Source organism: Miniopterus schreibersii (genome assembly GCF_964146895.1).
Source record: "Miniopterus schreibersii genome assembly, chromosome: 8".
NCBI lineage: Eukaryota > Metazoa > Chordata > Mammalia > Chiroptera > Miniopteridae > Miniopterus > Miniopterus schreibersii.
Genome location: NC_138109.1, coordinates 16,999,365 through 17,067,570, shown reverse-complemented (window position 1 = coordinate 17,067,570; position 68,206 = coordinate 16,999,365). Strand labels below are relative to the sequence as shown.

Here is a 68,206-nt window from a genome sequence, read left to right as displayed (position 1 = left end):
TCGTCTCACTCATGCCCCCGTGCATCAGCCCCAGGGAACTGTCCTCTCCTTTCGGAGCGGGTTTCAGGAGATGTGTGAGCCACAGAGCGGAGCATTTAGGGGACGAAACCTGTGACTTCGCGTCGTTACCAGCGGTGGCCACAGGAGGGTGCTGCTGCCTATAGAAAGCTTTATGCACAGAGGCCTAAGGACTCCGGCGCCGGGTCAGGGGGGATGGCTTCCCCAGAGACCAGAGGTCTGGCATCTGCCCTAAGACTAAGCTTCCCCCCGCCCTCCCCAGCTGCCCCTGGGCACGGGGCGAGGCCCTCACGCTGGCTTGGGATTGGCAGGGTCTGGTCACCGACCTGGCTCATAGGCCCTAGCTTTGCCTTTGACTTTGTCACCTCCGGCAAATCACTGACTTCTCAGTTTCCTCAACTGTCACCTGGTGTGAGGTCAGATGGTTGGGGCGAGGACAGTCCCACGCCTCTGTTAATGTGACCTGAGTCCTAGGTGCCTCTTTCTGGGGCCACGTCGCTAGTCTGGTGCTACATTCCTAGTTTATGCACCAAGCTTTCAAAGAACTAAACCCCCCCAATCTTTTTATGACTGATAGCTGCCTAGCTTCAAATCCCAGCCCCATCGGCCCTATGCGACCTTTGCAGGTCATTTGCCCTCTTACTGCTCCCTTTCCTCATCTGGAAAATGGGGACAATAATCGTTCTGTTTCACAGGGTACATTGGAAGCACTTGGCACAAGGCTGGGCACATAGTAAGCCCAAAATAGGAGTTGTTATTAATTATTATTACCTCACATTTTCCCCTGCTAAGTTGGGGCCCTTAGAATTTTTACTAGTGTGACTATTTATCCTGCCAACTGGGATACTTTTAAGCACGAAAGCGGATGCGCTAAATCATTACCACATGTGGAGCGCGCCCTCCAAGGGCCGGCCTCCTGGTGTTCTCACCCTCGCGTATGTGGAGAGGGGCCGCCTGGAAACAATCGGATCTTGCGAGAAGGGTTGAGCGTGACATCTGAGACCAGGCCACACAAGACACTGTCGCTCCAGCTTGCTCTCTCTAGGATCACTTGGTCACTCCAGGACGCATGGCGAGGCCCACGTGGGGAGGAACCGAGGCCTCCTGCCTTAGCCAGTATGAACTGGCCAGTCACGCTTTCGCTCTTGGAAGCAGCTCGGCCCACTCCCAGCCTTCGGTGGCCGCCAGCCTGGCTGACATCCTGACTCCAGCCTCATGAGACCCCCCCCTCCGGCCCAACCAGAGCCCCCAGCTCAGCTGCTCCCCGACTCCTGACCCGCAGCAGCCGGGGGAAGCACTCAGTGTTCACTGTGGTTTTAAGCTGCTGTGTTTGGGGTCACCTGTTACCCAATAATAGATAACAAATACCCCGCACAGAACCTCGGGCAGCCCGGGCCAGTTCCGGGGAAATCGGAAGGCCCGTTTCCCATTTCTTCTTTGAGGCACATGCTGCCCTACTCTGTGCTGACCTGGGAGAGCCTGTTTCTGCCCGTGCCCACCCTGCTCCCACCAGCTGCCCCTTGCCAGGATTCTGGGAAATTCTGGGTGTTCCTCAGAGCCCAGGGTGGAGGCAGGCCTTTGGGTGGGGCTGCACCAGGGCCTCCCAGGAGGCCGTAGCCACCCTCAGTCTCCTGTTGCCTTGACCCACCCCTCAGGCCTGGAGCGCCCCGAGCAGGGAATGATTGGCAAATGGTGCCAGTTGGATTGTGACTGGGTCTTGCCCTGAGCTGGGTGCTGCCCTGTGTCACCTTGTTCACCTCCCTGAAACCCTGGAATGGGGGACCAGTCTCTCACTCTAACTTCAGTGGGAGAAACGGGCCCCAGGTCACTGGCCAAGAAGTGGCAGGCACAGGCTGTGACCCCAGAGTCCCCAGGCCTGTCCTCAGAGCCGTGCTAGCAGAGTCCCTCCTGGAAGCTGTCCTCGGCCAGGCCCTGTCCCAGGGCCACCTGCGTGGTGCTGGGAATTACATTTGGCCTCCCAGGTCTGATTCATTTACAGAGGAGGAGACTGAGGCCCAGGGTGAGGGCAGTGACCTGCTCAGGGTCACCCAAGTGGAGAGGGGCAGAGGAGGGACTGTCCCATGTGAATGTACCTTATCTCCCGCCCTGAGATGACAGCCCCCTGGGTGCCAAGGCCCAGAGCAGGGGCCCAGCAACTACAGGGCGAGGTTTGAATGCTAGCCTCTACAAGTCTCAAAAATCCCAAAACCCACATGACACATTAAATATCTCGATGACAGCTCTGTTCCCTCAGATTCCATGGCCTCAGGGACTAGATTTCCTGGACGCCTCGCCGGTCACTCTCCTGTGCCCCCTTCTTTGCTTGTTACCAGCTGGGGCGCTCTAGCCCCAGCATGAGGTGAGAAAAGAAAAATATTTTTAGAGGCAATTTTTTTCTTCCAGGAAAATGACTCCAAATGTGCAATTTATTCCCAGGAATGGGGAGCGTGTTAGTGGACCGGCTCCTGCTACAGCAAAGCCCCCCCCCCCCCCCCCCCCCCCCCCCCCCGTCCTCTCTCTCTCTCCCCCCCCACTCTCCCCCTCACCATTCTGCCCTCCCCTCCCCCCCTCCACATCCCTGCTGCCCCTCCCTCTCTCCCGTCCCACTCCCCACACAATCATTTCCTAGCCCTGTGACCTTGAACTGGCCAGAATGGGCAGGCCTGAGGAGGGGCTTGAATGAAGGCCTTGGCTGTGGGGTAGGTCCTACCCCGAGTTTTCCCAAACAATAGAGCAATTGGTCTAGAAGAAGGGGGTGGGTGAGAGAAAGGCCCCAGGGCAGGAGTGAAGCGGCCCACATTCTGCCATATACTGTGTGACCTTGCACCAGTCTCTTTCCCGTTTTGGGCCTCAGTTTTCTCACTTATGAAATGGGCAGATGGAGTGGGTGGAGCGTGGAGAGCAGCACAGTGCCCCACATACCTGCCATCGGAACCTCCAGCTGGAGCTCAAGACCTCAGTGTGACCCCTTCGGAGCATCCGCTCTCCAGGCTTGCCTGCCACGGCTTAGTGAGATGTCACCACCACCGAGAAGTCTTGCTGGATTCTCTCTGAGACACCCAAACCCTCAGAGTGGTGTTAACTCCACCCAGCCCGGCCTGCCTCCCACCCCCTTCCTCCCCACCCTCTCTCCCCCTCCCCAGGACTCTGCTGCTCTCAGGTGATGGTCTAATAAGCTGGGCTGTGGGCAAATTACAGTAAAACTAACGAGGCTTAAGCTTCAGGGCCCCTCACCTGCATAGCGCCCCTGTCCAAGGCCTTGCTCCTAGTTGGAATTTGTGATCCCCTCAAGTTGTATAACTTCAGGGCCCCACAGAGTTGGGACCCGCTCCTATTTTCATTCACACCCAGCCTGCGGCTCCAGAGCCCTCCTTTCCCCTCTTCCCTGATCCCTCACCTGCCACCTGGCCTGGCACCGGAGCAGACCTGACCTAGGCCAAGGTCTCTGCATCTCTGCAGCCTCTCCCTCCCTCTGTCAAGGCCAGGCCAGCCTTGCTCTGTGCCCATAAGGTCACTCAGCTCAAGCAAAGTCTGACTTACTCCCTCCCCTCTCACCCACACCTGCCCCGAGGGGCCTCCAGGGAAACTTTTGGTCTCCACAGTTTGCAAACCTCCAGTTCACAAACCTGAGGCCTAGGCTCAAATTCTGACCTCATGCCTGGCAGCTCCGTGCCCTAGCACACAGGGGGGCTCAGGACTAGCCTGAGACTTGGCTTGTGAGACCCTTACATAGTCAGGATGGGCAGGGGGCTCCGCACAGATGGAGGTCCCTACAGGTGGAGGTCAAGTCCTGGTCCTTTACAGGCGCAGGCCCTGGGGAGGCTCCCAGTAGCCCATCAGCTCACCCCTACTTGTTGGGGCAGCTGAGTCTCCCCAAGTTCCCTCTGTGGGCTCTCAATCAGCAGTCCTCTTGCCAAAATCGTATTTCGGTTCCTTCTTTTGGGGTCACTGACCTCAAGATGGCCTTCACTCAGACTTCCTCAGGAGCACACCCGGCTCTGGCCTCCACCCTGAGTCTTGGGCAAGCCTGGAAGTCCTGATGGAGAAGGCAGTGGGGGGAGCAGGGTGGATGGGGTGGGGGCTGGAGAGACAGGAACGCGTTTCCAAGGCTGGTGATTACCTTGAGTCAGAGGACCAGTTAGGATCGAAAAGTCCCCCTGTGCCCACAGGTGGCACAGCGAGGCTGTGTAACCGAAGCAAGTCACCCAGCTTCTCAGAGCCCCAGTTTCCCCAACTATAAAACTGGACGAAGTAAAGAGCGATGTGTGCATTGTGCTCACCGTGGGCCAGCCTGGGAGGCAATCGTGCTTGTTCCCAAGCCCCTGGACTGCTGAGGGTGAGAGGGAGCAAGTCCCAGACAGCGCCTGGCGGGAGGGGGCCCTCAGCAGACCCTGGCTCTCAGGACTGCATGAGTTCCAAAGAGCCAGACCTCTGGGGCCAGGCAGAGTCAGGTAACTATTACTGAGCACCTACTGTGTGCCAGGCCAGGAGATGCAATTCTGCACGAGGGTCTCAGGGGTGGAGCTCAGAGATGCTGGCTGAGGCCTCCCCTTCCCCTTTGCCACCTTGTTAGAGCCAGGAGGCCCCGCCAGGAACAGAGAAAGGTCTGATGGGGTATGGGGTAGGAGGGGAGGCAAGGCTGCCAGCTTGTCCTGGGTTATCTGGCCTCCAGGCTCCGCAGAGGATGTCTGTGGGTTGGCTGAGTCCATGTGACAGTGTGAACCCCCTCAATGACTCTAGTTCATTCATCAGATGCTTCCTGACACACCTGGGACCCTGTGTTAGGGTGTAACTGTTGAGTCTGGCTCAGGATCTCAGCTCTCACTCACCAGCTGTGTGACCTTGGGCAGGTCTCCTAACATCTCTGTGCCTTTTAAACTGGGGATAATGTCAGTGCGCACCTCACAGAGCAGTGCCTGCCATACAGTCAGACAGTAGAGACGAAAAAGAACGGGATGGGGAGTGCACGGATGGGGCTTGTCTAGGGTGCTAGGCAGGGGTGGGACCAGCCCTGCCTGAGGGAGTCAGGAAGGCTCCCCAGAGGCACCCAGTGGGCCAGGGGAGTTGTGCCCTCGGTGGTGACTGCAGGTGAAGGGAGACCCCGAGAGGCTGCCATGTGGCACACCTGTGAACTCCAAAGGGCGCTCGAGCAGGGGGTGAGGGACTGAATGAGGCTCTCAGGGGCCAGACCTGGTTTGGTTCTGGCTGTGACTAGTATCCTTGAGGAACAGCAGGTGGCGCTCCCGCCCAGCCCAGGGATCCCACACCCCACCTCTCAGGGTGTCGTGGAAGAGTGGCGGCTGCCCCCAGAAGTCTCAGGACTGGCGGTAACCTATCAAGATGGGCAGTGCTCACGGCTCACCTTGTGCATGGAGACTGTGCTAATGGCCTCCCCGAGAGCTAGTTTTCTGAACCTTGCATAGCTCCCAAGACAGTGATCACTACCTTTCCGAGTAGCCACTGCCATCTGTGACCAGCTCCAGCTATTCCAAAGTCCTTCCTTATACTGAGCCGACATTTGGCCTTAACTCTGCCCTTTGGAAGCTCCTTAGAACCAGTCCGTTCCCTGGGCCTATGGCAGCTCCTCTGGGAGGTGATTATCCCTACATCCAGGTCCCTTACTTTATAAGCCTCACCCCAGCCACCTTTATTGAACCCCCAGGACAGAGGCAGGGAGGAGCTCATTTAATCTTCACAACCCGGCACCTGGCACAGGACCTGGCACAGGACCTGGCACACATAGGCGCTCAACTGGTATTTGGAGAAAGAGTGAGTGAATCCAGTGTGGTTGTTATTTCCATGTTACAGTTGGGAAACTGAGGCTCAGAGAGGTGGAGCTATTTGTCTACTGTCACACAGCTCATAACAGGAAGAACTGGGGTTTGAACCCAGGTATTTGCCCAATGCTGAGTCAAAGCTCTTTAGCTCCAAGCTGTGCTGTCTCAACCAGGACCAGCTTCCCACATACTGGGCCCGTCAGCCCCTCTCCACTCATCTGCCCATGGGTCAGAATTCCTACAGGAAGCTGGGAATGGGATTTCCAGAGGCTGGGACCACAGAATTCCTAAGGAATTTTAAATTTCAGAGTTGGAAAGTTTTCCTTCCTTCCTTCCTCTCCAGGATCTCTGCCAAAGGGTAGTTGGCCTGACCTTACATAGCCTTTAGGGATGTGGCTCTCACTCCCTCTCAGGGGACACCTCCTAATTCAGCTCCATTTGTCCTCTGGACCTCCTTTCAAGGGCCCTGTAGGACAAGTCCGGGTCCCCTGACACCCCGAAGTCTTAGCTGGTGCCCCAGAGTCTGTTCCTCCGGGCCCACCCTAGCACACTCCCCTTTTGGCTACACTCGTCCTGGTTTCAGTTCCCTTTTGCTCCAGGGAATTGTTCTAGATTCAGCTCAATTTAGTTCCTATTTCCTGATGGCTGGCCCCACACTGGGTACCAGGACACAGGGCTAAGGGCAGAGACCTCCAGCCTGCCATCTTTAGTAATAACCTCCCCCTCGGGGCCTCAGTTTCCCATCATGGAAGTGGAGATACTCACCTCACCTATTTCATGGGGCTGCTGAGAGAATGAAATGAGATAACTCATGTAAAGCACTTGGTGCCACCCCTGGCATATGGTTAGGACTTAATAAATATTCACGCCTCCCAAAACACCTGGGTGGCCTGAGCTCTGGCAAATGGGCAACACATTCATTGATTCAGCAAATTTGCGTTGAGCACCCACTATGTGCCAGTCTCTGTGCTAGCACTGGGGACACAGCAGCAAAGAAGACTCCAAGCCCTGCCCTCCTGGAGCTTAGGTCCTAGCTGGCAGTGGGAGACTCCAGTGAGTAAGCGCATAGCATGCCCGGTGGGCATCAGGGCGTGGAGACAAAAGCAGGATGACCACTCAGGGTAAAAAGACCGCCACTCAGGGACACACTTCTTGCAGCGCCTGCACTGGAGGGGGTGGGGTGTCCCTTCTACGTGAGGAATCTGAGTCTCAGAGAGGTGGGGCCCCTTTCCCCAGGTCACACAGCCGGTGGGGAAGCAGCACCACTCCAGGTCTGCCCAGCGTTTCCTCTGCAGATCCAGCGACAGGGCCCAGAAGCCAACACCCAGGGGCACAGAGGGGAGACTGAGGCCCAGAGCGGGCTGCCCCTGATCTGAGGTCACCCTGCCCACCCGCGTCCTGGGGACAGCAATCCCAGTGGGCTCGGATGACCTGGCTTTGGGGTGGGTGGTGGGTCCTGGAAGAGCCCTGTGAACGGGGCGCTTGCGGGGAGGCTACTAATGACCACACGGATGCGACCCATCTGCTCAGAGCCTCGGAGGAGCCGGGCCCGTCCCCTGCCCCGCATTCCCACGCGGGACCCTCCCTCTCTCCCGACAGCGCGAGGGGGCGCCTTCCGAGGGGCCCCCGCTCTCCGGGCCGAGGCTCCGCGGGACAGGGTCCTCCCCCGGGTCGCACGGCAGCCGGGGGAGCGCGCGCCCCGCTGACCCCACTGCGGCGGGGACGCGCTGCGCGAGGGCGCGGGGCGCTGGGGACCCGGGCGCGAGGGCTCCGGGCGGGCGCGGGGCGGGGCGGGAGCCGGCGGGGGCGCGAGGGGCGGGCATGGCGGGCCGGGGGCGCGCTCGGCCCCGCCCCGCCCCTCCCCGCTCCGCCCGCGCTGGGGGCGGCCCGGCGGCGGCGCACGCTTCCTGCGGGCGCGGCGGCTGTGGGCGCGGAGCCGCGAGGCGGAGCCGGGCGGCCGAGCCGGGAGCCCCGAGCGAGCCGCGCGTCGGTGCAGCCGCCGGGCCGCGCCGCCGCCGAGCAGCCGCCCCGCGCGCCGCGCCTCGGGAACAAAGGCGCCCGCCGCCGCCGCCGCCATGAAGCCGGGGCCGCCGCGCCGCGCCGGGGCCGCCCGCGGGGCAGGCGCCGGGACCGGGGCCGCGGCCGGGCCCGGGGCCCGCGGGCTGTTGCCGCCGCTGCTGCTGCTGCTGCTGCTGGCCGGGCGCGCCGCGGGGGTGAGTGACGCGCGCCCGCACCCCCTCGCCGTCCCCCGGCCCCTCCCCCACTGCGCCCCTCGCCCCTCCCCGTGGGCGCCCCTTGGGGTGACATCGGGGCGGGAAGACCACCCCCGCCGCCGGGCGCCTTCTGGGGGCTCCTTCCCCTTCCTTTCGGGACCCCTCCCCAGAGGGAGGCCCGGCGGGAGCCAGCGCTGCTCCCCTCCCCGGTGGCTCCGGGAATCCGCCTCCCCGCGCGCGCGGCCGGGTCCCCTGCTCCGGGGGAGGGGTGCGGGGAGGGCCTGACGGTGGCTGGGGGTCGCCGGGCGCGGGGCCAGGGCTGGGTGTGTCTTGGGTCTGGATAAACGTGGATTTTGCTCGTGGGTGTGCCCAGACCGCGGCCACTTTTAGGGCGTCGGGTCTGTTCCTCCTGCTGGGGAGGGTGTGCATTTGGTTCCCCCCAGGGTAGCCTTGATGAGGGCAGTGGGGCCCAGAGAAGGGGAGGGGTGGAGGGGGACTTGTGTGAAGGTGACCTGAGGGGACCGTGTGTGTCCACTTCAGTGAAGGGTGCTGGGACCTGTGGTGTGTGTGGGTGAGTGCCATCATGTCCTACCTGTGTGTCTGGTGGTGGGAGGGTGACCCGTTGTGCCTGGTGAGTACCAGGGACTGGGCTGTGTGCCTGCAGGGGTGAGTGCGTGGGTGAGACCTCTGTGGTGGGCGTGTGCTGGGACCCTTGGGAGTGTGTGCATGTGCCTGTGCACGCAGGTGCAGGGGTGAGTCTGCACACGGGGCATGTACCCCCGAGGGGGCCAGGTGTGTGAAGGTGGAGGTGAGTGCGAATGTGAGAGGTGACTCCTGAGTGTCCCTTTGAGTGACCATAGCAGCAGCAGCAGCTGTGGGGTTGAGCTCTGTCTCAGCTCCAACAGGGGGAACAGGAGGAGGAGGGTATAGGGAAGAAGGGCCACCTCGGTCCTTTGAAGGACTCAGGTTCCAAGTGAGTCCCCTGTGGACACATGTCTGGGCTGGGAATGAGCTGGGGGTTCCCAGGCCCAATCTCCTTGGTTCATTCCAAGAACTTTGCCTGCTCCCCACTGAAATGGACCCAGACCTCTCAGGGCCCCCCCCCCCCCCCCCCCGCAAGGCTCCTTGAGGCCAGCCTGCAAAATACAAGGACAGGCAGGGGGGCAGAGGTTGCTTCGTGGATTTCTTGGACGGATGGGCTACTCACCTGCCTTCCTCACCTGGGGGCTTCGAGCTGAGAATAGGGGAGTATTGAATGCCAGGGTAGCTGGATGCTTCAGCCCCGGTACTCCCCCGTGTAGGGTGCGGAGAAGAGGTCCCTGGGAGGGACAGAGACCCAGCCCTTCCTGCAGCTGGGGCACTCTTAGCTACACTTCTGGAAGACCGTCTTGGAAATCACACAGCCTTGGGTTCAAATCCTGCTACTGCCTTGGCTCGTGGTCTGACCTTTGACAAATCATCTCACCTTTCAGAGCCTCTCTTTTCCCCTCTGTGAAAAGGGAATAATGACACCCTCCTCAAAGATTAAATGAGAAGATATGTGTTTTCATACTCAGAAGAAGCTTAGTAAATGCTTTGTGTATAAATGAGTGAAAAGGGGCTCGGGATAAAATGCTTTAGACTTGGAGGCCCAGCAGGAATCTCAAGTTGTGTGACCCTGGGCAAGTCACATCCCTTGCTGAACAACTGTTCCTTATTCATAAACCAAGGCTACAAATTTATTGCCCAGGAAGTGGTGGAAGGAGTTGATTTGAGAGCACACCAGGTGATGGGCCCGGTGCTGTAGGGCTTCAGGGAGGCAGGGTGCCCCTGGATCTGAGGGCGAGGTAGAAGGTGTGGCTCAGACCCAGTGCTGTATGGCAGAGAAAGCAAAACCTTGGGGCTCTGGGCCTTGAGGCCCACATGCCTGGACTTGACTTGAAGGAGAGGAGGGGTGAAGCTCCAGATGAGGGGGAGACGAGTTCCTGCCCAGGCCTCACACCTTCCCTGGAGTGGGCTGTAGAGGAGGGGCATCACCTCATCTGACCTGGGAGGCAAAGGGTTAATGGGTGGTGTCCAGTTGCCAGGGATGCCTCACCGGAGGAAAAGGGTGATGCCTGCAGGAGAAGGGACTGAGTTAGACCAGAAGAGCCCCAACTGGGATGGCTCCAGGAGTGGCCTCCATGGCGGGGTCCTCTAAGGATATCACTGGGGTTGGGAAGTAGCTGGCTCAGAGGGACAAGAGGGCCCTAGGTCTGCCCACCAGCTTGAAAGGGAGTGCGTGTGTGTATGGGGGAGCTTCCAGAGTGACCTCAGTGGGGATAGCAGATCTCATGCTGCAGATGGTGAGTTGGCGTGTGTGTACGTGTGCTTACGTGTGTGTGTGTGTGTGTGTGTGTGTGTCTCTCTCCTGGCATCTGCTTTGGTGAATCTTCTCTTCTGAGAGACCAGGTGACTATAACTCTGAGGGACATCTGCCTTCAGGGCCACCAAATTTGAGCTTTGAAACATGTCCTTTTAGAAGCTCAGGGCTGGAAGCGATTTTAGGGGCCCCTGAGTCTTGTTTGAATACTCCCAGTGACGGGTGTTCACTACTTTGTGGCTGTGTGACCTTGGGAAATTTACTTAACCCCTCTGTGCCTTTGTTTCCACCTCCGTAAAATGGGGGGAATACAAGAATGAAAGGGGCTCGTATGTAAAGCTCTTAGCACAGTGCCTGGCACATGGCAAGCACTCAGCAAATGTTGTTTTCTTGTTCTTTACACAGTTGCCGCTCTGTGGCTGGGACTATGGTAGGGGTGGGCAGTGGAAGGTTGAGGGACCTTGGGGAGTGGAAATCAATTTGGAATTCTGTTGAAGCCCTACCCCCAGGCCTGGTGGTCCTACTCCTTCCCCACCCCCACCATGTCAGTCATCCAGGAGCTCCCTACTCCTCTCCCCTCCAGCTACTCCAGTGGACTCTGAACGTTGGGTTGCTCTCGCTGTAAAAATGAAAAGGTGGGGACCCCTGGGTTGTTCCAGGCCATGGCCCGACACAGGGACACCACAGGGGTCTGCTGCCTGTTAGCCCCCAAGGTGGCAGGGGCTCTGGGGACAGACACTTGCTGTGCAATTTTGGGTCAGGGATTTCTGTGTTTCAACTTGCTCATGTGTGACGTGGGGACAATAACGGTGCCAGCCTCGCAGAGATGTTGCGATGAGAAAATGAGCTCTTTGAGTAGACTGAGCACAGGCAGCCATGTAGGGAGCTCTCAGCAGATGGGGCCTTTCAGGAGAGAGCCTGGAGAGGTCAAGGAGGGCATCCGGAGGAGGAGGTTTGGAGCTAAGCTGTAAAAGTGGTCACCATGTGACATTGAGCAAGCTGTAGCTTGCCCTGGCCCTTGGCTTTCTTATCTGTCAACTGGGGACACATGCTTGACTTACAGGGCTGTACTGGGGTTACAGCATCCTCAGGACGTAGTTGGGGTTGGAACATGGTGCTGCCGGCTGTGAAGCCAGTGCGCTTTTTGTTCCCTCGTGTTGGGCTTTGGTGGGGGCTGAGCGCTGCTGGAGGAAGAGAGTTTAGCCTTTTGAAAATCAAGTGGCTCCTTCCACCTCCTGTATTGCGGCATTGGGTCCTTGCCCCTTCGCAGCACTGGGGCAGGGCAGCTCAGGGCTTGGGCTCTGGAAAATGCTAGAGCAGCAGGGGGTGGGTGAGGGGCATCCTGAGGGGTAGAAGGGAAGCATCTTCCCCCAGAGGCTAGGCCCTGTGAAGGCCTCCCTCCTGTCCCTGCCACTGGAGCTGGGACCTTCCCCCAAAGCTTCTGGGGGGAGAGGGATGGGTTGCTCTAGAAGGGGCTGCAGTAGGATTCCTGAGGCTGGAGCCGACCCGCTGAGGCAGCTGGGGATGGGAGGTGGGCAAGTCTTGTCTCCCCAGCCTGGCAGGGCCTGAAGGTTTGATTTGGGAGGTGGCCTCCACTCCTCCGAGGGCTTACTAATAGAACCAGCATTTATTTAATCCTCATTGTAATCTTCAGAGGTAGAAATGATTAGAACCCCCATTTTACAGAGGAGGAAACTTAGGCTTAGAGGTTAAATGATGACCTCAAGGTCACACAGCTGGAAAGTGGCAGAGCTGGACTGAGCTAGGGCCTGGCGGGCTGATAGAACTGGGCTATCAGTTCTGTGGCTGCCTTGTTCTTTGCTAAACCCCCAAGGCCAACTTTGTGTCCTGCCCAGAACTGAATGGTTTGAATGAATGAATGAGTGAATGTATGAAGGGGGGCAGGCAGGAAGAAAGCCAGGACTGTGAGTTTTGGAGCCCAAGCTGGGACTTTGTGTTCTCTCCTGTGAGGGTGGTTGGGGGGACAGAGTGAGGCTGGCAGAATCCTGGCATGTACCTGTGGGCTGGGGGGTACCAGGGGCCCGCGTGGGGCAAGTCTGTGGTCTGAGTGCTGAAACTGGGTTACCACATCAGGGTGGGACAGAGGCACTGTGGCTCTGGGCTGCAGCCCAGCTGCTTGGAGCCCTGTGATTTTGTGTCTGAGGGGGCAGGGTGGCCAGAGCCAGAAACTGTCCCAAGGCCCAGCCCCTTATTCCCACCCACCCCAACCCCCACCCCAGTAGGGTGCAGTGTCTGCGCTGGTCCTCTACCACCTGGCTTGGCTTGCTGTCCCCTTTAATGGTCCACCATATCCTGGGAATATCAGGCCAGTGCCTGGTAAATATTTGTTGACTGCCCCCCCCCCCCCCCCCCAGCTTCCCAAGATTGCAGGAGGCCGGTAGCCTTCACTTCCGGCGCTCTCCCTCCCGATCCCTCCAGAGCAGGCCCTGGCCTGAGGGGTGGCCCCTCCCCTCCCCCACTGACCAGGCCTATTCTCAGCGCCAAACAGGAAGCCGTGATTACAGGGGGAGCCTGAGCAGCAATGGCTGAGGGCCCAGCTGGGGGATGGGAGTGGGGGCGGCCTGGACAAATGCTCTGGCCCCTTCCCTACCTGGCTGCTGAGGGTGGAGGGCACAGCTGGCTTTTTATACCAGGTGGAGAGGGTTCTACGACATCCTTGCCCTAGCTGCCTGAGGTCTCCGCCTTCTCCCCACCTCCCTCCGGGACTCCACCTCCAGGTGTCCAGGCCTTGGTGCTGTTTTGGGTTCTCCAAACCTAAAGGTGAAGCTTGAGGTAGTAGTAGGAGCAGGGACCCTACAGCCAACCAGACCAGGTTGAAATCCTGGTTCTGCCCATTTCTTGCTCTGTGGTCTTGGCAAGTTCACTTAACCTCTCTGAGCCTCAGGCTCCTCTTCTTTAAAATGAGCTAAGAATACTTCTCTGCCTTAGAGCAAAGCGAAATAAGAAAGTGCTGACTTCTCCCATTTACCTGCTTCCATTTTTCTCTTTTCCTGTCCTTTTCTTGGTCTCACTTGAGGAATTGCTTTTGGAGGTGGGGATAAGGTTTTCCCTTGGAGAGTGTGGGCCCCAAGTTTGAATGATCACGATGACCCAGAGCAGAACCCTGGAGGTGGCGCCACCCTATGAGGGAGAACTTGGGCAGGTCTTGCCAGTGGAGCCGGCAGGATTAGTCCAGGTTAGAGGAAGCTCTTCCCAGACCCTCGTGGGGCTGAGTTCCGGGGAATTTGGTTCCCGGGAGCTGTGGGTGCCTGCAGTCCAGTCTGGAGCTAGAGGAGTGGATTCGATGACTCTTTAGGTTATTCCAGTCCTGGACCCCAGAGAGACCTTGCTGTCCACATCATTAGCCCAAGACATGGGGACACCAGGTTCTTTTCATTTTCCTCCAGCTGGGAGCCGGGGGCTGTGTTCCGTTCATCACACCTGCCCTGGCTCTGAGCAGGTGACTGTTGATGTCTGCATGGGAGCTCAGAGGTGGAAGCTGGTCAGCCCCACAGCCTGCCTCTCACAGAGGGTCCCAAAGCCCGGAGATGGGCTGGGTCTTGCCCAAGGACTGGGCATGGTCCTGCGCCTTAGGTTGTCTCATTGAGCCTTCTGACCACGTGGAGGCTGGTGGTGGTCGCCTTACTTAGGAGAAGGCTTGGAGATGTTATGCCACCTGCCTGAGCTCACGTGGCCAGTACTGGTGGAGCGGGTGTCAGCTGCCCCTTCACCTAACCTGGACTCTGTCTGTCCCGTTGCTGACCTTGTCATCATACCCCCTTCGGGGCCAGTGTTCTAAGATGAGGGTGGGGCAAGGACAATGTGCTGATCAGGACCTGCATCCTGCTTCTGGGATGGGCCATGGGCTCACTTTACCTGGGGTCAGTCTCAGCCCTAAGGCCTCCTAGTGCTCCCTGTACCTCCTGCACCGCCAGCCAGGCCCCCCATCCATCCCGCCCCCCTTCCCACCCTGGTCGCCAGCCCAGACTTTAATAAGGGTAATTTAGAATCAATCGCCAGCGGGATCTGGGAAATCTAATTGCAGCAAACTGATTGCCAATTTGACTGTGGCCACCAGGCTGGCTCATTAGGCCAGTCTACTTCTCTGGGCTGGGGCTTGGGGGGTTGTGTGAGGCCTGAGCAGGCAAGGCTCCTGGAGAGCTGGGGGGCTGTTATACAGGGAGCAAGGGAAGGACAGCCTTGCTCCTTGGGGTGTCTGGCAGAACCCACAAACTGCCACCCTCTCCAGGGCCCGCAGCTGGGGCATGGGCACCTGTGACTGTCTCTACCCTTCACTTACCCACCACGTTTACTGCCACCTTCTCAGGGCCAGGCTGCTTTTGAGGGGAGGTGGGAATGTCTGCAGCTGAAGTCTGCCTGGTTCCTACCCTCAGGATGCTTACTCTCTGTGCTGGGGAAATAGGCACAGACGGTGACAGCAATGACGATGATAACGGCCAGTAAGAGTGCTTGCTGCGTACCGGTCACAGTTCTAAGTGGTTACCAAGCACTCAGTTCTCACCCCATTTTATAGGTGGGGACCCAGAGGCCTGAGAAGTTAAGCAACCTGCCCAGGGTGAGGCAGTTGGCAGGCAGCTGCTGTCTGCGCTTCCCAGATGCCATGCTGTTTGGGAGCACCGGGCACCCAGGGGGCACTGGGCGCCCAGGGCACACGTGGCTGTGTGCATATGCATTGGGGTCTGGCTTTTGCTTCACTGAGTGGTCCATTCTGCAAACACTCTGAGCACCTGGCTGTATTCGGGCCTGGTGCTGGGAGCTGGGAGTGTGCAGGTTGTTGTGTGTGTGTCCTGCGTCTTGTCTGTGAGCCTGGCCGGAGTGGGGGAGGTGTTTGTGGTGGTTGTGCCTGCTTGAGATTTCAGGGGACGATTGAAGAGCAGTAGGGAGGGAAGCCTGGCCTTCTCAGCGACAGGTTTGAGTTCCAGCGCTGCTAAGGAGCAGTGTGAACTTGGGCATCGACTCCTTGCCTCTGCCTGGTGGGCTCTGGCCTCACTCACTAGGCTGCGTGGAGGGGTAGTGTTGGGAAAGGTTCCGCTGGTTCACTCGTCCGAAGCTAGTTAAAAGGAAGCCACTAGTTAAAAGGATAAGTTACTTTTATTTTACTTATTTCCATTGTTCTACTTTCCCGAAGATTTTATATCTCAGAAGTGAATCTGCTCCTGACTGGTCTAGTGACCGTGGATAGCTTTTCCCTTCTGAGTCTCTACTTCTCCATCTGTAAAGTGGGAAGATGGGAATGGGTGACCATTCCAGTCTTCACATTTGCCAAACTGTCAGAAAGACCTGAGGGCAGAGAAGGCGGGGCCTGACCCGAAGTGGCCCCTTTGGGAGGGGAGCGCAGGCCTGCTGGGCAGGGGGAGGATGGGAGGCCTGTTTCCTTCATGTGGCCTGTCTGTGGTTCCTCTTGGGCCAGGGCACGCTGAGCACCACATCTTCCCAGCCTCTGGGACGTGATCAAATTGAGGCTGACGCGGGTAGGGGAGCACTGAGCCGTGAGTCTGTTTTCCTGCGCAGAGGAGGAGCACTGGGGAGGGAATCCACTCCCTGGGTCCTTATTCCTATTCCGCTGCTGACCGCCCTTAATCCCAGCTCTTAATCCTCAAATCTAGGGAGCCCGGGCCAGAGGGGCAGCTGGTTATCTGCCTCCTCAGCAGTGATTAAGGGGGTGCAGAGGGCCTCAGAGCTTTCTTTGTTTTCCCCCTGACCTCCAGGCACACTGCAGATTTCAGCACTGGGTCTCTCAGAGGTTTGGTTTTGTGTAATTCACCAAACCCTGGGCGCAGACACACTGGGGAGGAGCGGGGGCGTGGTGGTGTGGCCCTGAGGAAAGTGACAGCCAGGGTCACAGAGGCCAGGCGAGGCAGCCCCTTCATTTAACCACCTCCCTGATGCACACCCTGAGTCCGAACCTTCAGCACGAGGCAGCCCGTGGACTCTGATCACTGGGAACCCTGTGTTTGGCCAGAGCATTTCTGAACCAAGAGGGAGGATGAGGCACAACCAGGAGATGCTGAATTGGGGGCCTTGAGTAGGGAGTGGGTGTCACTGGGAAAAGGTTGGGAAGGAGAAGCTTCCAGGAGGAGCGAGGCCTGAGCTGGGTATTGGAGGCACCAGTGCCTGCGCATTTGGAAGTACACAGGGACTGTCCTTGGTTTATAAGGAGTGGTGTGAGAAGTGGTGGAAACAGGGTGGTTTGGGCGTCAGCCCCACATGGGCTCGGATTGCCACCTCCACTGTCCACTGGGTGGCCTTGGGCAGCTCACTGCACTCAGGTCCCCTCTGTAAAGCTGAATGGTGACTGCTTTACTGCTGGGTCATTGCAAGCATTCGGCTTACTTGGCCCAGGGTCCAGCACGTTGCAGTGCCCAGAGCTGGTGACCAGTTCTGATAATAAGGGGGCAGTGGAAATGAGAGGCCTCTGTCACCACAGAGGTGACAGCCACCACCCCATCCTTGTCCTGGGGTTTAGGGAAGACTACTGGCTTCCAGTAAGAGCTCCTTGCTGATGTCCAGCTCTGAGCCCCGCTTTTCCAGTCCAGGTGCTTCTCCCCATGGGCACTGTTTGCTCCAGTTTCTGGGTTGGACCTTTGGGGCTCATTCATCCAGGCCTCCCCGAGGCCCTGCTCTAGCTGGGGTGGGGTGGGCCCTGGTGTGATGGGGGCTGTGATGGTGGGAGCCCAGGGCTGCGGCCTCTGACCTCTGACCCTTCTTGCAGAGGGTCAGGTGATCGGTGGGCTGAGACCTGAGGGAGGGTTTCCTCGGGAAAGCCACGTTTAAATGACACGTGAGGAGAGGAGGGCATGCTTCATCCCTGGGTTGTAGGGAGCATGGGGGCCAGGACACACAGGGTCCCTAAATTCCTTGTGGCTGTTTGGGCTCCTCTGTCCGAGCTCAGTGGGCGGAGGGGGGCTCTGCTGAATGGCAGTGGCTAAGGATGGGCTGGCTGGACAGAGGGATGTGCTGGACCCACAGGAGGCTGGCGGATGATGTCAGGGGAGAGGAGATGGGGCTCTGGGGCTTTCTGTGGCTCCCTCCACCCCAGAGCTGGACCGTCCTTGTGGAGTTTTCAGCTTTCCTCCTCAGGACCCTTTGTGGCCTCTGCCCTGAAGTCTGCTCTATAAGGCTCTGTGAGGTCACCTCTTCCCCTTTTTAAAAAAACCCTCACCTGAGGATATGTTTATGATTTTAGAGAGAGAGGAAGGAAGAGAGAGAGAAAAACATCCATTGAATGTCTTGCACACGCTCCCCAATGGGGTATCGAACTCCCAACCTAGGTGTGTCCCAGACCGGGAATCCAACCCACAACCTTTCGGTGTACAGGACAATGCTCCAACCAACTGAGCCACACTGGCCAGGACCACCTCTTCCCCTTCTGGTGACTAGAGGGGGGACCAGAGCCAGAGCTAAGGATGGGTAAGGTCGCTGAGGTAGAAGGCTGGAGGCAGGGACTGAGGGGCACAGGCTTCATACCTGAGTTTGTCGTAGTTGAGGTTTGTGGGGTACTGAACACCTGCCAGACTGGGCCCAGCCCAGCCCTCAGGACAGACCAGCCTCTGAGCAGAGAATTGGGAGCGGAAACCAGCCGGGGCTTGGTGGCTGCCAGCTGGGCTGGGCAGAGGCGGTGCCCAGGAGCCAAGTGGCTGCAGGACAGGGGATGAGGGGTGGGTCCTGAAGACGTGTCTGTCCTCATGGCTGCCCTAGACAGCCATCTGGGGCGGGGGACAGACAGATGTCTTCAAATTCAGATGTGCTTCACTGCTGGGGCCCTGCCACCGTCCTGCCCCTTCCCTGTTAGGATCATGTCCTCATGCCTCTTCCTCAGTGCAGCCAGGGGCCTGCCACATGGACAGAGGGCCTGGGTGGGGGCATTTCAGGACCACTGAGGGCTGGAGCTGAGACACTGGGTGCAAGAGTGGCGATGGCAGCCAGCCTGAGCTTGGAGCCGCCGCCTTTCGCTGGGGTTATTCTGGGCCAAGCCTGCCCTCTTCCAGTGGTCCCACCTGACAAAGTGGCCTTTGACAAACACGGAGGAGGCGCCTGCTGTGCTGGCCACTCCCGCTTGTGGTCTGCAGAGTCAATGTTTGCCTTCGGAGGTGGGAGCCGGGGAGGCTTCACCTGGACCTTTGTTGGGGAGACTCAGAAGGAGAGAAGGTGAATAGCTGAGTATTTGAGTCCAGGCTCTGCTGTGTGACCCTGGGCAAGTTTCTTACCCTCTCTGAGCCTCAATCTCACATTTTCCTTTTTTTCCCCCTAAACAAAAGCTTTATTGAGATTTAACTCACATACCATACAATTCACCCATCTAAAGCATATAATTCAGTGGTTTTTAGTGTATTTACAGAGTTGTGCAACCATCACCAATTTTATACATTTTTACCCCACAAAAAACCCTCTACCTATTAGCAGTCACTCCCCACTTCTCCCCAACACCCCCAGCCCTAGACAGTCACTAACTTACTTTCTCTATGGATTTGCCTATTCTGGACATTTCATGTAAATGGAATCATATAATACGTGGTCCTTTGTGACCAGCTTCTTTCACTGAGCATGATGTGCTCTGGGTTCATCCTCGTGGTGACCTATATTAGTACTTTGTTCCTTTTTTTGTTGAGTAATATTCCATTGTATGGACATGCCACCTTTTGTTTCTCCATCAGTTGATGAGCATGGGGGTTGTTTTCGCTTTTTGATTGTCATGAATAATACTGCTACTTAAAAAATGTGTGGCCGCCCGCCCGGCTGGGCGTGGCTTCGACCTAGGATCCAGGAGATCGTGGTTCGATTCCTGGTCAGGGCACGAGCCTGGGTTGTGGGCTCCATCCCCAGTCGGGGGCGTGCAGGAGGCAGCCGATCAATGACTCTCTCATCATTGATGTTTCTCTCTCCCCCCCTCTCCCTTCCTCTCTGAAATTAATAAAGATATATTTAAAAAAAGAAGTGTGGCCATATGTTTTCAGTTTTCTTGGATATATAGCTGCCTTAGGAGGGGGACTGCTGGATTGTATGGTGATTGTGTTGTTTAAGCTTTTGAGGAACCACCAGACTGTTTTCCGAGTGGCCACACCATTTTCCATCCCCACCGGCGGCGGGTGAGGGTTCCGATTTCCCCAATGCCTCACCACCATTTCTGACTTTCTCATTATATTCGTTCTTGCTCCCATTCATCCCTCAGGAGGTATTTATAGGACATCTATATTTGACGAGGCCTGCCTGTCTACCAGGACTCAGGAGGTGAGGGTGAGAGCGTGGGCATCAATCCGTCCCCTCCCTTTCCTGACCCCATCTGTGTCCCAGAGTGTCATCATGGGCTAGCGGTGGACCTAAAGGCAAGCGTGGTTCCAGGCAAGTCTCTGGGGCCTCTGCCAGTCCCTTCCTCAGTTTTTTTTTTGGTCCGATACCTTGCTCTGCACCTCAGTTTCCCATCTGGGCCATGGTGGTGGTGGCCCTGGAGGCCCATGGCTCACACTGAGTCTGGCTTGTTCTGTCCCTTGAAGTGGAGTAGCTCAGAAGCCAGTGGGACAGCTCCAGGTGGGGGTGAGTAGTCACATCTCCACCCTGTGTTAGTTCGTGCTGGTTATAAATAACCCAGCAATTGGGGAGGTGAGGGGACCACAGCCTGCTGCTCAGGAGGCTGGGCCTGGACATACACACACTCACACACAGATGGAGATGTTGTAGGAGTGTGTGCGCGTATTGTGTGACCTCAGGGTGATGTTGGCATGTGTCTGGGAGGCTTTGGGGAGGATGTCAGAGCCACGTGGTGTCCCAGCACAGCTGAGGGGGCTGGGCCTGTCCTGGGCTGACTCCAGCAGGCTCTGTTTAGTTTCTTGGAGGAGGGCTGGGGGTCAGCCTAGTGGAACCCCAGGGCTAGCCAGGTCCCTGGAGCCCCCTCACCTGGCTTCAAGTGGCCCCAGGATCCTTCTGCCTTTTGGACTGGTTTTCCCTCAGGTTCTGTGGGCCTGGGAACCAGGCACATGGCACTGGGGCTTCTATCCACTCTCTCAGCCCCTTCCCCACCACTAGGCCCCACACCACCTGCCTTGCCCCCATCACCTCCTTTCTGACTCTCCAACTGGATTCTCTGTGACTTCCAGCAAGCAGCCTGGCCTCTGTGGAGTAAGGGGGCCCATTTCATCTGGCTCCATCAGTAAGGGGTCTGGCGTTTAGTAGGGGCTCAGTAAATACAACTTTCCTCCCAGCCCAAGCCTGGTTGTAAAGTGGCCAGAATTGGAGCCTGCTAATTTGAATGTTTTGCATATAATTTGCATAGTTTTATGAAAAAAATATGTTGGGATCAGTCTCGATTTCTCTTCCCTCCTCCCAGCTCAGTTGGAGTCCTCCTGGTTGGGTTTTGGAGGAACCAGAGAGAACCTTTGTCCAAGCCTCTGGTTTTATACATAGGGAGACAGGCCAGAGGACAGGCCCTGCCCAGAATCACAGTGACTGGGGGCAGGAAGTGGGTGATAGGGTTCTGTAGGGGGTGATCACACTCATAGTATTCATTGATGGGGTTCGACTATGTCCCAGAATTCTGGGCCCTCGGGACATGGGAGTGGCCTCGGCAGACCTAGTCACTGCTCCCAGGAGCTGTTGGAGGGGGATGGACATTAGACAAGTAAACAAACAAGCTAATTTCAGGCAGTGGTGAGCTATGAGACAGCCCTGCTGTTGACAGTGACAGGGAGGTCACTTGGGTGGATTTGGTGGTCAGGCAGGAAGGTGAGCTTTGAGTAGGGACACTGTCATGTTCTGGCACCTACTAACTGCAGTAACTGCTCAGCACATCGCAGCTGGCATCTCTGTGTGCTGGGAGTCATTGTCCCCATTTTGTAAAAGGGCAAACTGAGGCCCAGCGAGGTGAAGGGACGTGACTGGGCTCTCTGGAGCGAGGACTGGAATACCTAGTCCCCACACTGGGTGGCTCCTTGGAAGCTGATGGCCCCAGGAATGGGTGAGCCCTTGTCCGTTTGTTGGCAGAGATGGTGGCAGAGCCCGGAGGCTCAATCCTAGTCACCTGCTCGTGAGTCATGGGGTGATGGGTGGGGCTGCTCACCTGAGCCAGGCCACCTGTCATGGGAGCAGGAGCTGTCCTCCCTGTCCCAGGATATTCAGTCAGTCTCTCTGTCCCTGTGCAGGGCCCTGGTGGGGGGAAGGAGGGTTTACATGGACTCTGACAGTTGCCTCACCCTTGAGGAGCTTTTTGGCGGGGGATACGGGTGAGGGCTGAGGGTAGGTGTGCACTGCAATACAAAGAGTATGTTTGGGCCTTAGGGTTCACCTGACCCTGGGTTCAAATTTGGCTCCACTGCTGTGTGACTTTGGGCCAGTTGCTTTACCTGTCTGAACTTTGGTTTATCTGTGAAATGGGGATAGCAATCCCTCATGGTAAGAGAAATGAGGCAGTGTGCATGTGAAGAGCCTGGCACACAGTAGGTACTATCTTGTGCTGCTGTAACTCGTTCATGATGAGGGATGGGATGGTCCAGGCCTCCTCCTGCAAAAAGCCCCATGAAATGAGTTGTGTCACAGCTTGAGAGCCTGCAGGCATTCTCAGGGGCCCAGGAATTCACTGAGCACAAGACATTGTGTCAGCAAGGCTAGGGTTCAAATCCTGCTGTGACCCCATTAGAGATAGGACAGTAGTCCTTGCTTCCCAGCGTAAGACTTGGTGGAAGGGCCCCTGTGAGTGATGGGAGCATGGTTGGTGGCCCCTCTTCCCCCAGCAAATGACAGCACAGTGGAGGTAGAGACCCCACAAAGGGACTCCTAATTCAGACCAGGCACGTGGCTGGTGCGTGGAGGCCTCACAGAGGACATGCTGTTTGAGCTGACTGAGCACATGCCTGTCCTGCTGATTGTGGGGCCCTGGGAACCTAGAAAAATGCCTGACACACAGTAGGTGCTTAATAAATACTGCTGTACCGATGAACCAGTCACGTAGGTGCTGGTGAGGCAGAGACAGGGAAAGGTGTCCCGGAAAGCAGGAACAGCACGTGGAGAGCCTGAAGGGGCCTGCAGTCCCAGAACCGTAAGGGTTTAGTGTGGGAGGAGCGTAGGGGGTGGGCAGCTGGGGGACTAGGTTGCCCAGTCTGGACCCAGCCTCAGCGGGTGGTCCTGCCTGAGCTTGGGGACAGGAATAAATGAGCAGTGTGAGTCAGGGTGGCCAAGAGGGTGGCGCTAGAGGGCAGGTGGCTGGAACTGATGGAGCCATGAGGGGGAGGGGTCCCAGTCCTGGGTTGGGGAGGGGGCTGGTTTTCCCAGGGTTTCATTGTCATCATGCGGCCAGGCATAGGTGACCCGTAGGAGCAGCTCGAGGGTGGCCAGCCAGCACCCTGGCTGGGACTGGCGGGGACGGCAGGGCCAGGGACTGGGCTGACGAGAAGGCTGCGAGCGGGTGAGGCGTCTGGTACTGTGGGCCAGCGTGGCCACCCGCCACGTTGATGCCAGCTGGGAGGGGGGGAGCTAGGCCCTGCCAAGCCACCCGTCTGCGGGGAGGCGCAGCACGCAGGCCTGGCCCCGGGCCCTGCCAGCTCCCTCAGAGGCTCTGTGTTGTTTCCTTTCTGCCGGTTTCTCTCTTTGGTCCTAAGTTTCCTCAGGAACAGTCCCAGTGGGGTCTTGGCAGAATGAAGGGGCCGGGGAGTTTCACAGACCAGAGGATGGCAGAGACGGGCACTCAGAAAGGTGGTGCTATTCCTACTAATAAAAGCACCGAGTTCATCATGGAAAATTTGGAAAGTACACAGATCCTGAGAAAAAAATGAAAACCTGTCTGTAACCCCCTTGCCCAGAGAGAGCCTCTGGGACCCTTAATAGAATTCAGCGCTTAGAAATTCACTTTGGTGGTGAGTTCATTAAAGCAGGATCAAGTTTCTTTCTGTATTTTTTGTAACCTATTTTTAAAAACCTGATGATAATAGTATTAATAGCCAACCTTTATGGAGCATTTCATTAAGGTGTGGGCACGTGGGTTCTTTCTCAATGAACCCCACGAGGTGGGTGTTTTCTCTGTTTACCGGGAAAACCAGGCTGAGAGTTAGGTGCCTGCCCCAGGACACCCAGGTATGGTGAGACAGAGCTTTGTGACCTCTGACAGCCTGGCTGTGTTGCCTCCTGACTCTCAGGGCATGCAGATCCGTGTCCTTAATTATCCTTTGAAACAAGTGAAAAATAAAAGCCTCTTGTTATGCATCTATGCCTTTTAAAGACACAATTCAACAGTATGGGTTTGTGACAACCCAGTTATTGAGAGCTGTGTACTATTCCACGGCAGGCTTGTGCCCTAGCTCATTTCACTAGTCCCCTGTTGTTGGGAATGTAGGTTATTTCCATCTTTTCTCTCTCATAACTAACATTGCCCTGGATCTCTTTGACCCAAGGGCTGAATTTTTAGATACACAGAGTGTCCAAATCAGAAAGGCCCTTAGCACATCCAACTCAATGGTGCATCTTACAGATGGGGCAACAGAAGTGCAGGGAGGGGAGAAGGGGACTTGTCTGGGTCCCAGAGGCTGTGGCCTCCTGACCTGGGACATTGCCTGCTCCCCTGTCTGACCCAGGGTAGGCGTGGCCGAGGGCAGTGCTCCTTGGGGAAGGGGTATTCTGGGAGGGTAGTGGGAGCACCGGGGTGGGGAGTGGAGAAAGTGGTAGAGGGGCGAGCTGAAGTTATGGTGGAGTTGGGATGTGGATTAGGGAGGCTCTGCTGACAGGATATTCTTTGCAGAGCAGTTGGCTGAGATGGGCCCAAAGGGGTGTTTCCTGCTCTCAGAGCTGCCCTGTGGAAGATCCGGGGAGGGTGTGTCAGCAACAGTGTGGGTCTGGGCTTTGCTGATCTCTTTAAAATACATATTTATTGATTTTTAGAGAGAGAGAAGGGAGAGGGAGAGAGAGAGAGAAACATCAATGTGAGAGTGAAACATCGATCAACTGCCTCCTGCACATCCCCGGTGGGGATTGAGCCCGAAACCCGGGCATGCGCCCTGACCAGTAATCAGACCGGCAACCTTCCAGTGCATGGACAACGCCCAGCTAACTACCTGGGCCTTCTCTGCACCCCTTACCCTGCTCCACGCCTCGGCTCCTCTGCTCTCTGGGACCTGGGTCCTGTGGCCCCTTCCCCAGCAGATGCAGTCTTCCTGCCCCTCACCCCCTCCAGCCGCAAGTGAATGTGGTGGCTGCTGGGCTCCAGCCAGGGCAGCTGTGGACGGGCTGGGGGTGGAGACCGAGGCTTCCCCCTTCCTGGCCGGGCTCTCCATTGTGCGGCAGTGGGAGAAGGGGACTTGGCCGTGCCGCTGCCCAGAGCCTGGCCCAGGCCCACATTCCTGCCGTGGTGCTCTGGGTCTCCAGGTTGGAACTGGTGAGCGTGAGGGGCACTGAGTTCTCACAGGACTGAGGGCGTTTTGGGGATGGGGCCTGGCGGGGATGAAGCCTGTGGGGATCCAGAGGGCTCTGCACAGACCATCTGCTTCCGGGAGCTGGTCCTTAAGCCATTGTGTGTCTCTAGACAAATCACCTTACCTCTCTGAGTGCTGCTTGGCCTGGTAATTCCCCACCACTGACCCCTCTTCTCAGGGGGTGAGATGATCCAAGTCTTTCCCCTCTCTGGGCTCCAGTTTCCACATCTGCAAGAAGGGAGAGTTAAACTCAGTGATCACTCAGGCCTTAAGGTTTAGCCTTAAGGTGAGCCCCGAGGTGGGAAATGTGCCATGGTGATGCCTAGTGGGAACACCAACACCGATTCCTGAGCGGCCCGTGAACTGGGCTGTGTGTGATTCTGGTGCGTTTTCTCACTTGATTCCCATAACTTCTCTGTGGAGTATGAATTATTATTGTCACCATTTAACCAAACAGAGGCTCAGAGAAGTAAAAGAATTTCCTCAGAGTCACCTAGCAAGTAAGCAGAGGTGAACTTGAACCCAAGACTGAATCTAAGGCTGGGATCCCAACCCCCACTCACATGGCCTCTGGTCACCGGAAGAGCAGTGCCTGTGTCTGGCTGGTGCAGGGAAGGAAGCGTGGGCAGAATTAATTATACGCAATTTTATTCTAAGCTTTTGCAGCATGGTTAGCACCGCACAGGGGTGCTGGGCTCCTGGCCTCCCGCCAGCTGACCTAATTTGTGTGTCTGTGTCTGTGTCTGTAACTCACCCTTTCTCCCTCATCCAACCTCTTTCTGTCTCTGCTCTCCCCAGCTGGGTGGCCTTGGCAGTGCCTCCTAACCTCTCTGGGCATTTGTAGCCTCATCTGCAGCATGGGTGTAATCATCCTGATTTTACTTCCCTCATGAGGATGGTGAGGCTTAAATGAGATAAGGTCTTCAGAAGTAATAACAAAAAATTATTAACATATAACTAACAATAATCGCAGCTGCGTTTGTTGGTTCAACTCTAGGTGTTGGGTCCTGTGCTCAGCTCATTACCTGCATGCTCTTATTTGATTCTCATAGCAATTCTATGAGCGACATCCTATGATTATCCCCATTTTACAGATGAGAAAACTGAGATGCCAGAGATTCAGTGGTTTGCCTGCTTTCCCACGGGTAGTAAGGGGGTGCTGATCCATTCTGGCTTAACCTCTGTGCTGTCCTTCTTCTCTGGGAAGGCTTGTGATTGGGGAGGGCTGATGGTGGGGACCGGGCACGAGAGACTCCGGACCTCTGGTCTTGGCAGAAGGCTGAGGGCAGAGGGAGATGCCCTACCTTTCTCCTTGACCGTGTCCCCCACACTCAATGAATGGCTGTGAAGCGAGGAGACTTAGCTGATATCTAGCTGCTTTCGATGCCTCACCTGAAACTCTATGGAGAGACTCCAGTAGGGGTGAGTGGTGAGTGAGGGGGCCCCTCTGATCAATATGGGGGCCTGAGGTGTCTCTTCAGGGTGAGGCTGTGTGGATCAGCTCAAGATAAATGGTGGTGAGGGGTCAGTGAGGACAAATGTCAGGGCCGTGTCAGTCCACTGGGAAGGGTGCCATGTCTCGCGTGGTATTGTGTGTACCGGGAGGGAAAGTGCCTGGTGCTGAATGTGGTGCATGCGTGTGGAGGGGGCTGGGGGTGCAGGTAGCGGGGCTTGCTGGTGGGCATCTGAGAGTGTCGTGCATATATATGATGGGTGGGTGCCTGTTCAGGGACGCGTGGGCGGAATGGAGTGGGAGAGCACGTGGTGTGTTTGCCGTGTGCTGGAGTGTGTGTATGGTGTGTGTGGACACTGGATGTGTGGATGGCTCAGGGTAGTTCTGAGCTGAGCTCATGCAGGGGTGAGTGGGGCTATGGGTCACAGGTGCAGGAGCCCCGGGTGAGCATCGGGTTGGGGATGGCCCAGGGCAAGGATTCCAGAGACTGAGGGCCTGTTTGGGTCTCAGTTCTAACCTCCAGCCCCAGTGTCTGCATTTGTGAAATGGGGATAATAAAACTCCGGAAGGCTGTGAGGATTGAAGGAGGCAGCAGATAGTGTGTTCCAGCTGCTGACCTGGGGCAGGCCCTCAGCAGTGGCAGGCAGAAGTCTCTAGAACCCCCTTGAGCCCTGTTAGTGGCTCCACTGGGGATCTTCAACCTTCACTGGCTGCTCAGGGAGCCTCCAGTTGGGAGTCTGCTCCTGGGGTTGGCAATGTGGGAAGCAGCGGTCAGGGGCTTCTGCAGTGGGCAAGCTCTCTTGCCTGGGCCTGAGTCTGCACGGTGGGTGTGGGGGATGCAAGCAGGAGACATGGTGTTTACAGGTTGTGAGCTTGGTGTCAGAGCCCAAGGGTGTCCCTGCCTTGGGGCTGTGTTCAGTGATGTGCTGGGAATGGGTAGGCGTCAGTGTGTGCCCTGGGTGAGGTGTGTGCCACCCATGTGGCGAGATTATGAAGTCTGTGTGGGGCATTCGTGGTTGTGTTAGGTGTGGAGCAGGTGCGTTTGTGTGTATGTGTGTGTGTGTGTGTGTGTGTGTGTGCACATGTAGCTAGGGATGTAGAGAGCAGGTGATCTTGTGATGGTGTGAACTGGGCTCTATTGTCTGTGAGCTAAGGTGGGCACACAGGTTGGGGTCAGTAGATGTTGGTCATAATTATGTGTGTGTGTATGTCGGGCTGTGTGTATATAGCTGTGTGTTTTGTGGGGTGTGGCTGTGTGTGCTGGGATGTGTGGTGTGTGCACAAGGATGTCACTGGATTGCCTGTTAGCTGCATGCGTGCATGTGTTTGTGTGAGTTTACCTGGAGGGGTGCAGTGAGGGTTAGGGGGAGGCTGATGGTCCTGGGGACATTCTGATTCAGTTCTCCTTTAAGGGAATGGAGTGGTTATTATGCTAATTATGCATGGATTATGCAAATGAGAGGTCGTTTGGGGGTCAAAGGCTGTTTGTCACCATCCTCTGGCATTTTGTGATTTCTGAGGCTTTCCCTCCTGCCTCCCAGGCTCAGTTCCCCACCCCCATCTCTTTCCTCTATCCTTTCTGTCCCCCTGGGGGCTACAGCCACCAGCAGCACCCTGTGGCGTTCCCGGGAGGCCCCATTGAGCCCTGGTCCCTAGCTGGCCTGGGGAGGGGTAGAGCTGGCACTCAGTCACCTTGGGGGGAGGTGCTGGGCAAGATTGCATTCTGCACCCCACCTCCCACCCCCACAAGTCACAGGAGTTCCCAGAATTTAGCTTCCCAGGATGAGTTCAGGGGTGACTGGGCCATTGGCCACCCCTCCCCCTATGCTGTCTTGGGGCTGCTTCGTGCGCCTCCCCAAAAGAACGATCTCTTGGATGCACGTTTGGAAAATCACCGAGGTGGCCCCTTCCCCAGCTTTGTCTGATGAGCATGAGGCTAAATTAAGATGAGAGAGAATTCTCCCCCTCCACTTCCCACTCTCGCCTTCTCGTTCTCTCACTCCCACCCTGTGCCCCTCTGTCCCCTGGCTTTCCTCTGTCCCTACCTCTTCGTCCCATGCCTCTGCCCTCCCCCCTCTCTGCCTTCCTCCCTGTTCCTCATGATCTCTCCCTCTCCTGCCCCCCCATCTCTGTGGGGAGCTGGAGCTCCTGGTCCTTAGCATGGAGGAGATGGTCGTCATGGTAACGGTTGTCATGTCGATGGCTACTGAGCTGGGGATGAATAGTATCTAGGTGAGAGCTACCTGAGTGGAGGCTGATGGGTTCACAGGAGGTTCCCTCCTTGTCTCTGAGCCTCAGAGCTGCACAGCGTGCACCCCTGCCCAGTCCCACCCCCCATGCATGTGCCTGTTTGCCCCCAAAGGCACGCCAGCACATGGCACTCTGTGGCTGCCTTTAGTGTGTCTGGGTGTGTCTGTATACGTTCTGTTGGTGTCTCTGGGTGTGTCATTTCAAGGGTCTGTGTTAATTTGGGGTGGCGGGGGTCTTTGGACTTTTCTGCAGACCTTTCTGGGAGCAGCGTGTCAGGGGCTGCTGTGTGGCACTTGTCACTGAGGAATCGTGAGGACACCCTCATGTCTACCCCAGCTTGGGAGTCCCTAGGGACCACAGACTTCTTAGAACCTCTCCTCCCAGCTAAAGGTCTCCCTGGCCTGCCTGGAAGGATAGAAAGACGGTGAGGATGGCCCCACCCAGGAGTGGAGCCTGAGCCCTGGTCCCTGCTCAGTTCCCATCCTGCTGTGTGGCCCTGGGCAGGAGCTGCAGTTTCTGGCTTCAGGTGGTTTGCCTAAGAACTGAGCAGTCTCCAAGGGACTCCAGCTAGGCTGGCCCAGCTTTGGAGGTCAGCAGTGTGGGGAGCCTCCTAGCCTCCTCACCCCAGGTCTTGGGGTTGTTGTTCTGGGCAGTTGGGGTGTATATGGGAGCTGGGGAAAGTTGGACGATGGCTGCTCTGAGCTCCTGGAATGTCTAAGCTGGAGGAAGACCCAGCAATTAGTCATGGGAGCAATTACACTAATTGTTTCACTCCATGACTCAGGGGTAGCAAGTAAATACTGATTAATTCATTACTTCGAGACCGCGTGTGTGTGTGTGTGTGTGTGTGTGTGTGTGTGTGTGTGTGTTAAAGGGGGCGGGGTGGAGGGGGGAATCTCCTGGCCCCCTTCCCGGGCCTCCTGCCCTGCCTGGCCTGGGTAGGCTTTAGAGCAGGTGGTCGAGGCGGGGGCAGGAAGCCAGGATTGGGATCCTCTCTTAGCTCTGTTTGAACTCCAGGAGGGGCCTGTGAGGGGCGGGGGTGTGAGAGGCTGAGCACAGAACACAGTACTGATCCCGCCTGTCTCCTGCTCACACACCCTCTGTGGCTTCCATGCCAGTCAGCACTGTGGATGCTCAGCCTCCACCTCTGAGAAAGTTGTCAGGTGGCCACTGAAGCCTTCTGTGGTTGGCTTCCCCAACCTCAGCTCCTGCTCCTGTCCCACCCCTGTCACATCTTCCAACCCCACCTCCATTCCTTAACAGGTATGTCCTGAATACCTACTCTGTGCCCACCCGGTCCTGCCTCCATCGAGGCATAGTCTAGTGGGGGTGAGCAGTCACCAAACAAGCGCACACCCGCGCTGACCCAGCTCATAGCAGTGACAGATGTGAATCTGGAAGCACAAGATGCTCTGAAAGATCAAAGTAGGAGGGTTTCTCGGAAGAAGGAGCAGCTATTAGTTGGCACAAAGTTGGAGGATGAAGGGGTGGGAAGGAACAGTGTTCTGGGTGGAGGGAACAGCATGAGCAAGAGAGGCTGGAGAGGCCAGGCCCGTTCCAGAACAGAAAGATGGAGCCAGGACTTAAGTCCAGCATCCTGGCTCTAAACCCAGTTCTGCCACCCAGCAGTTCTGATCAGGGCCTGGGTGAGTGACGGATCCTCAGTAGTGACCGTCAGCAAGGTGGGGCTGCTACCCTGGCCCCTGGGTGGGCAGGAAGTGCTCATTAGGCCCACCCTGGCTCTGTCCACCTGGAGGCCACACCTGATGCCGTCCCTCCATTGCCACTTGGTCCGTGAGCATGTCTGTCGTCCCTTTGGGTTTGTCCAGCTGCTGGCCTCAGGTGCTGAACCCTGTGCCTGTCTCTGCCCTCCCCAGACTCAGCGCTGGCGCAGTGAGAATTTTGAGAGGCCTGTGGACCTCGAGGGCTCCGGGGATGATGACTCCTTCCCCGACGATGAGCTGGACGACCTGTACTCCGGGTCAGGCTCGGGCTGTAAGTACCTCCCCTTCCTTTGTCTCCAGTGCCCAGCACAAGGCTTTGATCTGAGAACAGGGACCCCTGCAGGCTCACTTAATCGGTGGTGTGGGGGCAGGGAGGTCAGGCAGGGGAATCTCATGGACCTCAAACACAAGAAGGGCCAATTATCCTGGGGATGGAACCAGGGACTTAAGGCCTCCAAGCCCAGGACCCAGTCTCTGTCTCTGTGCACTACCTAGATCTCCCTGTAGACCTCCGCCCTCCATGTGGGAACACAGATGTCACTCAGTAACCCAGTTTTCAGTACTGTTCCAACCACTCAGAGGAACTTAGCGGGCAAATCCTCAGCAGAGACCATTGGATTGGTTCAGCCCCTCCCGTCCAAGCCACTGGGGCCAGTGTGGGTTAGGGCACTGATGGAGAAGGGTGGGGCCTGGGACCGCTGGGTCTGAGGCCACCCTGGGAAAGGCCAGCGGAATGGTGTGAGTTCGAATCCCAGCTTCACTACCTAACAGCTGTGCCACTTTTATAGAGCCGCCTTCCCTCTCAGCGTCTCTGTTCTTATCTGTGCATAGTGATAAATATACCTTCTTCTCAGGGTCTCTGGAGGGCTTCAGCATAGTCCTCCGGGTCTGGCACAGAGAGGGAGCTCTAAGCAGGTGTGTGCTGAGATTTGAGCCCAGTGAGAGGACAGGACAGGACAGGTTTCATGAGATCCTGGAAGGTCTTTGTGCCACAAAACTGGCCACTGCAGCCACCTGCCTCTAGTCTCCTCACTTTAGCCCACCTTTTTAAGCCTCTTACAAGTTAATTTTCATTAGATTCGTCTCTGATGGGCCATGTCCCTGCCTCCAAACCTTCCTTGCTCCCCTTTGCTTCTCTGCCTGGTTCAGGCCCCCTAGGAGCCGATGCAGCTTCTCTTTTTTTCTCTTCTTTCCTCCCAAGTCCCTTTACTTGACCTGGTTCGAGTCCTCCAGGTTGCTCAAGTATTCCCTTGTAGAAAGGTCTCGTTCTGCCTCTTGCCCTCTGCCTGCACCTCAGGGAGCCCTTGATGTACCCACTGCCTTTTCCCAGAATGCCTTTCCCGTTTCCCCGACCTCTAGCGAGATTTGTAGCCAGTAGGCCCTTGGTTACCACTGCCTGGATTCAGCCTGTTAGAAGCTCCAGGCTGGGTGGGCTGGGGTAGTCAGGGAAGACTTCCTGGAACAGATGGTCCCCTAGAGGAATTTTTGGCTGGGCAGAAAGGAATGGGGAACCAGCCGTTGGCCAACTAGTAACCTTTGGCCAGACAGTGCCTTCCTCATTTCCCTCATCTTGTCCTGGGAACATTGTGCGAAGAGTGGGGACCGCTCATCTTGATGGCCATGGCTTACCTGGGATCCTCACGCCCAGGCCCCTCACAATCACCCAGATTTCTAGCTTTCTCCTCTCCCCACCCCTCAGACTTCGAGCAGGAGTCAGGCATTGAGACAGCCATGCGGTTCAGCCCAGATGTAGCCCTGGCAGTGTCCACCACACCTGCTGTGCTGCCCACCATGGACATCCAGCCTGTGGACACCCCATTTGAAGAGCTCCCCTCTGAGCGTCCCACTCGAGAACCAGCCACTAGCCTCCCAGTGGTGACAGAGGTCCCAGAAGAGCCCAGCCAGAGAGCCACTACCATCTCCACTCCCATGGCTACCACTGCTGCCACGACCACAGGGGCCCCGACCATGGCCTTGGTGCCTGCCACAGTGGCCACCGCCACTCCCAGCATCCCTGTGGCAGCCCCCTCCGCGACCACCACCTCTGTCATAAGGACCACCAGCATACGGAGGCTTCTCCCTCTTCCACTGACCACGGCAGCCACGGCCCGGGCCACCACCCCAGCAGCGCCCTCACCTCCCACCACGGCTGCTGTCTTGGACACTGAGGCTCCCACACCCGGGCTGGTCAGTACAGCTACCTCTAGGCCAAGGGCCCTTCCCAGGCCAGCTACCACCCAGGAGCCTGACATCCCTGAGAAGATCACCCTGCCCCTGGGGACAACTGCCCCTGGACCAACTGAGGTGGCTCAGGTAAGCAGGCTAGGAGAGGACAGGGAGTGAGAGTAGAGGAGAGTGGGTCAGGCCCTGGGAGGCGAGAGGGTGGAGCTGGGCAGAGGTGAGGACTGGGAGGTTCTGGAGATGAGCTGGGCAGGGCTGGGGAGGGTGAGAGGGCCATGGGGCTGGAGGGCCCCGGCTGGGTGAGTCACAGGTGGGGATGGAAGAGAGACCTGGCTGGGTCTTAAGCTTGGGGAAGGAACTGGGTGCTGTGTGTTGGTGGGGGAGGGGCCTGTGCTCTGTTCACAGCCTCAGGAGCCAGGCAGCCTGGGTTAGAATTCTTCCGCTGCCACTTGTTAGCCATGTGACTTCAGGAAGTCACCTGTCCTGTCTACACCTTCTGTACCTGTTTCTTTATCCGTGAAAGGGAGAAAATAAGAATTAAATCATAGTGGTGAGAGAATTAAGTTCCCTGACATAGTCCAGCACTGAGGACAGTGCCTGGTGGTAGTAAAACACACCACAGGCTTGGGTGTTATTATCATAGTCATTGTTGTTATTAGTAGTCTGAGGGTGACTAAGCAGGCACCCTGCCCCTGGGGACCGCTGTAGCTGGGGGGCAGCTCAGTGCTGTGCATGTCACCTGTGTCATCTCCTCTCTCCTCACCTCCAGCCCCGGCTGGCACTGTGTCACCCTCCCTTACAGGCAAGGCCACTCTCCCCAGAACTCAGCCAGCAGTGGCAGAGTCAGGATGTGAACCTGTCAGTTGGCTCCAGAGGCCTGGGTGTGTGTGGGGGTTGGGGGGTAGGGGACTGAAGGGAAGAGAGTGGAGAGGTCAGCATGTCGGGGATGGATGGAATCAAGGAGATGGGAGAAGTAGCTTGGTCCTTGCTGGGTATGCCGGACAAGGAGGGTCCATGGTGACACTGATGGGGTGCTAAAGCCCTTTGCAGCCAGCCTCACAGAGGAGGGCCTGTGGGCTGTGGAGCTGCCTTCAGGTCAGCGTTAGCCCCAGCAGAGGCAGCCCCGATCCTCTGAGCAGCCGGGCAGCCTGATGTTCCTCAGGTGCTTGGCTAGGCAGGAAGGCAGACAGTGACGAGATCAGGTCGCTGGCACAGCCTCTGCACACTGCCTCTCAGCTCAGGCACCAGGCCCACCCTCTATATCCTTGCCCCGATCCCAGCTCTGGCCCTGCCCCACGTGGTGGGAGCCATCCAGATTCATGGTCACTGGGCTGGTTCTCTGGAACCTGCCCACAAGGTACCATACTCTGCATCTGTGCTCTCGGACTGCCCCCGGCACGTGGATTGGGGACCAGGCCCAAGTATGTAACAGTTGCACCCAGCAGTCCCCTAACAGCAACTCGACAGGAATCCCCCAAGGCAGCTGGAGGGGGAAGTGACAGAGATGGGGTGGGGACAGCATGTGGCCAGGTGAGAACAGATGTTGACGGTATAGTATATGATTAGAAACACAGATGCTGGAATTGGATAGATCTGGATTTTAGTTCTCTTCCACTTACTAGCTGTGTGTTCTTGCACAAGTCACTTAACCTCTGTGAGCTATTTCCTGTTCTGTAAATTTGGCTTAATAATACCTCCTTCATGGACATGTTGTGAGGGTAAAATGCCCATAATGCGCTTAGCACAGTGCCTGGCACATAGAGAGTGCTTGGTAATTGTTAGCCCAGTGTGTGTGTGTGTGGGGGGGGCTGCCCTGTGGCAGGGGGTGCTGGGGCCTGGCTCCTGGTCTCATGCCGTCCTCCCTACAGACCCCAACTCCAGAGTCCTTCCTGACCACCATCCGGGATGAGCCAGAGGTACCAGTGAGTGGCGGGCCCAGTGGGGACTTTGAGCTACCGGAGGAAGAGATGACGCAGCCAGACACAGCCAATGAGGTGGTGGCCGTAGGTGGGGCTGCAGCTAAGCCATCACCTCCAACCGGGAACCTGCCCAAGGGTGCTCGCCCAGGCCCTGGCCTCCTGGACAATGCCATCGACTCGGGCAGCTCAGCGGCTCAGCTGCCGCAGAAGAGCATCCTGGAGCGGAAGGAGGTGCTCGTAGGTGAGGCTTGGGCCCAGAAGGAGCTCAGGGTGGGGCAGCTGGTCGGGCCTTAGTTTGTCCTCCAGGAGCCTTGGAGGATGGTCAGGGTGTGAGTTTCCTAGGAGCCTAGTTTCCCAGGACCTGCCCTCTGGTTCCTCCCCTTACTGTCACCTATCCCAGGGTCTGATTCTGACTTCGTGTTACTTACCTCCAGCACTTTCCTCAGCACCCTCTGACCCCTTTCCAGACTTTGCCCTTGACCCCTGCTTTTTGGGCCATGCTGGTTGACCCCACCCCTACCCCCACCCCCCAGACCTCACCCCCTGGGTCCTAATTTCTGAGCCCATTCTTTGGGTTGATCTGCCCCTACTCTTGACCCCAGTCACTGAGGACCTTCCCTGGCTGAGTTTCCTGAAGAGTGTGGACTTGAGGTGCAGACCCTGCTCCCCACTGAGGAGGAGCAGCATGGCCTTGGGCAGGTCCTTCACCTCCCGGGGCTCCCCTTTCATCATCTGTAGAATGGAGATAGTCATTTTGTACTTAATCAATTCTCAGTGCACATCTGTTCATATGTTAACTCCTTTGGTTGGGATGGGTCATAGTTTGGTTGGCAGAGTTTTTATTTCCAAATGGTATATAAAGTACTGGAGCATCCCCTGACTGATAGTGCCTTCCATTGGATGGGGACCGTAGCACCATCCTTGAGCTGTACGAGGCTTCGATGGGTTAGTGTGTGTTAGGCGACTAAAACTGATCAGGTTGCAGTGAGGGCTGTAAATGGCAGCAATTAGAATTGACTGCAACTCCAGTCTCAGATTCTAGTCTCTCCACCCTCTCTCCCCACTCTTGCCCCTACCCCTCAGGCCCTGCCCCCTCCCCAGGCCCTCTGCTCACCTCCAAGCCATACCCCCCACCCCTCCCCCCTCCCCTGGGTGTGACTTCTGCCCTTTTCCTCCACAGCTGTGATTGTGGGCGGGGTGGTGGGTGCCCTCTTCGCTGCCTTCCTGGTCACCCTGCTCATCTACCGCATGAAGAAGAAGGATGAGGGCAGCTACACGCTGGAGGAGCCCAAGCAGGCGAGCGTCACTTACCAGAAGCCTGACAAGCAGGAGGAGTTCTACGCCTAGCGGAGCCACAGTGCCTCCCCAGAGCCTCAGCGTCGCCCCCTCCCCAGTCCCTGGCCTGTCCCACCAGCCCTGGTCTGGGACCAGGCCTGGGAGGAAGCCTGGCCCCAGTTCATCTCTGCCCACCCTCCCAAGGTCTGCCCAGACTGCCAGCCTCACACAGATCTTCCCCGAGGCACAGGGGGCGCTGCCATCTGCCCTAGACTGTGCCCTTACGAGCTCATCTCTTGTCCTCCACCAGCCTGGGGCTTCAGGACCTCCTGTCAGGTGGATAGGAGGAAAGAAGCTCCTGAACGGCTGGTGGAAGAATGGGTGGGCTTGAGATGGGCTTGAACTCCAACCTGGCCCACAGGGCTGGCTGAGGTCTTCTTTTAAGGGCAGAGAGGGACTCAGGCTGGTTTCCAGGACAAGCATTTACAAGCTCAGCCCTTGAAATCGAGACACTGCCACCTCTTGCTTCTGTGCCAGGGCCCCTCTGTACCCGGGTGAGAATGTGTTCCTTATCCCAGCTTGTTTTGTCCTAGCCTGTCCCGAGTTGTGGGGTCACTCTCCTCACCCCGCCCACTGCACATGCACCCAAAGGCTTCACCTCTTTCCCAGTCTGTCCCTGAGGAATTAGCTTCCCAAGAGTGCCTGGCAGCCACTGTGAGGAGGGCGAGGCTGCTTGGACCTCCCTCTTGCAAGTGGACTGTGCACAGACACCATCTCCCACAATGTCACACATATTGTCACATCCAAAGTCAAAAGCATGAAATGACGAAATCATAAGCAATTCTGACCACCCCGTCAGTCTAGACATGTCGCAGATACACATTCTCCCAAAGACGTTTCTTCTCGTGTTTCTCACGCATCCCCAAATGCTTACAACAGTGCAAGTCACAAGTCATTGTCACCCAGTGGTGACTCTGTGGCCTGCTTCCCCTCTCTGTCTCATCTCCTTCCACATACACACGAAATCTGTCAGCATACGCATTTTTAGCTTTCAGGCTCACCGGGGAGGGTGGAATCAAGCCAGAACAGTCAGCCCATATTGGGTCCCCTGAATTGCCCTGTCATTCTCAGTCCCTCACCATTGTGCCCCCACCAGCCACATTGCCACCAACCCCGGCGTGTCAAGACACAATCCCACGTGGATGCACAGTCTCACCCCACACAGCCCCGCTCTCACACTGGAGGAAGATAGGTGGGCACTTGCCTTTCCCATAAAGTGTGGTGTGGGAGGGCGCTGCCCCTGAGGGCATTGCACAGCCCAGGCCTGCTTCCCTCCTCTCCGTAGCCTGCAAAGAGGTTAGTCTGGGGCCAGTCCCCCACTATCCGGGAGCCTTGCTGAGGAAGGCAGGCTGGTTCCTGGAATTAGGCCTCGGGCTAGGGAGGGGGCATGGATCTCCCAGGACCAAAGGCCCCAGATGGGGAGGGAGCGTGTGGTCTGGCTCCTGGTCTCCCTGTGTCCCTCTCCTGCTCTGAGCTAGGGGCCAACTCTGCCTCCCAGGACACAAGTCTCCAAAGTGCCTGTGAGGGTGGGCCCTGCCGCCCGGGCCCTCTGCACCCTCTCCCCTTGGCCTCTCCAGGCCCACCTCAGCCCTACCCCGGGGGCCTCCACCGGCCTCCCCTGTAGACACCTTGTCTGCTTATTTGGCCAAACAACCTGGCAGTTCTGGCTGCAGCTGAATGGACCTGCAGCTGGAAGCAACCCATCCAGACGGCGCCCCAGGCTGAGGGCTGAGAGCAGGTGGGGGCAGGGATGTCATGGCCCCCCCCTCCCACTCCCCCTTCTTTACCCTTGCAAGTGGGCCACTTCCATGGGTTTTAAATGTGGGGGTCACAAATCTCCTTTGGGGGGTGTGCTCAGCGGGGGCTCTTGGAGCTGGGATGTGGTGTGCTCGGTAGTTGGCTGGTGCTCACACCCCCACCCCTCACCTACAAGCCAGGTAAAGCCAGGAACCCAGGTTTTATTTCTGTCCCCTTTTCAAGATGCACTGGCAACAGACTTCTGCTGGGTGAGGGGTGGGAGTGCCGAAGGCGGTGAGAGCGAGGTTCCAGGGGCTGCCACAGCCTGTCCCACCGTCTTCCAGTCTGGGGCTCCATTTTTCCGACCCCAAAACCCCTCTCAGCAGGGCCTGGAGGCTTGTAAGGAGCCCAGCTGGTCCCAGCCTTGGAGGGGGATGGGAATGGGGAGAGACATCCCAGGCCCACAAACTATAGCAGGTGGCCTGGCCTCAGTCACCCCTGAAGCTGAAGGGCTGGGGCACAGGGTGGGAGACACCAAAGTCCCAGCCATTCTCCTCTAATCCCTGGTGGGTTGCTGTCTTGGGGCAGCAGCTCTGGTGAGAAGGCCTGGGCAGGCCAAGGCTGAGAAACCAGAGAGCATGGAGCAGAGAGGACCTGGCTCCCTGGAAGCCCAGGGTGCTGAGACTGATGTAGGAGACCTGAGGCAGGGGCTGGAGCCAGGGCAGGTCCAGCACAGGATGCATGGCTCAGGCTTAGGCTGGCTGGAGTGGGCTTGGCGTGGCCAGCATGGTCCAGCCCAGCCCCAGCAGGCCTGGCTCCTCACATCTGAGGCCTGGCTTTTAACCTAGGGCTGAACCTTCTGGCACCGGCCTCTTCTCTGTGTCCTTAGCATTTGAGAGAGGAGACCGAGGGACTCGTTCATTGAGCCCTGGTCCCGAGACAAATATCCAGGCTTTATTATGAAGTTTAACAGTCCAGCGAGCCCCAATCCACTCTGTCCAGCCTGAGCCGGGCAAGGCAATCTAAGAGTGAGGTCGGTTTAAAGGACGAGCTGGAGCTCGCCTAGGTGCAATGTGGGTGCAGGGCCTGCCCCGACAGATCCCCAGACACCCCAGTGCTCCTGGGGAGGGTGCCTGGTGGGCCCTGGCATTTCCTGGAAGCAGGGCCAATGCCAAAGGAGAGGGAGCTTGTGTGGGTTGAGAACCTCTGGGGCCTAGGCTGCCAGGGAGCACGAGGCAGGCTGGGGAGTTGAAGGTTGGACCACTCCCAGTTGTGGTTTCTGGGGCTAGGCTACATCTTCCTAGGGCGCAAGAGGGGGTACCTTCTGAAAAGCCGGGCCGGGCAGGTCTGTGGGTGGTGGCTTGGGGTGCTCAGCACTGAACCCCCCTGGGGTTGGCAAAGTCATCTGTCCTAGCCTCCAGCTGGGGCCCTGGGCACAGGGAGCAAACCCATCTCTGTCTTGGGTCAGGAGTGGCTTCCGCTTCCTCAGCTCTCTGTTTCTTCTGACAGCCACCACCCTGGACTTGCTTCCCCAGGCCTCCTGCCTGTAAATAGAAGCTCATAAACTGTACAGATTTACAGAGATGCGGAGACTGGGCTCCGGAGTTGCTGTCTAAGGGCTGATGGCCCCAGCATCCCCTAGGTGCCCAGCTGGCAGCTCAGTGCACCTGGCCCCAGTGTGGCGAATGCATGTAAATATTTTTTGTAGGCAGTGTGGCTCCAGAGAGCCCCCTGAAGACAATGTCCCTCCTGCGAGTCCTTTCTCCTGTACAGAGCCCTCCGAGAACCTGTCCTGGTGGGTGGGAGCTTGTCCTTCCCTGCCCCAGGCCTTCCCTGCCCTCTCTCTCCCCATAACCTGTTTATTAACCACACCTGTCCTGAGTTCATGGCCAAAACTTTAAGGGAAAGTGGAGGGAAAAGACTGGAAAACGACCAAGGCGCTGCCCGCTGTGGGTGCTCACCTGTCCTAGCCTTGTGAAGGAACTTTTTGGGGTTTTCTGTTTTGTTTTTTGATTGTTTTTTTTTGTTTTTTTTTTTAACACTTCCCGTGCTGTGCCCATTTATAAGAGGAAATAAAATTAAGCTGAAATGATGTCGCCAGAGTCTGAGATAAACATAGAGGTCATTTGGGGAAGGGCAGCCCACGGTCCCCCTTGGACTTGAGCCAAGCAAGGAGAATTGACCAGCAACCCCTTGTGGGAACTATTATGGTAAAAACCGCTGTTGGTTGAGAGTGTTCAGGAAACCACGGAGCTGACTGGCGAGGTCGAGGTTGGGCCGGGGCCAGGCTGTGGTGGTGGTGGGGGGCCCTGTGGTCCACCCCCAGGGGAAGAACCATGGTTTCAGGCCACAAAGAGGGAGTCTTGGGACCACAGGATATTGGAATCGGACTGGCGAGGTGGGATGACTTTGGGATCTGATTGGCCTGTTTTCAGGCCCAGGTGACATTTCCCCGCCCTGACTGGAGAAGCTACCTGGTCTCTCTGAGCCTCAGCGTTCTCACCTGTTAAGTGGGACAACAGCGAACAGCATCCCCTAGATGGAGTGTGGCAGGGATTACATGAGGAGGACACTTAGCACAGTGCCTGGCCCAGTCAGCCGGTTACAGGGTCTTGGATGATGGCTTCGGAACAACAGAACCCAGGACAGGAGGAGTCCCACAGCCTGAAAGCACAGACTGGCTCCTGCGATGGCAAGGACAGGGCTGGGAGGACTTCCGAGCCAGCCCTGGCCCTTTGGTGTAAGTCCCTTCTTCAGGGCTTCAGCGGGGATGTGCCTCCTGGCACACCTGTGTGCATCTTGGCACCAGTGGGTCGCTCCCTGACGGCAAGCCCACCCTTGTTCTCAGCCAGGCCGCCTCTCAGGTGTTTCCCTTCTCCAGCCCTCATTCTCTGGGGCACACTGCGCTCTGCCCCCTGCCACAGGCCAGCCCCCAGCAAGAGTGCCACAAACGTCCCTCCTCCAGGGAGACCTTTCATGTCCCACCAATATTTCCTCTGGAAATGTGGTGCTCACACAGGGTCCTGATGTCTAGGGTAGTTTGGAGTCTAAGGTTCCCGATTTGGGTCCAAGATCTTTCCCATTCCTCCCTCCCTCCACTAAAGTTTCTTGACTACCCACCCTGTACCAGACCCTGTGCTTGATGATGACCCTGGATGATGAGAGGCCACCAAGACAGACCAGCCCCCGCCCTCAGAGCACTTACATCTATTGGGGGTGGGTAGGGAGGGGGGAGGCAATAACCAGAGTTTCATGACTGTGTAATGAACTCAGTCACCACCTCCAAGCCCCTCCTGCCAGACAGTTAAGGGACCAAGCATCTGGGGCCTCCCTGTGGGACTTCAGACAACCTGTCCCCTGGGAGTCAGTCTGCACAGCTATAAACGGGTCAGCCCTGCCACCTTGAGGTCCTAACAGAGGACTGGGCCCCAGTTAGAAGCCTGCTCTGATGCGAGGGGTGGGTTTGCCATCATTCGAGGCCTAGCTCTCCACATGACCCCTCACCCAAGAAGCTTTCAGAAGATAATTCAACCCTCCTGAGTTCCTATGGCCTGTAGTTCTCTCTCCTGCAGGAGCCCATCCCCTTGTCATTTGCATTCTAATGCTGTGCATCCATATATTATTCCCAGCTGGGAAAGGGCACGATCTTGGAGTCAAGTGGACCCAGCTGTGTGCACTTAGGCCCAATGTCAACTTCTCTGAGCCTCAGTTTCCTCCCATTCAAATGTGGACAATAAGATTGATATTTGGAGGCTGTTGTGAGGATTAAATGAGATAATATATTGAAGCAACTAGCCCAAAGCTTGGCATATGTAGCAGCCAACAGCTGGACTTAAATCCCTCTCTTTGTAATGTCTGTCTTTTCACAGGCAAACCTTTATTCAAATCCAAGCTCTGCCACCGATGGGCCTCGTGACTGTGGGTGAGTTATTCAAACTCTCAGTACTCAGTTTTCTCACCTGTAAAATGGGAACAATAATAGTACCTGCCTCATATGCACAGTGCCTAGGGCATAGAATAGGTACTATATAAGTTTGGGCTATTATTGTTGTTATTGTATTATTTGTAGGACCCAGCATGCCCCCTACTGAGTGAGTAAATGACACGGAGTCTGAGTAGACATAAAAATATTGGTGTCAAAAATATATATTGGTGTCAATATATATATTGATGTCAGCTCTGGTATGAACTCTGACTTAGGCCTAGGCTTCTTAGAGCCAAGGCTGGTGCCTGGAAACCATGCATTTGGGCTGCAGGGATGGGCTGGGCGCTGCTAGGAGTCGGAGCACTTCCCGCTGGACTCCTGGGCCCAAGGGATGGGCAGCAAACACAGGGGGAAGGAGGGAGAATAGCTGATTGTTTACTGGAGCCCAAGAGGTCACAGCCGCCTGCCCAAGCTGCCCTGAGAACAGAGTGTGCTCAGCTTCCGAGGGCCGCCCACCCGGTCTCTGCGGGCCTGAGGGGGGGCTGGGGCGGACCGAGGGGCCAGGTTGATCACCTCCAGGCCTGGAGCCAGGAAGGAGGCTGGGCTGCAGAAGCGGTGGGGCGAGGCTGGCTGTGCCAGGCACCCCATGGGGGCTCCTCTCACATTAGCATCTCATTTTAGCCTCACGAAGGTCTGGCCTGCTGGCCGTTTTTCGCAAATGAGGAAACCGAGGCTCAAAGAGCAGAAACTTGAGGCCCTAAAGCTATGAAAGGGGGTCAGTGGGATTTGAACCTGGATCTCCACCTGAAGTCAGAGTTCTTTTAGTTCTATCACGCCATTTCCTCCCTCTGCTATCAGCTAGCTGTGTGAGTGCGGGCAGGTTACTCAGCTTCTCTGACCCGCGGTTATATCATCAGTAAAACAGAAGCAACAGGGTATTGAAAGGCTCAGAAGGTATATTAACATGTGACATTGGTGGGCACCTTCCAATGGTCAGCGCCTATCACAGATAGTATCTCGGTTAATTCTTGGAGAGAATGATTGCTCCCATTTTACAGACAAAAGCATTGATCCTATGAGCCAAACCCACACTGTGGGACACTTCTGTAGGACAAAGGCATGCAACTAATCAATGTGGAACTTGATTCGAATCCTGGTTCACACAAATTCTTAAAAAATGCTAATTATGAGACAAGTGGAAATGTGAACGTTGAGTGACTGTTTCTGATAACGGAGCCGTTGTTGATGCTTTCTTCGCTGTCATAATGGCCCTGCAGTTAATGGCTTTTAAAAAGGGTCACTATCTTTATAGCAACTGAAATCTTTGCAGACAAAATGGTAGCACATCTGGGACTGGCTTACCGATGATGCAGGAGGAGTGGGGGGAGATCAGGAAACAAGACAGGAGTGGAGTTGGTAATTGCAAAAGCTGAGTAATGGGCACATAAGGGTTTCATTATTTTATCCACTGTAAGTTAAATTTTAAATTCTCCATATTCAAATGTTAAAAAGAAAGGAAATTGATTCCTAGAGAAGCATGGGGAATGCCAGGGTGGCACCTCCAGTAGATGCGGAGCTAGGGTTTCTGACTCTGAGCCCAGGCCCCTGCCCCTCACACTGTCCATTCCATGGACTCTGCGACGTCATATCTTCCCCAGCTTTATGTTTGCTTCCAGATGGCCAGCGTCCTCTCCTTTACAAACACTGACTCGAGAATGGCTCTGACGAAAGAATGCATGTGAAATTGTGATGCATGTGAAGCTGTGTGCATGTGAAGCTGTTGTGCAGTTGTGATGTGCAGTTGTGTTGCGTGCCCAGGCACCGGCTCTTGCCCTCCCCAGTGTTTGTCTTCTGCCGGAGAGAGGAACAGAAAGCCCTTCCCTGAGGGCAGCAGGCAGTGTGTCATGGCTCACAGAACACGTTCCCAAGACTCCTCGGTCTTGTTTACTGTTCACGTCTGTCCTCTGACTTTGAAGGACATTGGATTTGGTCATTTCCCTCTGTTTTCAAGCCTCCGGCCAAGTCCAGACCTTTATCATGTCTTCCTGGAAATATGTAAATAGGCTTCCAGCCTCCAAAACCATGAGGAAATCAATCTCTTGTTTAGGCCAGTAAACCCAGGCTACAGTATATGAGAGCCCAAGCAGATTAGTAAACTTAGTCTTTACATAAACCCTGAGAGGTATTAGATACTCATTACTCTCATGTTTACCGATGGGGAAACTGAGGCATAGTTCCCTCTGGGAGCTCCCAGGCAGCGTTAGTCATTGGGGCTGGTAAGGGAAGGAAGAGAGGCCAGAGGAGGAGGTGGGGTGAGGAAGGTGGGGAGTAAGAGAATCTGAGGGAGGAGGGAGGTTTTTTTTGGATTTGGTCATTCCAAAAAAAATGAAATGTTCTTGGGAAAAGTTCTTGGTCCTTCCCACCAAAGGTGCCTCTGTTTTGGCTTGTCCTTTAAGGCCCAGGTCTCTAGCTTTCTCGAGGTTAGCTGTGTGCATACAAGTTAAGAAATATCCTGGGGCTTTCAAACTGTTCTGGATTGAATCCTGGCTCCTCTATTATTGACTAAGGAATCCCAAGCCAGTTACTTAGCTTCTCATGCCTCGGTTTCCTTCGGGGTAAAGGGGGGTAATCATAGTGCCCTTCTCATGGAGCAGTCCCGAGGGGTAGCTGAGTTCATACATGTACGTAGCAAATGCTTAGGACCTATTAGCCAGCAGTCACCTTGAACCACTCCACTTCATGGTGCTTGCTTTCTTCTCTGAATCTGATGAGCTAAACTATAAGACACTCAAGTCAACCCCCCAGTAATGATGGCAGTGATGAGCCTGCTGGGCACTTACTCTTGGCCAGGCTCTGTCTGGTCCTTTACATACAGTGTTCCATGTAGATGTCCTAATAACCCCATGAGGCAGATACTATTGATATGCCCACTTTACAGGTGAGAAAACAGCTCTTCGAAACGTGTCTACAATTATATAGCTAGCACGTGGGAGAGTGAGGATTTGAACCCAGGCAACCTGACCTGGAGCCCGTGTGATTCATTCTAGTTTCTTAATCACTCACCCAATACTGATAGATAGCTACTGTGTGTCAGCCACTGGGCCAGGTGCCAAGATACAGAATTAAAAAATGTACAGTCCTGGCCCTTGGGGGACACACAGGCTGAGGACACACAGGTTGATTCCAGGACCCGACAGTCCTGGAATCAGGTGCCTGGGAACAGCCATGACGTGGAAGGAGCGGGGCTGAGCCTCACGTCTGCGTTAGGCCCATCAGAGGCTGTTTTAGTTAAACATAGCCCAACAATGATTGGGCATATGGTCTACATAATAATCTCTCTTCCCAGAGACAAGGCAGACAGTTTCTAGAGTGAAAAACTGACATAAAAAGCACAGCTCTGACATTATTTTTAGGATTCCAAGTAAATCTGAAGCTGTGGAATGAGTACTAACTGGCACTGTGGTTCCTTAGCCACAGTTCCTAGAAGGCCGCCGTGCTCCTGGGAGCTTCTGGGAACCGCCAGTCCCTTCCTGCCTGGCCCAGACACTTTCAGCTGACCTCTGTCGCAATGACGGATGCACATAAGTCAGAACTCAAGGATGCCAGGTGACATAGGTGTGTAGAAAGCCTCTGGGAGAACGGAGGAGGAAGCAACGAGCTTTGGGGCTTCCAGGAAGAGGAAATATTTGATTTGAGTTTTGAAAGCTATGTAGGAGTTCTTTGTGACAAGGGGAGGAGAAATATTCCTTAATTGAGGGGGAAAGGGAGGTGTTTGGGGATGGGTGGAAGTCAAGTGAGGCTGGTGTGTTGGGGTCCTGGGGGCTGGCGAGGGCGGGAGCGGGTGCCCGGCCTGGGTCAGAGCAGGCTTTGAATGTCATGCTGAATGGTCTGGAGTTTACACTATAAGCAACGAGGGGGTGGAGTGCTGGAGCTTTTTAGAGAGTGATATCGTCAGATTTGTGGTTTGTAAACATGGTCTGGCAGCCCTCAGGGAGGTAGGCGAGAAATTGGTGGCAAGGCAATTGATTTCCCAAACAGACTGTAAGTCCCTTGGGGACAGTGACAGTCAACGTCTTTCCCTCTGGTATTTCCCATAATACCTGGCAGGGGGGACTTGCAGCTGGTGCTCAACAAATGCCTGCTGTGTGAAGTTCACCCGCGCCCCAGGGCATGTGCAGTGGTTTCAGGAGCACCCGAGCTTGCCCCGCTGTCCATGGTACTAGGGAACATGAGGCTGCAAACCTGAGGGCTTCCTGGTGGCAGCTGTGTGTGTGTGTGTGTGTGTGTGTGTGTAGAATGGGTGGGGGAGAGACCCTTAGCATCTGTTTTGGGATCCAGGCAGGGGTCAAGCTGCTCCAGTCTCAGAAGGCTGCCTAGGTGCCCATGATGTTTGGAAGGCACATTTTCACTTCACCTGGTCAAGCCTTAGTCATGGACATGAAGCAGGAAAGGAAGCCAGGCGGAAAGGGTGAAGCCATGGTTGGGAATGATTTTAAATGACATGCTTCAGGGTCAAGATCTGTAGGAAGAGAGTGACAAGGTCACATTTGTGTTCCAGAAAGATCACTCTGGTGGCAGCAGGGAGGAGGGACTGAAGAGGAAAGGAGATTCTGGACCCTTAAGTCACACATCGGTTCCCAAGGGCTTTGGAGAAAGAGGAAATCGGTGAAGGTTAGAGTAACCAGGCAGGTCTTCCTGGAGGAGGGGGGCCTTGAGCTGACGGCTGTGCCAAGCAGAGGAACAGCACAGCAACAGCAGCGGAAGAGAGGTTACGACTGGGTGGCTGAGAAAGAGCGAGAATGCCTGCTTTTCTGTTCTCTCTCCTCCCCACTTCCTTGCTGGGGCCCTTCTGAGCAAGGAGGGAGCCCCCTCTGAGACTGAACTCAGCTGCATTTCTGGGTGCCTCTGGCTGAGGGAGGGGGTGGGCCGGGTGCAGCCTGGAAAGGTCCTTCCATTGTGTGTGAGGCCAGGCTGCGGCAGCGGAGGCGGGTCCATGGGGCCCTTTGTTTGCAAGTCACCCATCAAGTACTCAAGTGGCCTCCACGGCCCCTGCCGGCCTTGGACCCAAGGAGGTGCCATAGAGAGGTGGTTCCGCCTCGGCTGGTCCTGATGTCATAGCTGAGGGAAGGGGCCTGGGCAAGGGCAGTGGTCGGGCGCTGGTGGCCTTCGGGGCTGGCTGAGGGCTAACAAATTGCCGCTTGCCTTCGAGGCTTAACAAATCACCAACTCATAAAAACCTTTACTAATATGATCCACAGACTGATAGATGGAACCTTCTAGCACCTGAGAATCCCAGACTAATGGAATCCTTTTAGGATCATGAAATCTTTCATAATAGACCCTGTGGAAATCATAGAATCCTGTAGGATGGCAGAATCTTAAAAGTCATTCACTATAAATGTCTTCCTTTTAAGGTGTGGTGAAGATAAAATGAAATATTACATGGCAAGCACATAGACAGTCCCGGGATGTGGTAAAAAGCTCCCTGAATGTCAGTTGTTGTCTCTGTTTTGAGGAAACTCAGGCCCATAGAAGTGATATGACTTGCCCAGGGACACACAGCTGGGAAGCGGTGGCACCGGCAATGGCCCGGAGGGAAACCCAGGTGGGCTGAGCCCTCTGACGCCGAATCCCCCTGTGGCTGAGCCAGCAGCTTCTGTATCTGAAATACGGTCTCTGAGCAAGAGGCTCTGTGGTGCGGTGAGGGTGGGAGGCAGGGAGGACATGCCCGGGACTCCAGGCCTTCGAGCTAGCCCTGGCTCTCCGCCCCAATCCCTGTGTGATTTTGGGCAAGTCATTTGCTCTTTGGGCCCCAGTTTCTCCATATTCAAGAGGGGAATAATACCTCATCCCTCCTCCCCCTTCCATTCCAGGGAGGGGTACGGCAGCCTCTGAAGTCTGCCACGGAGCTCAGGTCCTAGTTGTGTGTTCCTAGCAAATGACACCACTTCTCTGGGCCTCTTTTCTCATTAGTGCCCTGGGGAGGACAGGGACCCAGGATTGCCAGGAGGATTGAGTGAGTTAATGTTCTCCCAGGTGGCATGATATGCAGGCTCCCTGCTTTCAGGTCCCAGCTGGGCTGCTTGATGGGTGAGTGATTCGGGGCAAGTCCCCTCACCGGCACCTACCTCATTTCCTCAGCTGCAGCGCGGACACAGCAGGAACTCTCATTTAGGGTAAACGGGTTAATACAAGTGGAGCACTTAGGCCAGCGCCTGGCAGGGGGAGCGCTTGATAAGTGTCCAGCTATCATAGTTATGATGTCAGGCTCCATCATTGTGAGCGATCCTTGTCAGTGGTCAGCGAGGAGCTTGGGAAGTGCTGCACAACTGTGTGTGTGACTGGGAGGGTGTGAGTGTGTGCGCTCGTGCCTGCTTATTAAAAGCAGACCTGCCTTCCAGAGCTGAGCTGTGTGCCCAGAATAGCTGCTGCTCCCAGCAGCCTCCCTGGGGACTGGAGTGTAATGAGTGTTTACGGAGCCCCCGCCAGGCAGAGAGGAGAGGCGCTGAGGAGCCAGCTCTGAGCCAGGCGGCGGCTGGGAGCCCAGTGTTATTATATTAACAAGCATCAGGGTGATGATTACCATTAACAAGATTATTCATCAGGCAGCCCTCCCCTCCCCAGGCCGCCTGCTGACAACGGGCAAGGCGGGCGGGCATTCTCTGCCTGTCCTCCCTCCTCCTTGGCCTCTGTCTCGGGAGAAGGGGAGAGGATTCCCTGGTGCCAGGCATGGAGGGGAGCCCACAACATCCTTGTCTCATTGCACCTCTCCAAGTCGCCAGGTTAGTTATTGGCACCCCCGCTTTACAAATGGGAACACTGAGGCTCAGTGAGGGCGGGCTGGGGTCCTCTTATGCCTGTCTGAGCCCCGAGCACATGCATTTTCATTGCTTCTTAATGTTATCTGAAAACATTTACAGCGGAGTGAGCCCTGAACTCGACTGTATGTGGATTAACCCTTTCATCATCACAGCAACCCCACCAGGAAGGCACTATTGTTATCCCCATCCACAGAGGGGAAACTGAGGCACCGAGTAGTTGAGTAACTTGCCATCCATGTTGCAATGTCTTCTGCCTCCAGTGGCCCCCCCACCCCCTTGCAGCAGTGAAGATGAAGGTGCAATTCCCAAACACTATTAATCTGTCCCTAGCAGATGGAGCTGAGGGCTCTGTGACTGGGAGCTTGTGGGTAGTTTCCTTCTTGTCCCTTGTCTCCGACTGGCGCCTCAGTCAGACCTACCTCTGGGCACAGACTCTTGGTGCCATCTGCCATGCAAAGCTGAGGCTGCTACCTACCCACTTATGACCCTCGCTGGCCCCAAACATCAACCACTTTGGATACACTCTGAGAGGCCAGATTAACTCATTTGAACTTTCACTGGCCGTGCCAGGCTCTGGGGACACATGATGAGAGACAGACCCTCCTTGTGGAGTTTTCAGTCTCTGGACAAATCAGCGCAGGGCACATAGTTACTTACAGTGGGACTGAGCTCCCCAAAGGCAGGACAGAAGCCTGTGGAGTGTGGATAGACCTGCCACTGGGGGTGCTGCCCTGGACTTGGGGCTATAGTGCTGTTGGAGCGCAAGGTGCCTCAGGAAAGACCTCTCTCAGAGAGTGACATTTGAGATGAGACACAAAGGCTGAGCAGGCTTGGGACAGTCTCAGAGGGGGGCAAGAGCATTTCCCACAGAAAGAGTGGCATCGGTGGAGGCGAGATCCCCAGGGAGGCCTTGCCTGCCTGATCAGCCCAGCATCCAACACACAGGTGCCTCCCAGGATCAGTCATCATTCATTCAACATTTTTCAATTAAAAATTTCTAATTTAAATAGTTCACTTTCTCCTTCATTCCTTCATTCTTTCATTCTGTATTATCTGGTGCCCATCCCATTTCAGGCTTGGTGTTGGGCAGGGGACACTGAATTGAATCAGTTGTGGTCTCTGTCCTGAGTTCCCCCCAATCTAGTGTGGGTGATGGACCCTTATGTTCAATACCATGTAATCAGTGGACACTGAGACCCTTAATCCAGGCTTGGCAGTGGAAGGCAGGAAGGCTTCCCAGAATCAAAGGTAGAAAAGGAGCGTGGGCCAAGGTGCACAGCGTGTGCAAAGGTATGAAGACCCAGAAGAGGCTGGCTGTGAAGGGCCCTGAATGCCGGGCTGTGGCAGAGACTCTGGCTCTCTCCTAATATCCACTCTCTCTCCCACAGTAATGAGACAGGGTTGCTTGGAAGAAAGACTACGTTTCCCAGCCTCCCTTGCACCTAGGCGGGGCCATGTGCCTAATGTGGCCAATAGGATAGGAGCAGAAGTGTTGCCGGCAGTTTCAGGGTGGTTTCCTTCAAGAGTAGGGCTGTGCCCTCTCCTCTACCTTGGACCCTTCTCACCGCCTGGAAGGTGAACACGGTCCTACCTCGGATCACGTGGACGAGGGCAACAGCCGGGAATCATAGAGCAACGAGTCGGAAGGAACCTGTGTCCCTGATGCCAAGGAGCACCAGCCACTGGATGGTTTAGTGTGAATTATTATACGAGGGACAAATACACTTCTCTCTCTTATTAGTCAGTGTTGTTTGAGGTCTCTGCCTTAGGAACTAAACCTATATATTAGCTAATAGTCAGGCTAAAAGCTATTACCCTGGGCACAGAGAGCTGTTAGAGTTCTGGTGACGTGTGTGTGTGTGTGTGTGTGTGTGTGTGTGTGTGTGTGTGTGACATTGTCAGATTTGCATTTTTGGAAGATCTGTCTGGCAGCAGAGTGCAGGGTGGGTGGGAGGGGAGAGAGACAGAAAGCAAGAAGACCAGAGGTGGTGGGTATCTTAGAATGGAGCAGAGATCGCCAGGCCCAACCCAGAGCAGGCTGGCTCCGTATGTCCCTGCTGACAGAGGGGGGCCGGGTTCCTCACCCAGGCCTGGAAATCAGCTCTGTGGCGTCCCTTCATCTGCCATGGGAGCCCTGGGACAGTTACTCTGGGGAGGGCTGGCAGTGCAGGGCTGAGGGTGGGAGGCAGAGGGCTTGGGAGGAGTGAGGGGTGGGTGGGAAAGTGCTGATGGCGGAGAGGGCGCCTGAGTGGGAGATGGTGATGGGACAAGGACCTATGGGAGGAAGAATGAGAGGGGGGACTGTGCTAGCCAGGACTCCTCTAGTTGCAGGTAACAGAGACCCAACCAGAATCTGTAAAAAGGGGACATTACTGGCTCTCAACTCTGGGAAGGACACCCTGGACTGGAGATTCAAAGTTGTCCGGGTTGCCATTCTCCCCACTCTACCTGTCTCTGTTGAGCTCACTCTTCGGTTCCAGACAGCTTTTCTCCATGCTCGTGGCAGGAGGTGGACATGGCCACAGGTAGCTTGGAGTCACCTCCTTTTAGCTCCTTTCTTCCAGCAGCCACATGTAAATCCCAGAGAAGGGGACCTGGCTGGGGTCGCCTGCCCATCCGTGGCCCATCACTGTGGTTGGGGGATGGCTGCTACGATGGCCAGGCCTGGATCTCTTGTCCAGCCTGGGGCCAAGGGGGCTGGGCTAGGGTTCTGGGATTGTGCCACCTGCAGGGAGGAAGGGAGAAGGAATTCCCCTAAGGAAAGAAGCATTTTTCTGTTACCTGGAGACTAGATCAGTCATCAGGAATGATTGCAGACATGGAGGGGGAGAAGGGGCATGTGGGAGGATGTGAGACAGTGACTGGGGATGGGGGTGGGAAGGCCTAATGCGGGGAGAGGCTGATGGATGTTTGAGATATAGTTTTTCTGTGCCTGTCGCCCAGCAGTGAGCACACTCCAAATGCACCCCAATCCCCTTTTCCTTTCTCTGGGCTCCTGGTGTATTAATTGTTAGGAAAGAATGCATCAAACCAATACCTATGAGAGCCGATGGACTGAGAAGTTTCAGGCTCCTCTTTCTAAAGTACACTCTGTTACTTCCTCTTGGAAGCCCTCCTTGACTTCTCCCCAATCTGGCAGAGCTGGTGGCCCCCTCCTCTGGTGCCCGTGTTCCTGCTATTGGCCTCTATCTGGGCACAGTCCACCGTGTGCTCCAGTGAGGGACCCACATATCTGTGTCCCTTTAGGCTGTGAGCATTTTGAAGCCAATCGCTGTCCTCTCTTAGCACCCCTTCCCCAAGTCTGGGTCCTGCCAGCTCTTGGGTGTCTGCAGGTGTCTCTGTATATGTCTCCGTGTGAAGATATGTTTGTATGTGTGTGTGTCTGTGGTTATGGGGGTGTGTTTATGCATATATGTTCACCAGGGTGTGTATAAGACTGTGGATGTGTAGTGTGTCTGTGTGGAGATTTTATGGGGGGATTTTGTGTGTCTGCCTCAGTGTGACTATGGATATAGTATAGTCTGGGGGTCACTCCCCTCTGGGGCTTGGTGTACACACACAAACCTTGAGGTGTACACACACAAATACACACATAGACTCACAGTTGAACACACACACACACACACACACACACGCGCGTGCCTGTCTGGAGACCTTCTGTGGCCCTGCCTAGGGCTGGCCCCGCATGGGGCTACCCCGCTGCCCTCCGGAAGGAAGGCTGGGAGTCCTGCCTGGGGCAGGCTGGCTGGAATGGGTTCCCGGGGTTTCCCCTCCCCGAAGAGAATGTGTTCCTGCGCCAGCCGGCCCCGCCCTGTGCTGTCCATTTCCACCCATGTGGCCACACCTCTGACAGCAGGACGGCAGGCCGCCCGGCAGGGTAATCGTTCTGGAAAATGCAGAGGTAGTGGGGCCTGGAAGAGGAATTCTCACTCAGTTGTCCTTTTTTTTTTTTTTTTTTTTTTTTTAAATATATCTTTATTGATTTCAGAGAGAGGAAGGGAGAGGGAGAGAGAGAAAGAGAAACATCAATGATGAGAGAGTCATTGATCGGCTGCCTCCTGCACGCCCCCAACTGGGGATCAAGCCCGCAACCCGGGCATGTGCCCTGACTGGGAATCGAACCCCGATCGCCTGGATCCTAGGTCGATGCTCAACCGCTGAGCCACGCCCGGCTGGGCGTTGTTTTTTTTAATACTCACCTGAGGATACTTTTCCTATTGCTTTTCAGAGAGAGTGGAAGGGAGGGAGAGAGAGAGAGAAACATCGATGTGAGAGAGACAAACCAATTGGTTGCCTCCTGCGCGCACCCCGACCAGGGCTGGGAATCGAGCCTGCAACTGAGGTACGTGCCCCTGGCTGGAATCAAACACCAGACCCTTCAGTCCTCAGGCCGACATCTAACTATTGAGCCAAACGGGCCAGGCCCCAGCTGTCTTTCTTTTTAGGCAACACCCCTCGGGCACCACAGCCTCTTGTTACAGCATCTTAGAACCTCCAGGGCCAGGCTGCGGTCATACCCACAGGGATGGAGAAGGGCCCATACTTATTAGGTGGGTCCTGATATACTACAAAAGTTTATTCACTGCTGTATCCCCAGTTCTTAGTACAGTGCCTGGCACATAGTAGATGCTCAGTAAATGTATGTGGAATGAATTAATGAAGGAGGCTAGTATTAGCTCTGTCTTACAGACATGGGAATTGAGGTTCAGAGAGGCAATTTGCCCAAGGTCATACAGCAACCAAGAGACAGATGCAGAATTCAAACCCAGGAACCACTAGATTTGAACCCAGGAACCACTAGCTTGTCCCACTATATATCCGGGTTTACCCCAACTGAACGGAGTAAATTCCGAGCTCATGGCCTGGGACCCTGGAAGTCCTCCATGCACATCTTCACTACTTGTGCTAAGTCTCAGTTTCCTCATCTGGACGATAATGGGTTTGATAAGATATGTTTGAAGGCACAAAATTAGATCATAAGAAATGTAACTTTAAAAACAAAAAATCACTGACCTGTATTTGTATTTTGAGTTTCTATTTCACTGAGTGTAGCAAAAATGTAATCTCAGTTATTTGGGGACCTCTTATCTGGGGGTTATATCTAGGCTGGGGAAAGAGGGCAGGAGCTGGGCCTGGGGCCACGCCCTCTGGGTTGTCATTATCCCCCATTCCCCCATTCATGCCTTTCTCCCTGCCTGGCCTTTGAGACCCGCCCTCAGATGTCACAGCTATGCCGTGGCTTTCTCGCCCGTCCTGTGTGCACAGGGATTGTTCTGGCCTTGGGTGTGTGCTCCAAGTCCAGCTCCAACCCTTCCTTAGCAAGTAGCTTAACCTCAGTTTTCTTACCTATAAAATGGGGATAATAATAGCACCTGCTTCCTAGGGTTGCTTTTCAGAGAAATCGATCCACACAGAATGCTTCAAACAGCACCTGGTGCATTGTACCTGCTCAGTAAATGCCATTTCGGCTATTACTGTCACCTGTCCTGTTCCCAGGGGCTTGGCTCAGGACAGGGATGGGGGCAAGGCACCTCCACGCCTGCTCCCTCCTCGTGACTAGTGAAGACAGACAGGCTGGGGACCATCCTGGTGATGGGGCAGCATGTGTGTGTGTGTGTCGGGGGAGGGTTGTGCACACACAGGGGTGGAGGGGCCACATGCTGGAAACCTCGGCCCATGTGCCTTCCTCTGCAGCCAGTTGCTGATGGCGTTCTCTCTGGAGGTGGCCTCCTGGCTGTCTCTCCACCCCACCCGGCCTGCACTGCTGGAGGGAGGGTTTCTACAGCACTAGCCTGAGCCTGTCCCATACTCTCCCGGGTGTCCCAGCACTCGCTGGATCCCATCCAAATGCCTTAGTTTGGCCTTCAGGGTCGCCTCCCACCCCCACCAGGCCCCAGCCTGACCTCCTCCCTTATTTCCTGCTGTTCTTTGCTCACCGTCCATCCTGTGGCTCCACTCGCCCCCTCCTTCCAGACTGCACACCTTTGCTCATGCTGTTTCCCACCTGGACTGTTTCCCTCTCCTCCAGCTGCACCACTTAAAATGCAGCCTGTCTTCAAGATCCAGCTGCATGGCTGGCCTCGGCCCGAGGTGATGTGTGCCAGGCAAGGCTGGCTCAGCAGTGAGAGGTCCAGGGGTCCAGGCCGCCCCCTCTCTCCAGGAAAATGCTTAGGGAAAGTTGCAATGGGGATAAGAGGAGGACCAGGCAGGCAGGTGGGCCGGTTGGCCGGTGGCTGGTGGGGCCTCGGCACAGGTCTGCTTTCTGGGAAGCAGGAGAGCTATATAGTGGAAGTGGGTTCGAGTCCAGCTTTTTTCTAGCTAGTGTTCCTTAACCTCTCTGAACCTCTTTACTTCCTTTGTAAAATAGGGTCACAGTAGTTGCTATCTCGTAGGGGTGGCATGTGGACAGAGGGATAGGATATTTGTTTCATGCATGGACAGTGCCTGGCATGCAGTGAGTGCTCGACAGACATTGGCTCTTATTATTAGTGCAGCCTGTGGGAGTTTGACGGGCACAAGTCAGGATTTCGGACCCACAGGCGCTGGGCACCAGGCGGACAGTCAGCTGCGGCTGGTTGCTGGGGTGGAGAGGCCAAGTAAGAGTGAGAGCGTTTGTTGTGTGAGGACTGCGAGTCAGGGCTGGGCGTTTTCTGTGAGTTACTGATTGATCTGCACCACAACCCAGACACACACGTGTTAGCTCATGACCCTTGCTCTGGATCGTGTCCCCCAAAAAGATATGTTCAAGTCCTAGCCCTGTTAACTGAATGTGACCTTATTTGGAAATAAGGTCTCTGCAGATGTAATCAAGTTAAAATGAGGTCATGATAGATTAGGGCGGGCCCTGATCTAATGACTGGTGTCCTTAGAAGAGGACAATTCGGATACTCATGCAGGGAAGATGGCCACGTGAAGATGGAGGCAAGGACGGGAGTGATGATGCCACACCAGTGTCAAGGATCGCTGGCAGCCACCAGAAGCCAGGAGAAAGGCATGGAACGGATTCTCCTCTGAGCCCCAAGAAGGAACCAACCCTCCTTACACCTCAATTTCAGACTTTAGCCTTCAGAACTGTGGGAGAATAAATAGCTGCCATTTTAAGTCGTCACGTTCGTAGTCATGTGTTTAGAGCAGCCCCATGTCACAGATGAGAAAACTGGAGCCCACAGAGGCTAAGGCGCCAGACCTCAGCGTCAGAGCCTGGGGCTGCTTCGCTCCCACGCCCCTGCTCCTGGCCAGCTTCATGTCAGCCTGGCGACCTTGTTCGGTGGTTATTTGTGCCCAGGTTCCACAGCATGAATTTCTGTGTGTCCAGAGACCGGGTGCTGCTCAGTGTGTGTATGCTGAGGGGGTCCAGTGGCTGGAGAGTCATATCAGAGGGCATCGGGCCACTAAACGGTCAAGGTCCAGGCTCTTTCAGTGTCCGGTGGGTGTCCACGGGTGCTCAGGGCCCTGGCTGAAGCCGGCCCATGTTTTTAGAAGACTCAGGTCTAATTCCAGCCTTATTTCTCTGTAGCCCCATGACCTTGGGCAAGTGACCTCAGCTCCCTGTGCCACAGTTTCCTCATCTGGAAAATGGGCATGAGACTCAGGCTGGTGACAGCAGAGCTGGAGACAAAGGGCCATTGTTGCTGGTGCCCAGGAGCTGACTGAAGCAGGGAGGGCCGCCCCAGGGACAAACTAGGACAAAGCGACCCTGGATTCCCTCTGGGAAACAGGAAGTGCATGTTGCCCAGATCACCACCCTGGCCACAGGAAACCAGCTGACCCCCCTCTTCCCTGTCCCAGCCCTGTCCTGTCAACAACCCAGCCAGCTTCTGAGAGCAACTGTCAGAGCTGCTGGGGCCCAAGTCAGTGTCCAGGCCCAGAGGGGAGGGGACAAGCCCTTGTTCACACAGCACCCAGAAGCAGGCAGAAGTAGAACGGCCCGCGGGCCGGATGTTCCCCACCCCGGGATAGAAGGAGGCATCGTGACCGGGAAGGAAAATGGGGCAGCAATGTAACCCACAGGAGCAGTGTGACATGAGATGAGAAGTCCCTGTCAATATGTTCTAGACCCCGGGTTGGGGGATGGAGTGTGCTGGTGAGTAAGACAGACACAGCCCCTGCTTCAAAAAGCAGCTGAAAAGTGTTCAGACACAGGATGCCCAGGAGATGAAAGTCTTAACAGCCCTCCCCTGACGGAGTCGGCTGGTGGAAGGGCCTTTGGGCGCTGGGACGTGGTTTCAGCTCCTGCCCTGCCAGGGCCGGGCTGTATGGCCTGAAGCAATCTTTGCCCTCTCTGGTCTCCAAGGTCTCTTTTCTCTGACATCCAGGGAGTCTGGTGTCACAGGAATGATACCATTTTTGAAGGCGCCTGCGTGCTTCTTAACTGCTTTTATGCGCCTCTCCTCCTTTTCAACCCGAGGCATCCAGGGCCTTCGGGAGGGGGAGGATCAGGGATCAGGAATATAAAAGGGAAGAACTGATGCCCAGCTTTTGACTGAATAGAGTCCTGTGGTCCTTAGACAGATAATAGCCTTGAAAGCCGGGCTTCGTTGAGAGAGGGGAGCTGCTTTCAAGTCCCAAAGTCCTCTTTGCACATCAAGAGCCCCGCCTGGCTGCCTGTGAGATCAGAGGGGGAGAGCGAAGAAGATGGACATGAAGAGAGAAATTCCTGCCAGACAAGGCGAGGATGTGGGGTCGGCCACCACAGGGGCTCTGGTGAGGGACCAGGGCGAGGCCATGGCCTGGTCTCAAGGAGAGACCTGGGGGCCTGCCCTTGGGGCATCAGCCTATAGTGGGTATGAGACTAGACCGCAGATACCAGGACATCAGTGCTGATGGTCCACTTGGCCACGTACCAATGTGGGGAAGTGGGTGAGATTGGGGGTGGGACCACAACATTGGCTAGAGGGGGTGTCTGGTTAGGTGAGGCTGACCTAGCATTGCTGGGTCCCCATGGCCTGTGTGGGGTGACCAGGAAGTCCAGAATTCCAGCTCCCCAGGGTCAAGAGACCAGCAGAGAAGGGCACCTTGTGACCAGGGACAACGGAGAAATCCCTGGGCCACTGCTGTGGAGGAGGGACCAGTTCCATCACCAGCGGTGACAGTGGGGACCATGGCCAATGCCCAGAGAAGCAGGAAGAGGTGCTTTGAATGGTGCCAGTGTGGACAAGGTGAGCCGCACATAGGCGGAGACCTCACCCCCTGCTTCCAGGAGGCTCGGCCAGCTTCCCCCACCTGGATCTACCCCGCTGCCATATTCGGAGGAGAAGTGGGAAGGGGGAAACCCTGAAGCACTGAGCATTCACCCCGAAGAGACCATATGTAACTGGAGGGGCAGAGTCATATGTAATCACCTTTGAACTTGGCAGTTAACAGTCCCCTTCCTCCCCCCCCCCCATCGGCGGGATAGGTGTTGGAGCGTGAGATGAGATCATTGGTGAGAAGTGTGAGAGATGCCTTTACTTTTCTGTGTGCACCAGGGTTCTCGTGTGCGGTTTTAAGCTGTTGATATCAAGGGAAGGGCCTGTCCATCTTCACATTTGCTCTCCCCTCTTGGGTCAGGTTTTGTTTGGCCACTTATGTGGACAGAGGCTGGCAGTGGGGGCAGGCGGCACACATGTGGTAACTTCCCAGTCCTTTAGGGAGCATTGTCACACGTGTTGTCTTATTTGATGGTGTCAAGGATGATCTCCCCTATTTGGGGCATCCAAAGCTCCCAGAGGTTGAGCAATTTGCCAAAGGTCACAGCAAAATGATCGCAGAGCTGGGACCTGAACTTGGATCTTCAGGTTCCCGGAGCCATGTGCTTCTCACGTGCGCAGGCTCTGTGGAAAGAGCCACAACCGCGTGATGGATAATGGTGGTTACTAGGCCCTGATCTACTTGGGGCCCTCCCAGCATGTGACAGGCGACATCCGTGGTGATCAGTCAGGGGCCGCGTGGGAACTGCCTGCTGGCTTCCAGGCGTGTCACGGCTGTGGCTTCAAGCCATCGCTCTTCCCACAGCGCATTAGGGGCCCAGACAAAAAGCCTCAGACACACCTGGCAAAATGACATGCGAGCAGGACTCATGCATCTTGCTCCAATTAAGATGTTGGAAAAGAAGAGAGTCTAATTGTCCCACAATTGCCTTTATTTATCAAACTCAGAATGAAGTGTGATTATGAAGTGTCTCGGGGAGCTTTGTGGAGTTGAAATGCTAGGCGCTGACTGCATCTCAGCCACCACAGGATGGAAGGCCAAGCTGTGTGGGCATCTGGGGAGAGCCTCCTAGGCCTGTGGATGAGCAGAGTGAGGTCTGGCCCCTGCCCGGCTCCTGGCTTGCAGGGGGCTTTGAATCTGTCTCTTTCTCTTCCTGGGTCTTAGCTTCTTCCTATGGAAAACGGAGAAAGTGCTCTGCCTTGCTCATTTCACAGGGAAGGAAAGAAACAGGAGGCTCATCAGCAGGCTCCTATTCTATGCTAGATGCTGTGTCCAGCCTTTTCACACATGCTGTGAAATGCTTTTCATATCTCACAAGAGGTCACCTCCCCCAGGAAGCCCTCCTTGAAGCTCCCAGGTTCGGTCAGATGACTCTCTTTATACTTCCATTCCCTGGACTTTGGTGGGGTCTTGACTGTCCTGGGGGTTGAATGGTCCATCTCTTTGCCTGGACTCTGAGCTCTGCAAAGGCCAAGATCATTTTTGACTCACGTTGGCATTCCTAGAACTTGGGACAGACCTCCATAAATATTTGTTGAATCAATGAGTGACACATAAGAAATTTAGGCTCATAGGGTGTCAAGGACACAGTTAATAATTCTCAGAGCCAGGTATCAATGTCATGAGGGACCCTCGATGAAGGGTGAGGGACAGGTGAGGAGGGATAGGCAAACCATGGAGAATAGCCTGTGCAAAGGCTTGGGGATGAAGGAAAGCTTGGCTCTGCTGGGACGACTTGTCTCTGTCCAGGAAGGTGCTGGAGGCTGCAGGATGGGAAGTTGTGACCCTGGGCTGGCCCTGCCCTAGCTGCTGAGCCAGCTGTTCACTGTCAGATCTGAACCTGCAAGCTCCTGAGGCTCCAGGGTCACCAACACATCCTGCCAGATTCTGTGGTACGAAAAGGAAGGAAGCAATCTTGGTTTGCTCAGTTTCCTCTGGTCCTTCCATAATCCCTGTGCTGGCTCCAAGGACCAATGCCTCGAGATGGCTTTGCACAGTAGGATGGATGGAAGAGGCATGGACTGCTCGTCCAGCCTGAGGCTCTTTTGCATGCAGATGTTGGCAGCTGCCTGGCCACAGCCCATGCATGCAGGTTCATGACTGAGCTTTGTGGCCAGAAGAATACAGGAGAGCTTCACATTTGTTGAGGATTTACTGGGGGGTACAGATGGGGCTGGGAACTTTCATAAATGCTCTCCTCACTCAGTGCAGCCCTGAGATGGCACTGTTATCCCCATTTGTAGATGAGAAGGCTGATGCTCAGAGGGATTAGGATGCTGACCCATGGACATACAGCTCATGAAAAGCAGGGCCAGGATTTGGACCCAGGATTGTCTGAGTCCACTGTTGCAGTCTACCTTCCAAATTCTCCTGAGCCTCTTAAAAAACCATACATCTCTGGCAGGGTAAGGCCCTGCACAGGAGGGTCAGGTGGGCACAAGCCCTTCCAGCCAGGTAACAAATACTGAAGGCAAAAGTGTTGGTCCTGACAGGTGGGTCCAGGGCACATGAAATAGGAAGCAGGAATGAGGGCCTGGTGGAGTGTTGGAAAAGTTCAGTTCTCTTCAGCCTGGTCTGACTTTGGGTGTGTTGGAGTGAGTGTTCTTCAGAGAGAGACAATAGTCCTACTGATGGTCCTTTATATTTTAATATACATATCTATTCGTCCATTCACCACCCAACCATCCACCTCCCCATCCATCCATCCATCCATCCATCCATCCATCCATCCATCCATCCATCCCCATGAACATTTTCCGTCCCCCTACCAATTCATTAACTGACCCATCCATCCTTCCATCCATCTATCTATCCATCTGCATGTCTACCTACTCTCAGTGCATCCATCCATCCACCCACCCACCCACCTACGCACATTGGTTAATTCAGTGGTTCAATGAGAAGCTTCAAGGACCCAGGCTCTTTCTATATTCTTGCTCTGTGGTACTCAGAACATCAAGTTTTGTCCTCCATCCTATCTCCTCACAGCTGCAGCGTCTCTAAACATCTCATCCTCACACACCAGTGTTGAAAGGCCAGAAGAGAGAACACCCCCTCTTTGTGTTCCTTTAATGAGGAAAACTTTCCTGAAGGATCCCCAGTAGACTTCCCCTCATGTCTCCTGGGTCAGAATCACATCACTCGGCTATTCCCAAACCACTTTCTGGCAAGGGAAAATCACCAAGATGGCTTCAAACTAAACAAGATCAGTTGCCTGGGGCCCCAGTCTCCTCCTAAGCTGCAGAAGTCTTGAATAAAATTGAGATTCATTTAGCACAGAAGAAGGAAAGGGAAGAGGGAGGTGGCTGATGAGTAGGCAAATGTGTCAGCCACTCCATCCATCTTTTCCATTCACTCACCATCCACACAGCCATTCATCCATCTATATATCCCTCATTTATCCATCCATGCGTTCATTCATCTATCAAACATTTATTGATGCCCACTGTGAGCCAGTCCCTATGCTTCCTGTCTGGTGGGAGCTCACAAGAAAAAGATCTCATTAGGGAGAAATATGGAGTTTCCCATAATACCTCTGATTACTGCTTTATTTAGTCACAGTAAGAATAATATCTGAAGATCGTGCTGTGCATTGCAGTTTGCAAAGATCTCCCAGGACCACTCCTTCATTCCACACACGTTTTATTGAGCATCTGCCGCACTCCAGGCCCAGCTTTTTAGTTCTACAAAGTGCTTTTTCCTACATTTATCAGAAAGAGCCCTCCCTCCAAAGGCAGAGACCAAACTGCAGGAATGAAGCATCTCTGGGCCTTCCTCAGAGCCAAGGGTGGGGAGTCCTTTGAGGTCAGGCTTGCTGTGGGGGGCTCCCCCTGGGATAAGGGAGAAAGGTTTTCCAGAGACAGGGGAGTGCCTTTCTAGAACAACAGACTGAGCATTTTCCAGAGCTGGTGATGGTATGGCTCAGAGCCAGGTGGGGGCTCACAGTCCAAAGGCAGGGTCTCTTCTGGGCATAGCAGGATAGAACTGTACTTTGGTGAGCACAAAGTGGGCATCTCCACGTGACCCAAGGGCACAGGCTTTTTCTCTGCCAAACAGGGCGGTGTCCCAGGCCAGCCCTCCAGGGACTGTGTGGTTGGTAGATGTCAATCTGTCTTTGACTCAGACGCCCCCATTTTAGTCGGACTCACTCCTCCCCCCACTCTTCACCCCTGGTATATTGACTGGTCCATGTAACACCTGAGGACCCCCCAATTCACCCTGATAGTCCATCAAAACACATTCCCCCCTGTTCCTTCTCCCAAGACTTTCTCTGCTAAGACAGAGGGGACAGTCTGCCTGTAGTACAGCCATTTCCATTCATGAGTCAGCTAGAAAATGGGCCTCACCTCCCAAGTGATCCAATTCTAGGCCTTCCAGATGGGAGGAAATACCTGAATTATGCATGTGGCATTGAGGTCACTAGGATAATATCAGGACACATTAGGACATTAGGAATGTGAGTTTTTCAGGACATTCTTGCCTTTTATGTTGCCGTAAGTCTTGGAATTGAAGTTATTGCTTTAGAGACAGATACCATAAAATCAGGTGACAAAAGGCTAGGACATGCATTGCATGGAGTTCTCCACACCCAGGGCCAGGAAGCCATCAGACCTCTGAGCTGTGTCTATACCAGATGGGAGGATGAGGGAACCGGCTTGTACTGACTATTGTATGAAGCAATTGTATATATCTCAACTCCGTTTTTGGTGATGTCACACTGACAACTTGGCATGAGCCATGGTAGAAGTATTTACACCATGGGAATTGACAAACTACCAATCAGCAGCCCCCTTCCTCCACCAAGAGCCCATTGGTATACATTTACCAGCACACTGCTAGGCTCAGAGGCCTATAGACCTACAGGGGAAAGCCCTCCAGATTTAAGGATGGAGGACTCTCCACAGACATGGGCAATGGGTATTCCACATCTTCTGACAAAAAGACTTTTCAATATTGCATTTTCTAGAACCCTGGGCAGAGGAATTTTTTCATAGTCATGAAGAGAGTGCTTCCTACAGCTTAGGACAGAGCATTGTCCAGAGCCAGCAATGGAGTGATTTCTAGGGCTGGGACCAATGCTGTCAGGAGCCTGCACTGAGTTTTCCTGAGTTCAAGAAGGAGTGTTTTCCAGATGCAACGATGGGGCATTTCCCAGATCTAAGATGGAAGGTTTTCCAGAGCTATGGGCAGAAATGTCCCCAGACTTGGGAATAGAATTTTCCAGAGCTGGGGACTGAGAATTTTCTTAAGCCAGAAACAGTAGCCCCCTCCCTGACTTCCTAATTCATAGTCATAGACTTTTCCAGAGGTAGCATGAAAACATTTCAAGATGAGGGGCTGCTCAGTATCCCAGGGTCCCCACAGTCATGCCGAGGTCCCATCGAACCCCACTCTCCTTGGCTGCGGCTCCCAGACAGAGAGTAGCAAGCTCCTCACATCTTAGCCACACAAATCAACTGGAGAGTGGTCCACACTCTGAGATGATGCAGATGTAGGCCCTCAGGTCCGAGTGAAAGCTCACTGAGTCCTCTTACTACAGCGGAAAAGAAAGTCTAAGAGCAAGGATGTTAGAGCCTCTTTTGTCACCTGGAGCATTGATCTCTTCCCTTTCATCATTAGGCCCATCACATCTTGGTGACTTGCTCACATGCCCTAAATAAATCGGAGTGAATAGAACTAGATATTGGAACGAAGAGGGCGTCAGCATCATCAGATCCAGGGTAGGGTCCTTGGGCAGCTACTTACCCAGTTGTGCTTCGGTTTCCTTATTGAACAAACGGCAGCTCTGTAGCGCATCCTGCGTGGGAAGCTCCCGGCGGGGTTCCCCGAAGCGGGAGCCTCCTGATGAATGTAAGACGCAATGAGGGCGGTGAGCAGAACGGCGCCGGGCGTCCTGGGAGGCTCGCTTCCTCCTCTGGTCTTCTTTCCACGCTGTAAGATTCAAGGGTTATAGGGATGGTGACAGTTAATATCCACACCAGCTCGGACACGTATTACCACTCTAGGAACTGAGCCTTGGCCCTCAGAAAGCTGCCCCAGAGCCTGCGCTTTGAGCAGGGGGAGCTGAGTCATTTCTGGGCACCTGGAGTGACAGTCATCAACATCTCGGCGGAGGGTGAGGTGAGGTTCTCATGGTATAAATATGGTCACCTAGGGACGGAGGACACCTCCTGGCTAACCGACCCTCCTCCCTCCAGACTTTCCGGGCATCTCTACGTGCAAAGATGAAAATCAGATGGGAAATGAAAGTGTCCCAGTGACACGGGAGCAGCGGAGGCTGCCTGCTGTGCCCGAGAAGGGCTCCCGCCTGGCAGGGAACCGCAGCCCTTCTCGCCACCCGCACTGTCCCCACGCTGTGTTGGAAAGCAGCGCTTTGAGACGAGCCCGTTTCCCTGGCCCCTCCACCCTCCCAACCAATTCACTGTTGAACGCGTAATCAACAGCCCTGCAAGGATTTCTGCTTAAAACAAAGCATTTTAAACTGAAATAGATAGAAATTAGTTACTGTTTTTTATTATTTAATTTTATTTTTATAGGTTTTTCCCGATATTTTTAAATCACCCAGTTCCTGCACCCTGCACGAATGGGCAGTGGATGGGTCTGTACGTCGGTACCGACAATGTAGGGTGTGAGGGCCGTTCACGTGCCGCAGGGTCACTAACCAGTGGTGGGCACGTTAAAGATGCTCCAGGCCATCTGGATCGACCTGGGCTGGCAGGGCCCCCAGGTGTCTGGCAGAAGCAAGGAAAATGTGTGGAAAATAACCAGGCGAAACCCCTGATCCCCGCAGGAGAACAGCAGAGATTCAGCTGCTGCTCACGCGGCACCGTCCCACCTGCACTTGTGTGCATAGTAAGAGCTTCCAGCAGTGAACACATGCGGATTAATTACCGCATATATTCTATTTGTTTAGTATGCTTGGGGCACCGCTCTTTCCATTCAGATACGAGAATTCAGCTAGTAAGGGATCATTACAATTACTTAAATTTCAATCAATATTTAATTTATTAAAGTTAATAGATCTCAGAACCTAGCTCTTCAGCTCTTACTTCCAACTTATGGAGCCCGATATTTTATTCATGAACTTCGTAATTTTCATAGAAAAGCAAGATCACATTTACTTGTTCATCGATTCATATTCAATTAACTTATAAATTTGATAGATTAAATTCCCATAAACTTTTAACACCATTTACACATTTAATTAAGCAAATTCCTGTAGATATTTCAAACTACAATTACAAATTCAATTTATCTGATTCAGACACTCCAAACACCTGACAAGGGAGATTTACAACGATGACAAACAAATTATCCCTAAGCGCTCAAACAACTTCTGTAAATCTAATCAGACAGAACATTAATGCTTAGATCTTACTTCCAACGGGGTAAAAAAAAAAGCAGAACCACAAAACAATGATTATAAAATTTCTTACCACAACTGTAAACACAATTTATATACAAAAGTATCAATATTATTATTCATTTCTTTAACATCTTGCTGTGTTAAAAGAAACATGTGTGGGTCAGCCTATAAATTTATCTCCCCTCTCAAGATGAAGCACATGGCTATCTTGCATTAAAGCTTAGTAACGCAGAAACTCAGGTCCATGACATTGGTGGAGCGACTTTTGGCGGAATCCTGGATATTGGGCTGTAGGACACCAATCAAAGATACTCAGGACCAACAGAGGCCCAGTTGTGGGTGGATTTTCCAGGCACCTGATGGTAAGAATCTGTTGGCCACGTCATCAGTACTTTTTAAACTCTTGCCTTTTGGCTGGAACTTAACCAATAATACGTTTCAATTTCTTGCGTCTAAGGTCATTTCCCGGAGATGACCAGTTTCTTAAATCCATGATGGGGATTCCAGGCCATTAAACTTCACTTCATTCCCATAAAACAGCCCAGTTGTGTAATCTCTGACCTTACAGCCTAGTGTGCTCGTCTCTTACCCATTTTTCTAGGAGGCTGTCTCTTCCTTACTCTGCAGGATCCTTTACGGATCTGGCTGCGCCTTCTCTGCCAGACAGGCCCGTCCTAAGTACCTCCTTCCACTCAATTGTCATCAAGAGCCTGCCGCGCTCCTCTGAAACCCTGGGCTCAGCTGCACGCTCAAGGCCTCCTCTGGCACGCCCAGTGGACATGTTGACCTGCGTGGCAGGGTGGGCGACCTCCCGTTCCTGGGCTCTCCCCCTTCCCGCTCCACCCCTTCTGAAGCTCCCCAAGTCGGGCGTGGGCGCCGCTCCTCATACCCTAGCCCAGCCATTTTTCCTACTGGGAGAGAGAAGTTACACACAGAAGGTACATAAACCTAACTGCACGACTTAATAAATCAACTCGAGCAACTACCCGTCAGGCCAAGAAATACACTGCCAGCCCTCAATACACTGCCAGCATTCTTGTGGATGCCTGAAAAGGAAAAATCTTCCTCCCTCCCTCCCTCCCTTTTTTCTTTTCTTTTCTTTTCTTTTCTTTTCTTTTCTTTTCTTTTCTTTTCTTTTCTTTTCTTTTCTTTTCTTTTCTTTTTTCTTTTCTTTTCTTTTCTTTTCTTTTCTTTTCTTTTCCTTTCTTTTTCTCTTTCTTTTCTTTCTTTCTTTCTTTCTTTCTTTCTTTCTTTCTTTCTTTCTTTCTTTCTTTCTTTCTTTCTTTCTTTCTTTCTTTCTTTCTTTCTTCTCTATCATCTATCTTCTAACTATCATCTATCATCTATCTATCTATCTATCTATCTATCTATCTATCATCTATCTATCTATCATCTATCTATCTATCTATCTATCTATCTATCATCATCATCATCATCATATCTATCTATCTATCTATCTATCTATCTATCTATCTATCTATCTATCATCATCTGTCTATCATCTATCATCTATCTATCTACACACACACACACACACACACACACACACACACACACTTGACCCCTGAAAAACACAGAATTGAACTATGTGGGTCCACTTATACATGGGTTTTTTCAATAAAAACTGTAAATGTATTTTCCTTATGATTTTCTTATAACATTTTTTTTCTCTAGCTTACTTTATTATAAGAACACAGTGTATAACACATATAACACACAAAATGTGTGTTAATTGACCATTTATGTTATCAGTAAGGCTTCCAGCCAACAGTAGGCTATTAGTAGTTAAGTTTTGGGGGAGTCAAAAGTTATACGTAAATCTCTGGCTGTGTGGGGGTGAGCTCCCCTAACCTCCATGTTGTTCATGGGCCAACTGCATATATAACCATTTTAAGCTTGCCTGTATTTGAACTTTATTGTTGATGGGTCCCACTGAATACATCGCTTTGTTTTCATACTTCCTTTCGACATAGTATTCATCCTGTTGTACGTAACTGTTCATGCGTTTTCACTGGCACGTGATTCCACTGTACCGTATATGCCACATTCTCCCCTTGACGGATATGTGGGTTCTTTCCAACTTTCAGCTGCTAAGAACAGCGCTTTTGTGCTTCTAAAAATATTCTTATACATTTTTTATGATACACAAATGCATGAATTGTTTAAGGTACACACCTAGAAGTATAACTGCTGGCCACAGGGTATATCTATTTTCGACTTTCCCAAAAAAAGCCAAACTCTTTTCTAAAGTAATTGTCACACTTGTTTTTCTTAAGTTAGTATTGGTGAGCTATATTTTTCTCAAGATTTGTCCACTTCACCCACAATTTCCAATATACTGGGCATGACAGTTCTCCTGTTCTTGATGCCTGCAGCATCCGCCGTGACTCCCTTCCCCCAGTATTTGGGATACTGTCCATTTGTGCCTGCCCGGTATTGTCCTCGGTCAATGGCCCCAGGGCAAGGTGGCTTCCATGATCACTTTCCTCTCTGGGTTCTTATATTTCTTTCCAACTTGCCCTGGTCATTTCTTATGATCTTGTCAGCTCTTCTTTGCTTTGAAGAAGCTTTTACATTTTTATCAAGCATCTTTATTTTTTTTGACGGGAGGGCCGGCCGTCTGTTTCTGGAAGGTCATGGTCATTTAAGATTCCTCCCGTTGCCTCCTGTCCAGCATGCAGCACATCCCTCCGTAAGTCCCATCAGCTCTGCTTCTAAGGCAGAGCCAGCCCCACCCACTGCTATCTAGCTGTCACCCTGTAATGTAACATTTCACAAGTGCTGGCTTGACCCACTTTTGAGATCCTGGCTAAAAACTCTTAATTCCCATTCATGGGCACTTTGCTTCCCTGCTGGACTCGCACACTCCCGGTTACAGCACACCTAACTACCAGAGACCCTGAAGCCAAACATCTAAGGATGACCCCTTTTTTTGAGTCCACAGAATTGTTCAAACGGCCAATCCACAGGAGCCCGAAACCTACTAACCCCTCCCTCCTTGCCATACATTCGCTGCCACCTGTGTCCCGGCTTCCTGCTACCTTTCCCCGGGCAGCCCCTGCGTGGCCCTGCGTGGCCCTGCGTGGCCCTGCGTGGCGGCCTTCTCTGCTTCTGCCTTTCATCTATGGGGAGTCATTGTATGTTGTCCCGCTATCATCAGGGCCTAACAAACATTAAAACAATAACTCTGTCCCCTCACTGTTTCGAGTCTCCAGCCCCTCCAGCCTGGATTCCTCGAAGAACCCCTGACTTTCTCCATGTTCTACATTCCTGTCCCCCATGCACGATGCTCTCCTCACTGAAGACCCTGAGCCCAAACACCTTCCTGTGGTTTTAGAGGCCTGGATGGCTCTGCCCCTGCCGACCTCTGCCTCCCCTTCCCAGGTGTCATGCTTTGGCCACTCTGGCCTTCTTTCTGGCCTAGGCACTTCTCTCCAGGCTAGAGTCTTCACATGACAGAAGTGTTTGGACTCATTCCAGACTCTCACATGGCTCCTTCCTTTTCTTCATTCAGGCCCCAACTCCAGTGTCCTGAAGGGAAGCTTCCCT

The 68,206-nt window shown here is 54.6% G+C and overlaps 1 protein-coding gene across 1 annotated transcript; it reads left to right on the top strand.

Moving 5' to 3' along the window:
• The first annotated feature begins 7,855 nt into the window (after nucleotides 1–7,855).
• Nucleotides 7,856–39,448, top strand: SDC3 (syndecan 3). The gene is made up of 5 exons (XM_081143880.1): nucleotides 7,856–8,008; nucleotides 30,338–30,455; nucleotides 31,884–32,497; nucleotides 34,234–34,525; nucleotides 35,465–39,448. The coding sequence occupies exons 1-5, from the start codon at nucleotides 7,871–7,873 to the stop codon at nucleotides 35,629–35,631; spliced, it is 1,329 nt and encodes a 442-aa protein (XP_081000006.1). The 5' UTR covers nucleotides 7,856–7,870; the 3' UTR covers nucleotides 35,632–39,448.
• Nucleotides 39,449–68,206: the final 28,758 nt, after the last annotated feature.

What these genes read in the sequence shown, in the direction of transcription:
- SDC3 (XM_081143880.1), top strand. Translation starts at nt 7,871, where the DNA reads ATGAAGCCGGGGCCGCCGCGCCGCGCCGGGGCCGCCCGCGGGGCAGGC. An exon ending in TGGCCGGGCGCGCCGCGGGG is followed by an intron (nt 8,009 to 30,337) that starts GTGAGTGACGCG and finishes TGCCCTCCCCAG; the next exon opens with ACTCAGCGCTGGCGCAGTGA. An exon ending in GCGGAAGGAGGTGCTCGTAG is followed by an intron (nt 34,526 to 35,464) that starts GTGAGGCTTGGG and finishes TTTCCTCCACAG; the next exon opens with CTGTGATTGTGGGCGGGGTG.